The sequence below is a fragment of the Lygodium microphyllum genome, chromosome 4 (genome assembly GCF_053477565.2).
Source record: "Lygodium microphyllum isolate KBCC chromosome 4, Lygodium_microphyllum_v1.1.10, whole genome shotgun sequence".
Lineage (NCBI taxonomy): Eukaryota > Viridiplantae > Streptophyta > Polypodiopsida > Schizaeales > Lygodiaceae > Lygodium > Lygodium microphyllum.
This window is the reverse complement of record NC_141138.1, coordinates 107980973-108053061: the sequence shown is the minus strand read 5'-3', so window position 1 is coordinate 108053061 and position 72089 is coordinate 107980973.

Here is a 72089-nt window from a genome sequence, read left to right as displayed (position 1 = left end):
GAGTTAAAAAACCAAAGACTATTCAAATATATTTTGAGATTACAACTTCTTTCATGAACATGACATATATGCACAAATCTTGACATCTGGTAGCTCACATGACTTATTTTTATGTCAGTTAGCAACTTCATTTTTTGGCTAGCTTGTGTCTTTATATTACCACTCATTCACTTACTACACTAAATTCTTGAATCTCTTGAGCTTCCATTTCTTGATGACATGCACTATATAAGCATAATGTAGTTATATGTATAGGGCACCTATGCATAAAATACATAGTTTGTGCAAACTATACATTTTCGAAATAATAAATTGTTGTGCACTTCCTACTTGTTTAAAATGACTAAAATGCCAACACAAATACATGTATTTTATTTTCATCAATAATGAAGTCATTCCACATAGAACCATTAAACTCTTTTGGAAGTAAAATTTAACAAGCATGTTAGCATAATGTGAACAACACATTTACTTCTCAAGTTTACAAATAGGTTTGTAAAATGCTTACCTTGCAAATCAACCTAACATGTAGGTTGATATAAACAACCTTGGAATTTTTGATATATGCTTGCTATCCAATTGATGGCCTACATATTTTTGTGTGGTAGTCCTCCTTGGTGCTTAGGCACCCATTCAAAATTGGGTTCATTGGCTTTGAATACACTCTCTGTGGTTTGCTGGCGCTGAGGCTTGATGGGTTGTGACAAGTCACGACCTCCCTCCTTAGGCTTCGTCATAGGTTCATCATCTATCAGTGGCTTCATGGGCTCTAATGGAGCTACACTGCCATGGCTGAAAGCTGTCACTATGCATACATTGCCGATGGCAAGGTGAATGCATTTGTGACTCGTAATCAACATTGCAATGTGCCTACTTCTTAAATGTGCATCCTATCATTGATTCCTTTACTAGCAATCTTCGTGTTTGGTAACACATAAGAGACCATGAGTATGCTCTTATACTTGATAGAGATTGCAACTTTGCACTTTCCCAACACACACACACACACACACACACACACACACACACACACACACACACACACACACACACACACACACACACACACACACACACACACACACAAATCTTGTGATGTCTTTATGATTAACACACTAATATATTACTAGGCTATCCCTAGGCTAAATATGCTTATAGACTGATACCTACTTGACACCCTTATACACTCACTCACTTTTTGACCTAAGACTTTCAATTCTTGCATATATACACTTGCACTTAGGCACCCTACTACTAATGCACATAGATACACAATATGAAACTAGGAAGAGACCTTATTTTTAGAGAGTTTGATTAATATTAACATGTCACATTGGCATAGGTATATAAGGTATTGAGACTTGTAATTTTGCACCATTCATTAATATACAATTACCGTCTCTTCATCTTTCCTTCTCTCACTTGTTATGGCTTCTCTCACCTCTTTCCTATCTTTCTAGTATTTCTCTCTCCTTGTCAATATTCTCTCTCTCTCTTTTGTACTCTTCTCTCTGATCTCTAACCTCCTTCATTACAAGTGGTATTAGAGCTTATGCTCTTGGTCCAATTGATTTTCCTATTTTCCCTTTCCTTTTCTCCTATTTTCATCTCAAAAAATCCAACACAATAGGTACGAGGACACATGGTAGGTACTTGTAGGTTGTCTACATAAAGTAGAGGCTAATCTTGAAGCTTTAACAAGAATGATGGAGGAATTTAACCAAACCATGGCCAAAATAGCAAGTCATAATGAAGTTACAAGCCATTTTGAAGGTAACATGGTGAAATGAGGGATAACTGGTCTTCATTGAAGCTTAAACCATGGTTACTTTTTGAGAAAGAGCTTCTTCTTCTTCATTTATGACATCTCCATGGAACCTTCAACACCTATCATTGCCATTCTACTCCATGAATCTCACTTCCCTTCAAGGATCGATTGCATAGAGAACTTATCATAATCCAAGAGCTATATGTGGCATACCGGTTTAATGGTGAATGGAGTTTGTTAAGGAGAAGAACTCAGCAAACTTACTGTAGTTTGTGTTCATTGGAATAGCTCTAAGGTATGCATGACTTGTTGATGATCTTTGGAAGGGAGCCCCTACACCATTTCTTGAAGCTCTAGTCTTCATTTGTGCCATCATATATCAATGGAAGCCCTTCCACACACAAGAATTCTACTCTCTTGAAACCCTAATATTGTAGGTTATGGATAGCCATAAAAACTTGGTCAAAATTTCTCATATTTAAGGGGCTTTTGCCTATCTTTAACCTTTAAAATATTTGCAAGATTTGAAGCATAGTAGCATTCTTGGAGTCTATCAAGCTTTGATGGGAGAACAACTTCTTGATTCTTCAATAAGCATGGAATTCTTCAAATTTGAAGCAAAAAAGAGAGTTGAAGAGACTTAATTCAAGAGATTTCAAGTGATCTTGCTTCCTCATTATTGACATTTGAGCATTATGACACCATAGGAGCATTTTGCGGAGCTATGGAGTGCAATCTGGAAACATGACTTTGGGGCTTTTGTTCATAATGGAGAAGAAATGTTCACCTATTGATTGTGAGAGGGGTATGAGAGGCATGCATTGAAGTGTTTACATCATGGCCTATTCAGAGGTATTTTCTTAGTTCTTAGTCTCTCTGTAAAAGTCTATTGCTGTGCTTCAATCCAATTATTGGAGAGACCCAAGAATTAGGCCTTCTTGCAAATTTGAATCTACGATCTTGCTTGAATACTCATTCCTTTCAAATCAATAAGCTTTTTAGTGGGTGTTTGTTTTGATTGATAAAAATTCTTAATCCATTGTAAAGGGTAAGTGGTAGCAATGAGTCACTGCCTACCTATGATAAATCCCTCTTCCCAACTCCAATTTTTTTACAAGCTCCATTGCATCTCATGAAAACTGAAAGCCAAGATTCAAGTTCATTCATATCATACTGATTGGCTAGCATAGAGTGCCACTACCATATTCCAATTCCCACAAGGAAAAAGTGGATACCAAGTGAAATGTAAGATAAAAGAGATGTGACCCCCTTTTATCTAGGATCTTGGGTGCATAACCCGGCTTGAGGTGAAAAATTGTACACCCCTCAAGTCTCAGAGCCCATGTAGGTGCATGTCCTACTATTTTATCCCTCACACAAGTACATCATTATAGATAATAGAAGATGGTGCCATAATTGAAGATCCAATATTATTTCTAGCCCCTACAATGGTTTACATGTCACCGCTCAATCCATTACAGTTGAAACAAGTGGAAATAGGGCTTACAGTGAGACAAACATGATATTTTTAGGACCCAATATAGGTGTTGCAGATCATTTGATGCTTCCCATAGGTCATTCACAAGAGCTTCAACTTCAACCCAAGGGAAATTTGGGATTTCAAACAATTTTACATTTTGGAAATATAAAAGAGGAATTTCATTTCAGTGTCGTATAGTATCATCTCAACTCAAAAATATGGCTAATATTGAGTTTACAGGTCTTTCATAGGGTCATTAAGATAGGAATAGGACCTATACAGTTTTTGTCGAACAACTTTGCCCAATTACAATCTTTTTTGTCCTAAACCATTTATCAATTGGAGCTCTTTAGCAAAAGTTATATTAGATTTAGTGATAGTAGATATTGCAAGGCTACACTACCACGACACGACATAAAGGCAAAAACAAGGCTATGGAGGAGCATACCATACCAATTAGAGATTCCCTATTGGAAAATGACAAAGATCTTTGGAGGATGCTTAAGTATATGGAGAACTTAGTCAATTGAATGCCACTTTCTGTGAGCATGTGACTTGATATTCTTCCAGACATAAGCAATTACTAGATGCCATGAACTAGACTTGATTTTCCATTGATAGACTTGTTGATCAGTATGAGAAATGGATGTAATTCCAAGCTAGGGAAAGGAAAATTCAACTAAAAGAAAGGGAACTTCAAATGAAGGAGAAAGAAAAGGAAAAATTGCAATAAGATCAACTTGAAAGAGTACATTGAAAGACTACCATTCTAATCTATAAATGTCAATTTGTAGGGTATTCTTGGTAAATTAGGGATTCCTCCTTCCACTTTTGAGAAACTTCTCATAAGAATGATGACCCTATTGGCAACATTGGTGGAGTGAATCTTCTTCCTCCAAGACCACCCATTCATACACAATGACCTCAGCCTTCCTTATGTTAGAAATTATTCCATCAACAATGGTTTTATGTGGAATCAAAATGATCCATCCATAATGGGCAGCTTATGTATAATTAACAAGAACTTAGGGATAAGATAGTGCTACTCAAATACAATGGCCAATCTTCTTCTCCATCCGAACTTGAAGAGTGGGTAACCAAATTGGAATCTTACTTTGACATCATCTCAAGGATGGATGACCAAAAGATTCAAATTTCCATTTTGAACTTAGAAGGCTTTACACATACATGGTGACACTATATGGAGAAGGAAAATAAGCTTGTGGACACTTGGAAAGAGTTCAAGGCACTCTTGGCACAAGTTTTGGTCTCCTCCATTGAAAAGGAAAGGCTTTCTTGAAGGTGGTATAGCTTAGAGCAACGAGGACTCACTGTAGAAGAATATATAAATTAGTTTGTTAACCTTACTATGTACATGGAAAGCATTTTTGACAATGCTAAACTACATAAGTATATGTATGGGTTAGATCCTAATTTGTTCATTGATGTTATGGCCCAATATCCAACCACGTTGTTGAAAGCTATTGAGTTAGCTAAAAGATACTTAAGAAAGTATTGGAAAGAGCCATAATTTTAGATGTCTTATGGATAACAAAGGACCGCTGTAAGGCAAGGCCAACTTGGAAGAAATTATGGTGTAGTTAGTCCTTCTAATAGTAGCCTTAGAGTGCCTATCTACTCATCGTTTAATGCATAAAGTTGTTAAGGAAATTTCAGGCTAGCAAATAGTCCTAGAGTGGACAATGAGCAACTTGAGAATAGGCCCAAAAATTTTATAGCTCAAGGAGCACAAAAAGTCATTCCCATAGACCTCTTTAAAGAGCACAAGGAAAAATGATTATGCTTTAATTACATGAGAGAAATATTAAGCTGACTATGCTTCAAAATGAAAACTCAAGAATTCAAAGGCCAAGAATTAGGATATGATTGTTCTTGAGGATGACGAAGAAGAAATTAAGGAGTCCACTATTGTTACACATGCTAAAAATAAAGACTCTGAAGAAGATTTTGAACAAGAATAGTTTTATGATCCTCTTGATGGTTTTCCATTTGGCCTTGGGTGATGGGCATATCTCTTTTGATCATCTAAGAAGTAGTGGGACACCTGCTGTTGCTACCACTACCCTTTGTTTTATCCCCATGGGTGCTTGGACATGTTCAAGGAGCCCCAATCCACTTTGTATGAGGAGTATCATTCATGAAAATATGTTTTTATCTTGATAGACAGTAATACACACAACTTTGTGAATAAGTAGTTGTTGCTAGATTACATTGTCTTTCCACAGTTTTATAATAGCCCATAAAGGATCACATAGCAAACTGCAAAGAGGAAATTAGCACCCAGCTGTCTCCACAAGTTCACTTATAGTTGACTGAAAACTATGAGACAAGTGAACTTGATTATCTTAGAAATGGGCCCCATAAATGTAGTACTTGGGTGTGATTAGCTGATGACTTTGGGTAGGATTACTATGTATTTTCATAGTTATATATGGAGTTCACCATTGATAAGTAGCCTATCTATCTATAGGGAATTCATAGTAAGTTTGATTCTTAGCTTATCAGAGAATAGCTCAAGAAGGAGTACAAAAAGTGGTCTTAGATCTTTGTATTACACATGAATAAAGAGGTAGCAGATCAATCCAAGGAATCAATTGATAATTTAGCATTGAAAGCTCTACTTGAGGAGTATATGAATTTGTTTCATGTGCTTACAACACTATCTCCCAAGAGAGTAGTTGATCACTCTATTGAACTAGAGCTTCACTCCAAGCCAATCAATAGGCCACCCTACAAATTATCTAAACTAAGCAAAAGGAAGTGGCCAAGCAAATCAAGGAGCTTTTAAATATGCATTTCATTGAGCCTAGCTCTTCACTATATGCTTCATCGGTCTTGTTAGTAAAGAAGAAGGATAGATATTTCAGAATGCGTACAGATAACAAAGATCTAAATAAAATCACACTGAAGAACATGTACCCTATCCCCAAAGTGGATAATTTGCTAGATGAGCTTAGGGGGCTACTCTCTTTACAAAGATTGACTTGAGGCCAGGTTATTACCAGATTTGTATGCGAGAGTGCGATGAGGTCAAAACACCCTTTAGGATAGATCATGGGCTATACCATTCCTTGGTAATGCCATTGGGCTAACCAATGCCCTAGCCACATTCTAGAGTTTGATGAATAAAATATTGTAGCCTTTCCTCTTCAAATTTTTTCTAATGTTCTTTGATGACATACTCATTTATAGCAAGACATTTGAGAGCCATCTTTCACATATGAGAAATATATTTGATGCGTTAAGACACCATAGAATCTTTGCTAAGGAGACAAAGTGCTCTTTTATGTAGATGTGGAGGTGGATTACTTAGGCTACATTTTCAATGAGAAATGTATTCAAGTTGACCCTAAGAAGGTGCAATGTTTTAGAGATTAGCCAGTAGTTGCAAACACTACCTCTCCTAGCAGATTTCTTGGTCTATCATCATTGTATCAAAGGTTCATAAAGCATTATGTGACTGCAGCTCCTTTGACTAACAAATTGAAGAACAAATATTTCTTTTGGGATACTATTACAGACAAAAAATTGAATTAGTCAAAGGAACTCCTCATTTCTATTCTTGTCTTAGTATGCCCAAACTTTGCTTAAGGAGTTTACTATATAGTGTGAGTGATGTTAGTGGCAGAGATATAGGTGCTATATTGTTACAAGAGCATGGTGTCATTGCCTTTGAGAGTCACAAGTTTACAAATAAAGAGATGGTTATGAATGTGTATGACCAAGAGATGTTGGATATACTCCATGCAATCAGGAATTGGCACCACTACTTGTATGGCAATTGTTTTAGGGTCAAGAGTGATCATAGGGTCAAGTAGAACTTTCTTACTTAGTCCAATCTCACTTCTAAGCAACATAGGTAGGTGGATACACTACAAAATTATCATTTTGATATCTCTCATGCATGGGGCAAGGATAACATAGTGGCTGATTCACTTCCTAGGATATGGGCATGTAAAGTTTTAACCATGATTGAGCTTCATAGTCTTGGTTGAAGAGCTACAAGAAGCTTATCTTTTGGATAAAGAGCTTAACCATATATTTCAAAAATTATATTAAGGATTAATAGAGTAAAACTTAGATTTTCAGCTTCAAAATGGCCTCATTTGGTTTAATGGCAAGATCTTTATTCCCTCTTTTTTTCAATTCAAGTTGAAAATAATAGAGGAGAGGCATTCCTTTCCCACAACTAAACACTTAGGTGTATTCAAGACCTCTAAGAGTTTTCATTGGAAGGGATTATGGAAGGATGCAAAAGATAATGTTGTGTAGTGCATTCCATGCTAACAAAATAAAGACATTACTCATAAGCCAGGTGGTTTGTTGCAAACATTGCCCATTTCTGAAGGAAAGTGGATGCATACAATCATGAATTTTATTATTGGATTGCCTACAACTAAAAATGGATGGGATAGTATCTATGTGATGGTGGATAGAGTCATGAAGGTAGCCCATTTTATTCTCACAAAGACACAATTTACTGTGTCACATCATGTGGCTAGTCAGTTCATTGAGTACATTTTTAAGTTACATGGATTATTGTAGGTGATTGTGTATGACAGGGACTCTAATTAAGTTCATGAGCAACTTCTAGTAGGTGGTATTCAACTCCATGGGTACTAAATTGGCTCCCTTGATAGTCTATCATCTGCAAACTAATGGCCAGATAGAAAGGGTCAATAAGTGGCTAGAGACATAGCTTTGTATGGCTATAAAGGGCTTATAACAATTCTATCCATGCAAGTATTGGAGTTTCTTTCTTTGAAGCCTTGTATGGCTATAAACTACCCCTACTTGTAGTTCTTTTTAGTGACAAGATAACTCCTCATGGGAAAGAGGAGTTAGAGAGCACACAAACCCTTCTTCAGCAGTGAAAAGTAAATCTTAGGAAATTCCAAGAACTAATGAAGGCATATACTAATGAGAAGATGTATATTTTGGAGTTCCAAGAAGGAGAGTTGGTTTTGCTGAAAATACCCAAGTCTCACTACTCTACTTTAAAAGATGGTTCTAGCAATAAGCTTGCTCACAAGTTTTATGGGCTATACAAGATTCTAAAGTGGATAAGACCTATCATATAGGTTGGAACTTCCCTCTTCTACTAAGATTCAAGATGTGTTTCATGTTAGTCAACTCAAACCATTTTATGGCACTTAGGTTGATACAATGGAAGAGCTGCCTCTCATTAATAAAGAAGGCCTCATACAATATACACTTTAGGAGATCATAGGACAACGTAAGAAGAAGCTTTTCTCTAGGTCCATCACTGATTATTTGATTAAGTGGAGAGGATTACACTTGAAGAATCTTATTAGAGGCATGAATCTATCCTAGATGAGTTTTCTTATCTTTTGGATGCTTTAGTTGGCTGAAGCATAGTTCTAGTTGGGCTAGATGTATTGTAGACAGGACCTACACAATAGTCTATTTTAGAATATATATTATTCTATCTTATTTTTAGCAAGTGCCACTTACATAGAGCCAAAGTAATCTTTGAGAGCTTCATACTAATGTGTGGCATCCCTTGTTTAGACTACTCTTGGAAGACTTATGGTAGTTTTTATCCAACAGGGTCTGTTATTATAGGAAGCTGCCTACTGATTGTAGTGACTTTTTCTTGAAGATTTATTGACTCAAATTCTTTCTTGAAGACATTCCAATATGGTATATTGTAGATTATTCTATTTATGTCTTCATCTTAGCCAAAAACTTCATTTTTCTCATCCATTTCCTATGATTTGTATGAGTGTAAAATAGAGTAGCACTATGTTACATCCTTATTCTTTGCCATTGTAATAACTTCCAATTTTGTTTTTGTGGGCAAAAACCTCAAGGTAGGGATGGAATGTAAGAAACTGGGAAGAGACATTATTTTAGAGAGATTGATTAGTAATACCATGTCACATTGGCATAGGTATATAAGGAGTTGAGACTTGTAATTTTGCACCATTCAATAATATACAATTACAATCTCTTTGTCTTCCCTTATTCTCTCAGCTTTCATGGCTTCTCTCACCTCTTTCTTGTCTTTCTAGTATTTCTCTCTCCTCATCATTATTTCTCTTTCTTCTGCACTCTTCTCTCTCATCCTAACCTCCTTCATTACACGCACACACACATTCCTAAACTTCTTCATCAATTGATTATATCTTTCTAAACACTCTACCCTCCTCATATGTACATACACTTACTCTTTTTGTATATTCTTACATACTAACTTTTGGCTTGACCTATTTCACACACACACACACACACACACACACACACACACACACACACACACACACACACACACACACACACACACACACACACACACACACACACACACACACACACACACACACACACACACACACACACACACACACACACACACACACACACACACACACACACACACACACACACACACACACACACACACACACACACAATTAGAATACTTTGTTCTAATTCTATACTTATTGACACATGTCACAATATTTTTGGCTTGGGATATATAGATCTCATAAAGTATTTTGACTTATACATATGAATTGGAGACAAGGACAACAATGATAGTAGGATGCAAACTAGTGATATAGGATTGACTTGGGTTACTTAGGCCTAATGTGGTTTGTATTCTTCATAAACAAAATTTAATGGGAAATTATCTACTACACACAAATAAGCACACACATCTATAGGTTTCTTGACTATACACGACTCTTTGGTTGTGCACACTCACGTGCGTACACATATGGGCACGCATGCATGCACACACCATTTGAGTTTGAACTTTTTATATTGGCACATATGCTAAATCACACATGGATTGGAAGAAATCGATCCCCAAGTTAACAGAAATATTAAACAAAGGTGTAGAAAACTTACCACTAAGTATACACCTCTATCTTCCTCATCTAATGTGCCTTTGATTCCATACCCTTAGAGACATGTATAGTTGCACATATAGTTACAAGAATTTTCATAAAAGCAACTACCTTTGATTATCTTGTAAGGGCCATTATTGGATGCTTCTACATGGAATTCTCCTACCTCAATGGCTTATATTGAGTTTTCATGAAAAGGCATGGACCTCTTTTAGATGTTAATTAGTAGATGCTTAAGTAGGTAGGTAAGTGATTTGAAAGCCTTGCTATACTTTCCTTTTACTATTTTGAATAGATAACATAGGGGGATAAATCATCTAGAGACCCTCAAGCCTAAAATGTAGTTGTAATAATTCTTGTTGATGCATTGATCCCGATGAGTAAATTTTCATTTTAGAGCCATGAGCATTGGAATCTTGTACTTACCATGAAAATATAGAGCTAGTAAAAGAAATGCTCTCCCCTTTGTCTCTTGATTTCTTTCTCTTTCTCTTTCTCTATTGATGAAGTTGTCCATAGCTGTTGGTGAATCAAGCTCACCCCAAAAATTTGGATTATAGCTTGCCTAATAATGAGTGTTTTGATGTCATAGATACCATTTTTTGAAAAGTAGGTGCTTGATCTCATCCATTGATATGATGAGTCTGATATGAAAAATTTCCTTCATAGGCTCCTGCAACAATGGATGATCTCATATAAGCTTTGATAACTCACCTATTGAGTCTTAGAATATATATCCCTTTGATTTCTTATTACCAAGTTCAAAGACGTATTACTTGATGAGCATAGGCTAGTGTTTAACTGTCGATTGAAGTATATGATGCTGCGACATCAACCACAATACCTACAGACAATAAGATAAGTTGGTAGATGTACAAGCATGAGATGCACCTTAATAAGCATGCATATTTGAGATAATGTTGACCCCTATTTTCTAGTTTAGTTTATTGCATGTGTATTCAATGGGTTAAATTGCTAACACCAACTAGATGTAATGATGAGTTTGATGTAACTTCATGTTTTTTTTTTGAGAGAAGCTGTAAATATTATATTAAGATAAAAAAGTGGATTACATCTGAACATCTATCCAAAAAGAGGCTTTGAGATGAAGTAGCCAAAGGAAGATCAGAGTTTCTAGGTTACTAAGGGGGACAAGATATGCAATATAATGAGTAGGGGTGTCAGCTTTAAGGGCAAAGACCCACTCCATGGCATCGATTACGAGGCTATTGTGTATAAACATAGAGGCATGATTATACTAGTAGGAAGCATAGTGGGGATGTATGTTTAGCAGTGTGATGCAACATCCCTAATGACGTTGAGGCCAAACTCAAGGTCCATGTCCAGGGAGAGAGTAGCTAGGCAGACTTTGAGTTGGGAGGAACAAGCTTTGTGATGATCCTTCTTCTTCTTGATAGTAGCATGTCTGCCAACTTGCAACTTTAACCCTTTTTTAGCAAAAGCTATTTGCCATCAAAAACCATATTTTAGTGCTGAAATAGAGGACATAAATTTCCCTTTACATGTAGCATCATTCCTTTGCAACCAAATAGTCTAGACTCGCAAAGAGGCTCTAATGAGGTTCAAATCTCAATGGGAAGCCCATTAGCCTCCCCAAGTAGCATTTCTTTCCTAGTGAGTTCTATAGGGTGAAAGGGTTTGATGATCACCTATAAGAATTTGAGAATCTCCCAATTAAACATGCACTGCATAAACAGATGGGTTAGCATCTCAAGTTTACACCTACATCTTGCACATTTACCCTCTCCAAGGTTATGTTTGGCTACTCCTTCCATGTCAATACTCTTTTATGGAGTATGAGCCATAGGAGAGTTGACTTCTTAGTAGGAATATTGGGAGACCAGCTGGGAGTTTTCTTTTCCCTATGTTCCACAGGATGGATTTGGTTGAAAATTGCCTCCAGATTTGAATTGACCTAGCATGGCTAGGGTTCCAAATTGATCCATCGAGAGAGTACTCCTATGCCTTCTCTCTTGAGCTTGAATTTCTTTTTGATTAATTCTAGGTCTTCCCATTGTCCATTATCATAATCCCATATATCTTCCCATAATTGGATAGCTTTCTTGTACATCCTCCATCCCTTGTCATGGTAGTCTGTAGGTGTTAGCCTATAGTGGAGGTTAAACTAGATGGAGTCAAAAGCGGCTCAAGTGAGAGTTTGTTTGGGGTAGTACTGAGTCTAGTCATATTTTTGTTCCTTAGTCAGGCTAACCAAATGCTCTTAACTAAAGGGGAGACTTTGCACAAAGTAATTGGGACTTGGGAAAAGACTACCGTGACTACAAAGAGTTGTTTTCATCAAGGGGAAATCATGTAAGGCAAACTGATGTACATTCTTGCACAACAATATTGCCTAGACTTCCTAGCATGGTCAATGTTGTGAATGGTCCATTTGGATACTAGTTTGCTAGCCACTTTTTCTGAATTGGGAAGCCCTAATACCCTTTATCCTTAGGAAGGATACAAGTGCTCCAAGCGACCTTGGGAAATTTATGGCTATTCTCATTAAAGCCCCATAGGAAATCCCTACCCTTTATCCTTAGGAAGGATACAAGTGCTCCAAGCTACCTTGGGAATTTTATGGCTATTCTCATTAAATCCCCATAGGAAATCCCTACAAATTATTTCTAGCTCCTTGAGAGGTGTGATAGGTCATCTCCTATAGGAAACAAAGTATGTCATAGAGGAAATTAAGATGTGTTTTAGGACAACCACTCGGCCTACAAGATTGCCCTGAAATCCCTTCCAGAAGTCCAAGTTTTTCCTAAGGTGTGCCATTACCCATTAAGAGACCATAAAGCCCATGGGAATCCCCAATAGTTGGAATATTTTCCTGTCTCGAATAATTGAGCATCCTTTATGGATAAGTCAGTCAGGTGGAGGGGTAATGGTGGAGTTTCATTTTGGTAGGAATAACTAAGAACCATGAGGCTAAGAAAAACTCCTAAATGCACTTCTAAAAGGAAGAAAGTAAAGTATTCTCATTGTGGATTGTGCCATTAGTGCCATCTACAAAGAGATTTAGTATCATTTGTTTATTAGAGGTGGGTAATTTGATGCCTTTTATACTTCTAGCCTCTATCTCTACTTGAACTAGCCAACCCAAGGCACTACAACTATATCAAAGAGGAGTGGAGACAATGAGAGACTTGTCTAATGGATTTTCTAAGAGGGAAATCAGAGATAAGGTGACCATTTACTAAGAATCATGTTGAGGCATTACCAAACAAAATCATTACAAATTTTATAATTTTTCTTCCAAATCCCATATCATGGAAATCCCATTCGAGCCTATCATAGGCTTTGTGAAAGTCAATTTTGAAGAATATAAATGTCCTGTTTGGTAGACTGAGCATGTTCAAGCCCTTCCCATAATCCAATAATGGCATCTAAAATAAATCATCCTTTGATAAACCCTTTTTGTTCTTGTCTAATCCATTTGTCTAGGTGTCCATTGATTCCTTGTGCTAGTGCTTTGAAAAAAATATTGTAGGTAGATGTAAGATAGGTGATAGGTCACCAATTAGCCAATTGGGATTTATAATCCCTTTTGCGAATGCGTTTAATGGCTCTTGCATTAAGGCAATGAGGAAGAATCCCAAATGATAGAAATTTCTGCTAGGCTGCTAGGAGTGGGTGAATTAAGAACTCTTTGAGCTCTTGTAAAAATTCATTGGGGAGACCATCCAAACTCGAGGACTTCCCCTTTTTGAACTCATTGATAGTGTCCTCAAGCTCATATAGAGTCAGGTTCTAATCAAAGAGGGAAACTATTTCCTTAGGGATAACTCTCAATCTGCATCTAGCAAATTTGGCTCTAGCATTGGTTTTAATGTTGTAATAGAAGTCATAAACAATCACTAGATTCTAATCCTAGTCTTTTACCAGGTTACCATTGGAATCAGTCAAGAGGGGCATGAATTATCTCTCCTTCTTTTTCTTTAGGAGTCCAAACATCTCTTTAGTGGGTTTGTCAGTCTTTCCTACCCACCATGACTAGGTGAATAGTAGGAGTTGTTCAACTTCTAGCTCTTCTCCTTGTTTAAGTTCTAGTTTTAGTTTAAGAAGATCATCTTGAGCCTCAAGATACCCTTACTTTAGCCTATCTTCTAAGATGTTGCATTGAACATACTTTTAGGCCCTTAGCTCTTTTCTATGAGTGGTAACACTCTTTTTAATGTTTCTAAGAAGGTCTTAAGTGTCTTTAATGGCTCTCTACTAGGCCCTGTAGGAGACATGTATGAGAAGGCCCAACCTCATATGTTATGAATGCTATCTTTCATGACCCTAAGTTTGAATAATTTGGGATCGGCATGGAACCAAATTGACCTAACAATATTTCTATTATTGGAAAGGGTTAATTGAATGGGGAAGTGGTCTAACAATGCAAGATCTCTAAACCCTTTAGTGTTTGAACTAATGAAAGTGGATAAAAGACTTGTAGAGACATGCTCTATCCAATCTTGCTTTCCTGAGGGCAAAGCCATTTTGTTTCTTGGACCATGTAAATACCCCCTCATTATTAGCTTCCAATAAGCTATGTTCCAAGTTTAATTAATACCAAGAGTTTTTTTCTCTACCTGTAAAATTACCCACCCTTTTTTTGTTGGAAATAAACTTAGATATTTTCTTCCATGTTAAAATCTCTAACTAGAATAATAGAGCACTCAAACACTTTGAAAGATGCCTAGATGTTAGGTTTATTAATTGTAGAATACTAAGTATATATAGAAATCACAAAAAAAAATTTTGTGGCCTTGAAAATAACACCTATTGATAGATTCTAAGGGTCTATACAAACCTATTTTACCATCTTATAATGGTACTTAGCAACCTTGATTACTAAACACTGATGTCCTTTATGTGATTAGTAAAATGTGAATCATAATCAATGGAAATACTATTACTGTTCTTAATAAGGGTGTGACCAACATATTTAATTTCCTACAAACAAAGACAATTAGGTGACAAAGCATTTTGGTTAAGCCAGCTTTCTATAACTAATGCTTGTACTAGGTTCGAGAGACACTTGGTGTTGTAAGAAATGATTCTTAGGTTGTTCATAATCATTATTTCCTTTTGTTGATTTTACCTTTAGGACCATTTACTTTGGCTTGTGAAGAGGGGGAGTCAACCCCTACTTTTGAATATCTATGTTTAACTGCAAGGTTAAGGTCTCCTAGAATAGGAGATTTGCCTTTGTTAGGAAGTTGAGGAGGAAGTGTTTCTTCCTATGCTTGTGTCATGATTGCTTCTTTGGGGATGTAATTCAGTCACAGTCATTACATTCTCTCAATGAGCAATAACTAAAATTCTTCACAAATTGAGAACTCTAGAAATTTGTCCTCGTCATTTGAGGAGACATCTATTGGATTTTTAGGGTCAAAGGGAGCATCAATAGGAGTTTATTGTTCTCTTTGTCCTTAAGATCCTATTGTGAAATGAAGTTTCCAAGATTGGCTACATTAGAAAGAAGACATGATAATTTACTAATTTTGGGGCATGTAGGCTTGGGATTTTTGGCCTTACAATTTCCTACCATTTGGAATCCATCTCTTGGGGTTTTAGGAGCTATTTTTTTGGCAGGTTTGGTGGTTTCAACTCCGGACAATCTTTTATTAAGTGTCCCTCTTTATGGTACTTCTTAAAACATAAGTTTAGGAGGTTTTTATAAACCACTAGTTGGTCCATAACATGCTCTCCTAAATGGTTAGTAAATAATGAAGGTGTTTGTGAGTTCTTCAACTAGATTTGCTTCTACCAATACCTGTGGGTGCCATCTAGGGTTAACTGTATTTATAGGTCTCTACCCTAAGATGTGACCTATTGGGGTAGCAATTTGTCTAAGGCACGTGTGTAACCACATGGGCATGTTTGGGAGTTCTACCTAAATGGGAATCTTAGTGGATTTGGGACCAAGTGGGCTAAAGGTCAAGGTCCATTTGAAATGTATGAGTAGGAAATTCTGTACCATCCATTGCCCCTAACTTAGTGGATTTGGGACCAGGTGGGCTAAAGGTCAGGGTCCATTTGAAAAGTATGAGTGGGGAATTCCGTACCATCAATTGCCCCTAACTTAGGACCTTGAGAGCCAGGGACTCAGACTTAAACAAAAGATAAAGTAATTGTTGGGCTGACATTAAGTTGATAGGACCCCCCCCCCCCCCCCCCCCTTCCCCTTTCCCCCTTTTCACAACTGGTTCCATCTTGATTAGCAAGTGTTCCTTTTGGGGAGGAAGAGCCTTTCTTGCACTCTATCAATGAACAATCGGTTCTTTTGTATAGCTAGGAGGATATGTTCTTGAATGTGCCCTCCTATGTAGGTTATACTTCCATTTCCTTAAGCCATGTTGATGCACAAGTGTGGATAAGCCACTTGAGGAAGGTTGCTTCCACCCGCTTCAAGTGCACCTCCATTGTTTGCAATGTTCCAAAGTATTTTTGATTGGATATTTTGATAGAGAGGATTTGAGAAAATCACAGAATAGTCTCCATTGTTACGATTAATATGAGAAGGAGACAAAGAACCACAACTAACAATCATTGGGGAAGGAGAATGATCCAAAGGAGAGAGGTGTACCTACATGTTGGAGTTTGGGTGCATGCTTGTGTGGAGGTGATGTGTGTTGTTGTTTTTGTAGGGAAAGTACATTGGTAGAGGGTGTCATGTGTGTTTGAGGCATATCTAGAGAGGAGATGTGTTGATCACCTTCTTGCATGATTGACACATGGCAGCATAACTTGGATCTGTCAAGGGGAATGCTCCATTGCAAAGTTCCATTCCATGTAATAGTTCTGTTCATAGTCACGTCTAGAATTTTTTTCTCTTCAAAACCCGATGTAATTTCATGTTGATGAAGATGAGTAAAAAAACTTGTTAATGTGTTTTAAGTAGTGCCTTTTAATGCACATAATATAGGAATGCACAGTATCTCTATAGGAGAGTTTACTTTATAAAATGCATTGGAATAGGAGAGTTTACTTTATAAAATGCATTGGATTATTTTCCTTGATTCTTATCAATGATTTGGCCCAGTATATATATATGATGATTATACCTTTACAATCTTGATGATCTATCAATGGTATGGACTATCATCATATGTAGAGCATCTTCATTAATTTGCATTGTCACAATAAACTTTGATGGGATATGGGTATTTATGATAATCCATGTAGTGTAAGACTCTTTTTCATAGTATTTAGATGAGATATTGTTCTTTTGACAAAAAATGTTAGCAATGTCTAGTCCTAATAATTTTAGTTCTACAAATAAACAAGTGGAGGCTACACCTTAAGATTTCTATCCTAAGGGGTAGTTTGTGGGCTTAAGATGCTGGCATCACACATGTAATGTCTCATGGCATTTGCACATCATTTTCCTTGGTATCTAAGGGGAGGCTTCACCTTAAGATTTCTATCCCAAGGGGTAGTTTGTGGGCTTAAGATGTTGGCATCACACATGCAATGTCTCATGGCATGTGCACATCATTTGCCTTGGTACCTAACTCTAGTTTGGAACTTGTTGCTCCAATATATGGTCGGTCTTTAGGTGTTCTTCATGTAATTAGAAGATAGAAGCATGCACTTTAGTTTTCATGTAAACTTTAGTAGAAGAAATATTATGATTTCTATATTCTTTAGCATAGATAAGTAGACCCATGAAAAATTTCAAAGTATGGTTGCACATGGGATAGCTCATAATCTCAACCATGAAATTGTAGGAAACTACTCGTAGGATGACCTTGAATTACCTTAAGAAAGATTTTAGGTGATGCTTTTGACACATGCACATATCCATGGACTTAAAAAATAGCATTGTTTCCCCTTATAGGCTTTGAAAGTAAAACTTAGCTAGATAACTAAGGCTTAGGTTCTTTGGTATCTATTGAAAAAGAAATTTGTCTAAGTGAATCTATAGGTAGCATTTCCATTTATTTCTACTTTGGTAATGGTTCAAGCATCTAGGATAATAATATTTTGTCAAGTAATAAGTAAAAGTCTCTACGAATATATTTAGGCTCGTTCCAAAGGATATTAATTTGCAAAATTTTTACCCATGCTCTTTGCATCTTACAATATTCCAATTTGGCAAGATAGCATGCTTTGCTTATACTAATGCCATCAGTAATTAGAACGGTTCCTTTAAAGATTGCCATGGCACTTTGAATTGTTAAGCTTTAACTCAATCAATTTTTATTGTGACATGAGAAAAAGAGTGTCATCACTTGTTGTTAGTAATTAAAGTGGCATAAAAATGGAGGTCTAGAAGGATATATTTGACTTGGATAAGTATAGAAGTTGTTTAGGAATCCTAAGCATATGAGGTGTATTCAAGAGCATCAATATCTATTTAAGTTAACCTTGCTAGGTTATTACAACTCACATAAACTCTAATTTTGATGAATTTTTTGTATTGGCATGCCTTCCCTTGGCACATTTGATAAACTTTATATAGTTTGGATAATAGTTTTTGAATCCTCCATTAGATCTAAATTACCTAATTTCCTGTTATAAAGTATTTATGCTTTCTATTGAATAAGAATTGGAATGTCTTTACCATAGTCCTTACATCTAGATATGAGCTATAATTCTTACCCTTTCAACTTTAGATGATACTTACATGGTGGTAACTTACGACTAATCCCTTATGGTTTAATGTTGAATGATGTGCCTTCAATCATCAAAACAATTTCATAAGATATGATTACAATATTGGGCAAGTTACTTCTTTTTAGTGTCTTTGTAAAGTGTGATTGATATGACAATCGAGTCCCACGATGACACCTACAATACACATTAGATGGTAAAGTTCTTACCTTCATCTTTTGTATGGATGTAGCTAACAAATGGAGCCTTTACCCACTCAAGCCTAGAAGGACTACTGCTAGGGACTTCTTTTTGACAAAATCCACTTTGTTTTCCTCACCTTATTGTAGTTTTCAAGGAAAATTGGATCTACTTACATGCTCAAATGTATTTCTTTTATTTTACAAATATCCCAAAATCAATGTACATTTGTATTTTAAATTTTTTAAAAGGTAAATTCTTTGTGGTAGCTGACATGATGAAAATGCACAAATCATGACATGTGATGGCTTATATGGCCTATTTTTATGTAAGTTAGCAACTTCATTTTTTGACTAACTTATGCCTTGCTATAACATTCATTCTCTGAAGACTTGACCTTTTTGAAGCTCTTGAGCTTCCATTTCTTGGTGACATGCACTATATGAGCATAGCATATCTACATGGATAGGGCACCTATGCATTAAATACACAATTTGTTCAAATTACATCTTTTTTGAAATGATAGACTATTGTGCTCTTTTCCAACTTGTTTAAAATGACTAAAATGGCAACACAAATACATGCATTTTATTTTCATCAATTCAATGAAATCATTCCACATAGAACCATTAAAATATTTTGTAAATCATTTTTAATAGGCACATTAGCATAATATAAACAACACATTTGCCGGTCAAGTTTGCAAATCGGTTTATAAAATGCTTATGCTATAGATCAACCTAACATGTAGGTCAATATAAATGACCTTGGGATTTTGGATACATACTTGCTACCAATTGATGGCCTTTTCTAGCTATTTGGTGAATGAGAGATAGTAAAATGATCAATTTGGTGCACGCATGAATGTGCATGCATGCACATGCACACACGCGTGCACACACACACACACACACACACACACACACACACACACACAGAGATAGAGAGAGAGAGAGAGAGAGAGAGAGAGAGAGAGAGAGAGAGAGAGAGAGAGAGAGAGAGAGAGAGAGAGAGAGAGAGAGAGAGAGAGAGAGAGAGAGAGAGAGAGAGAGAGAGAGAGAGAGAGAGAGAGAGAGAGAGAGAGAGAGAGAGAGAGAGAGAGAGAGAGAGAGAGAGAGTCTCATTTTCACTTAGGAAATTCTATTCCAAACAACTACTAGAGGTATAGGACATGGGTTGTGATTAGGAGGAGGACATCTATAGTTGGAATATTCCATATCTAAAGGTTTTCACAAGATATTGGGACAAATATGGTGGAAAAATGCCATTTTAGTAGGTTGTCACTTAGTTTTAGGCATTTTTAATAGTCATTTTGGAGTTTGGAGCCTTATTAGAGTTAAGGAAAACTTAAGGCAAGGTTGCTTTTGAAGGCAGACCTTTACTTACCTCTTTCCAAGCTTTCTTTCAATCTTCCATGCTAGAACTATGCATGTAACTTCATTTTCCTTCAAAATCCTTCTCTTCTTGGAGAAATGCTTGTGTAAAGCAAATTTTGACATCATACACAAGAAATGGGTCACCATTTTGGCAAGTTTTAGGCCACATGAGTAGCTTGTAAGATATGGAAACTTGCACTAACTTGGTAGCCTCCCTCATCACAAAATCACTATGCTTTATGCCTTACTTTGCTTCTTATACTTGAAGACAACCAAGAGCAACAAGTAGTATACCTATATGCTTGGTTTTGAAGGAGCATCAAGAAGCAACCAAATAATGTCAAGCCATGATTTTAGCAATCAAGCTCCTTGATGTTGTCCTATAGCTTCCCCTAAGTGCTTAACTGCAACTAAGGGTTATACTTCAACAAGATCAAGGCTTATTTCCTCTATTGCAAGTTCTTTCCTCTCTCCAAAATCTTGAAGAGCTAATAGGAGATTGAAATGAGGACTTGTATGTAGTAAGGTTCATTAGATTTGACGTTCAAGATTGCTTACTCTCCAAAGAAATAGCTCCTACATGCATCTATCATGCCAATGTATTGCACAAAAGCTTTCAATTGGCCATCTATTGTTATGATAGATAAAGCATTCCCATGGTCCAACTACAAATATTGAGCATTGTCCTAGCTTGAGCTTGATGAAGATGAAGGCATCCCATTCTTGAATCTTCCTCTTGGATGCAAAATAATTTGGCAATTACTCCATATAAGAATAAATATCTTAGCACATAACTAGATTGCAATCAACAAAGTATTTAGTATGTAAGGGAAATTGAAAAAACGTTTTCTTCATTTGTCAGTTGCATTCTCAATACCTTGCTAAACTGGTGATCGCTAATTCCCATCACTACTTAAACTAAAACGATTATTATTTAGTCACTATGACATTGGAGTATAGTGATTATGTTGTGTAGAAGATAGATGGCTTCCTTTTTTTTTTGATTAGCAACACCAAGGTCCTTCTTAAGAATCATGACAACCTTCACTCACAATGCCCCACTTTGATCAAATCTTTTACAAGATGATCATAAGGACTAGGTTTGGTTACTATTGGGCATAGCCATCCTATTTCTTAAGGTAGTGAGTGTCAAGATTGTGGGAGAGAAGGAAGGAGTCTCACTTGTAGCTTTCTTGCTTGCACAATGGGGGAATACACACAAAGGTGGAGGCTGAAAAAACAGTTTTCCTCTTCTTAGTTGTGGAAGCCAAAAGAACTCTCGTACAAAGAAATAGAAGAACCCTATATATGGGTCTCAAACCAAACTCAACTAACTAAGGTGGCATACTAACTGAGCCACGAACTAGAGTAGATAAGGATAGCTGTCATCTAGCTATTATTCATGAGCGGTGTACCAACCGCATCTACATCTGACAAGTCGGTGACATAAATACACAACGGTCACCCTGGCGTATCACGAGTGGAGCTCGATATCTCAACACTCCCCCTCGAGCTCAATCCCAATTCCTGCACACCAAGCAGGTCTCTGAACTTGCGCAGCTTCTCTGCGCCCAATGCCTTCGTGAATATGTCAGCTACCTGATCCTCTGTGCTGACATAAACTAGATCAATAAGACCTAGTAAGACCCTCTCCCGCACATAGTGAGAATGCACCTCAATGTGCTTTGTTCTAGCATGATAGACTGGGTTATTTGCCAAGTGTATACTACTCATGTTGTGACAATAAATGACAACTGGCCCATCTGTAGGCTGATGCATATCATAACTTAGCTTATGCAACCAAGCTACCTCACATGCAGCCATTGCTGCACCCCTGTACTCGGCCTCTGTGCTCGACAAGACAACTGTAGGCTGTTTCTTGCTGCTCCAAGTGACTGCAGCACTCCCAAAAGAGAACACATATCCACTGGTAGATCTTCTATCAGAAATACTACCAGCCCAATCAGCATCAGTGTATCCATGTAGCTGTATCTGAACCCCAGTCTCATAAAATAGTCCATACTGCAATGTGGACTTCACATACCTGAGTATGTGTCTAGCCGCATCCAAATGCGGTTTCCTTCGAGCCTGCATAAACTGACTTACCAATCCAACAGCATAGCTCAAATCTGGCCTGGTAATAGTCATATAAATCAAACTTCCTACTATGCGTCTGTACATAGTAGGGTCTTGTAGAAGCTTACCTGCATATGTGCTCAGCTTCACATTCTGCTCCAAAGGAACTGAAATAGGCTTATAGCCTGTCATCCCATATTTGGACAGCATGTCCAATCCATACTGCCTCTGCAAGAGCTGTATCCCACTTGGTGATCTAATCACCTCAATGCCCAAGAAATAATGCAGCTCTCCCAAATCCTTCATCTCAAACTTCTGCTTCAATAGCATTTTCACATGAAGGATATCTCCATCACTGTCACCTGTCATAATCAAATCATCAACATAAATGATAAGTAGCATAATACCTTTCTCTATTTTTCTCACATAAAGTGAGAAATCTGCCTTGGAAATCTGAAAGCCAATAGTGACAAGATACTGTCCTATCTTGTCAAACCATGCTCTAGGTGCTTGCTTCAAGCCATACAAGGCTTTCTTCAACCTGCAAACAAACTCAGGATAAATAGCATGCACATAACCTGGTGGCTACTCCATATAGACCTCTTCTTGCAAATCACCATGCAAGAAGGCATTCTTTACATCCATCTGATGTAAAGACCATCCCTTTGATGCAGCCATAGCAAAGACTACTCTTACGGTTGCCATCCTTGCAACCGGACTGAATGTTTCTTCATAGTCAATGCCATATGTTTGTGCATACCCCTTGACTACTAATCTTGCCTTGTATCTGTTCACAGAACCATCTGCATTGTGCTTCACCTTATAAACCCACTTACAGCCAATTGCATTTTTACCTTTAGGCAAAGGTACCAATTCCCATGTAGCATTTGCTTCCAAGGCATCCATTTCTTCATCCATGGCTTTCTCCCATTTTTCTTTTCCCATGGCTTGCTCAAAAGAAGTGGGTTCTGGTTCCTATATCACTTTGACCATATATGCATAGTGAATGGCTGTAAATCCATCATATTTCAGCCTATCCACTAGATACCTAGCTCTCGTAGACCTGCACAAAGTAGGTTCACTCCTAGGTGCTCTCAAAACATCCCTTGTCTTCCTTACTCCAGGTGTAACAATAGAAGGAATACCCAACTCATCATCAATGCTCTGTTCTGAGCCACTGGATTCACCATCCACATAAGAGTGACCTGCATTCACATCAAACATGGGCTGATCAACCTTCTCTTTTCCTTTTCATGATACCTGCATACCACTATCTGCATTACTTTGAGAAGATTCTCCTGATCTCAATCTGCCTGTCCATGGCGAAGAATGTGAACCACTGCTAGAGGACGCTCCAGGTCCACTAATATTTTGTGACTGCTGCTGTGAATTCTGTGCAGCATTACCATTTTGTGCATCTACATCATCAATCACATTTACTGGTTTATACTAGCTACTCATCTCATCAAAAACATCTCTGCTCACTGTAAACTTACGAGTAGAAGGGTTATAGCATCTATACCCTTTTTGCTGCAGAGAGTAACCAATAAAGATGCGCTTCTCAGCTTTTGGATCCAACTTGGATCTCAACTCATCTAGCACATGTACATAGGCAATGCAACAAAAAATTTTCAAATGAGAAATATCTGGTTTCCTACCAGTATACCTCTCCTCTGGAGTCATTCCATGTATTGCTGCAGTGGGAGTCCTGTTCATTATGTAGACTGCTGTAGCAACTGCTTCAGCCCAATAAAAATCTGGCAAGTCTTTTTCATTGAGCATGGCACGAGATACCTCCCCAATATGCCTGCTTTTTCTTTCTGCAATTCCATTTTGTTGTGGGGTATGACTGCATGAATATTGCTGCTTTATGCCATGCTCCTACAGAAACCTTGCAAACTCATTTGAGAGGTACTCTCCCCCTTCATCTGACCTTAGGCATTTTATTTGCAGACCTGTTTCTTTTTCAGCCATAGCTTTAAGAGTTTTGAAATGCCCAAAAACTTCACTTTTCTTTTTCATAAAATACACCCAAACTTTTCTGCTATAGTCATCAATAAAAGTGACAAAATAATGACAGCCTCCAAGAGATGCAGCTTTAGTAGTCCACACATCAGAGTGGATTAATTCCAATGGCTTCTCACTCTCTTGAACATGTCTAGGAAATGGTTTCCTTGCCTGTTTTCCAAACTGACAGGCTTCACATACCTTATGCATTTCTGCAACCTTGAATTTAGGCAATCCTGCAACAATATTTTGGGCTTGCATTGATTTAAGTCGCTGTACATTAACATGACCAATGTGTTTATGCCAGATATCAATATCTGCAACTACAGCGGTCCCATGTGCAAACATTGCTGCACTCAATTCAGACATGTCTGCATCCAACGTAAACATTCTGCCCTTCTTTTTTCCTTTTGCTATCAAGCGACCTTTATTTTTCATATCCTCAATAAAGCATCCATGAGGATTAAATCTGACCTGCAAGCCCTGCTCAACCATTTGACCAACAGAAACCAGATTCTTGGTGATATTCGGGACATGAAATACATCGGACAGGTATTTCTTTTTCCCATCCTGCATAGACAAAGGAATTTTTCCAATCTGCACAATAGGATGTGCAGTATCATCACCAGTCTCCACAAATCCCGGTTTTTCCATTTTCCTTGCATCCTCCATCCATTCTGCATGACCTGTCATGTGGTTTGATGCACCTGAGTCAACATACCATACATCATTGCTTTCTTCTGCACTTGTCACAGAATTGTTCATATGCTGCACCATAAACAAGTGCTCATTTCTGTCATCACCCTGTCTACTAGAAGATGCATAATTCCCTTGTTGCAATTTTCCATTCATGATGTCATTTTGCTTTTTATAGCAGTCTTTAGCCATATGACCCATTTTACCACAGTAGTAGCATTCAACATTGCTGTTTGCATTTTGGCCTCTTTGCCATCCACCACGACCTCTTTGGCTCCCCCTGCCTCTAGAGTTACCACGTCCTTCTCCATAGGACTGGTTTTCTTGAGTTTGCTGCATATTCTGATTTCTACCACGGCCTCCAAATCGGCCTCCTCTACCTCTGCCTCTACCTCTTCCAGCATTTGAGTAGAAGACAGCTTCTTTTGAAGTTCCTCCTGAAGAAGATGCACCACCATTTCTTTGCTCCTCAGAAATTAGAAGAGCAATCAACTCCTTAAAATCAGGAAATCTTTCACGAACTGAAATGGATGTCCGAAACTGTGCATAATCCTTTCCTAGACCATTCAAGGTCACAAAAACTAAATCATCATCTTCCACTGGCGACCCAATGGAAGCAAGTGCATCTGCAATCTTCTTCACCTTCATGTGGTAGTCATTGATGCTCATATTTTCTCTTTGCACATTATGCAACTCTTGCTTGAGCTGCATTTTCCTGGCTTGCATATTTGTGCTATACATTTTTGACAAAGTATCCCATGCCTCCTTTGGCGTACTTGCATCTTGAATATGCACAATCATAGAGTCTGAAATGCTGATAGACAGCCAATACATAACTTTCCTGGCTCTCTCATGCCATGCTTTAAATGCCTGCATTTGCTGTTGATTGGGAACATCAGGAAGAACTGGTTCTTCTTCATTTCCTGCAACAAATTCCCAATATCCTTTTCCCATAAGGAAATTCGTCATTCTAAACTTCCATGCTTGGAAGTTGTTCTTGTCAAGCTTTTCAGTGACAATCTGTGAAAGAGAATCAGACGCCATTACAGAACACTGCAAAAAATTCTGTCACTGCAAAAAAACACAGCTTCACCCTCACAAGGGCAAATCTGCAAAACTGGCGAAAGTGGTATTTGACCACACAGTCACTTCCTAGTGACGACTTTGCATAAACAGGAACCAAAGATGATTCTGTAACTCCCAATGTCTCTGCACATAAGCATACGATGCAATTTCTGTGGTAACTTTTCACCGACCTGTAGAACAATGGTCGCATAGCATAAAACTGGGCCTTTTTCTGACCACAAACAAGGCTCTGATACCATGTCAAGATTGTGGGAGAGAAGGAAGGAATCTCACTTGTAGCTTTCTTGCTTGCACAATGGGGGAATACACACAAAGGTGGAGGCTGAAAAAACAGTTTTCCTCTTCTTAGTTGTAGAAGCCAAAAGAACTCTCGTACAAAGAAATAGAAGAACCCTATATATGGGTCTCAAACCCTCAACTAACTAAGGTGGCATACTAACTGAGCCACGAACTAGAGTAGATAAGGATAGCTGTCATCTAGCTATTATTCATGAGCGGTGTACCAACCGCATCTACAACTGACAAGTCGGTGACATAAATACACAACGGTCACCCTGGCGTATCACGAGTGGAGCTCAATATCTCAACAGTGAGGACTAGAAACTTGGCATGTTCAAGACCTAGAGAATAAAACACATTCATCCATTAGAGGTGAAGGCTATTCTTAGCTTCCCAAATCTTTGTTTCATTCAACATGTCAAACTCTAGGTGAAGCAATTGTATGCTTTGTGAGAGTGAAGCAATTGGATGCTCTATGAGAATTTTTGTGAAGATTTTTAAGATTTCATCTGAATATGGCCAAACATTGGCTAACCAAAAAGAAAAGTTATGTGAAGTAGACAACTCTTTTTAGGAAAAATGACTTCAAATTTATCATTACTTTCAATAAGTTGACAAGTCTTCAAGTTGATGATGTATATCAAGGGCCACAATATTTACTTTTGCACAAACAAATGCAATTTCTCTATCCATTTCTTTAACTCTCTCTTCAACTACACTTTCAACAGAAGGATTGTCCTTCCAATGGTAGGATGTTTTGTGAGAAACATCTAGCTATTTATTGTGTACCTCTCCAAGTGACTCATCTTGACTATGATTCAGTGAAGATGCTCTGAGAAATCTCAATAGTATCTTGATGATTAGTGAGGTAGCTCTAGGAAATTTTAGTTGTATCTTGAGCAACAATTCATTAGTATGAGTGGTTTACTTCTTGACTAGATTTGGATAAGTTTACCCTCAATAAATTGTTGTGGTTCTTCCCAATTCCAACTATGGTATTGTCACTCCTAGACATATAAAATATGATATGTACCCCTGTCCTAGCAGCTAACACCATTTCTTTGAGTTTCTTTAGTGTTGCTAACACTACGAATGTAGAAGATCCAAGATCATTGATGCACATAGATTGAGAAGGATCACACTATTTTGCACCATTTGGGAGTTTCTTTGTCACTTGCAAGTAGTAGTCCAATTTTATTGCAACCATCCTACAATCATAGAGGAGGCATATACATGTTTTAGTAGGTTGGTTTTGGAGATCCTTCTTGATTGAAGGTTCAAGGCATCATATGGCACATTCTCATTTACATCATCAAGCAAAGCTTGAAATCCAAAATGTGGTAGTGCATCACAAGAGCCTCTTCTTATGATGTAAAGAAAAAACAAAAGGGGCGTGCTTCAGTTATGTGGCAGTCATGACATATCAAGTTGAGGAACCCAAGATTGTGCAATGAGGGTTTGCCTCCTAAGGTTCAAGATGAGATGTGTGTACACCAATGGGATATTTACTCATTGATCTTCTTTAAAAATCACACTTTGTGTGCCAATGCCCTTCTTGATAGAACATCAACACAATCTAATCACTTAGAGCTCAACCATTCCAAACTTGAGAAGGAATTTTGCAAAATACAGAGAGCTTCATGTTTTCTAAAGTTGAGAGGGACTTCTCTTAGAAGGGATATCAATACATCTTGTGTATCTAGTCTAGAGTTCTCTACAAGAGTTTTTTTTGGAATAATAAAAAGGACATCTACAAATGTCTCAATAACAACTTATGCATGCCATGAGATAGACTTCTTGATATCATTTATGAGATATGTCTTGCAGCAACTTCAAAGGCACTTGCCCCCCAAGATGACAATCTCATCTTTATCTTCAATTGTGTTATTTATTGCCAATTTGGGAAGTAGAATTTATTTTAGAGTGTAGACTTCAATGATTACAAGTGTTTGGATGCACTAGAATGAGGCAATTTAATTAAAATAGAGCTAAGGCTAGTGACATCACTTTTTGAATATATATTTTGGAATAGAAAGTAGCATGACAATAGACGTGATAGTATGGATAAGGATCATTGGATTAGGTTAACTGTGACAGTGTGGCTAATGGATGATACTTGGTCTAGGATTGCATGGGAATAGATGCATGCAACTCCTCAAGTGAGCAAACCAATTGAGATATTGAGTGATGAAGAGCTTTGTGTATTAGTTCAGAGTGGAAGTGACCACTTAGAAGAAATTCTGAGCTCTATGTGTTATAAAAGTGTTGACAAATAGTTTTTTTCTAGTTCCATTTCATCAAATCTGGAGAGAAGTGAATTTGATTTGGGTTATGATTCAAGCATGGGATACCAACAAACACCAGATTTCTACACAACTGATTCTCAAAGTGTTAACCTTGTTGTAGAAAGCACTGTAAAAGATGATGAATATGAAAAGTGTACTACAAAAACCCCATGCCAGGAACATGTGATGTATGGGGGATACAATCGATTTGCTACAAATCTAGTTGGGAGTCTTATAGTCAGTTGACATACCCCAAACATGAACAAGAGGTCTAGCAATAAAACTAATAATATACTACTTGAGAAGGACTAATTGGTTACCATTGTGGGTTTGAAATTTGATTGTAGAATACATCTTGAAATTTATAAAAACTTTTACTTATGCACTTTGCACTCTCCCAAGGGAAATTGTTGGGGCTCAGGGTTTGTTCCATCTACGAGTGTCTCACTAGCATCTAGGTAGGAAAGTCCCAGCAAGTGGAAGGTTCCCTCTTGTGGCAACACAAAACTAGGGGGGACTTTGGTCAGTCATTGTGTAGTTGGTCCTACAATGGAGAATAAATTCATATGAGTACCATGTGGTTAGCATTGGGAGCCTCGAAATCATGGGCTAGCTATCCCTCTAAAGAAAATAGTAAATTTTTCTACCTAGCTCTATGAGCAAAAATATAATGTAACTTATTGTAAATATTAATACAAATGTTTTTAAAGGGTTGTCTTTGTTGTTTTCATGTTGTGATTTAAGAATATGTTAAATGAACCCATTGATAAGGATAATTAAGGAAGCTGGTTTTGAATGTCAAATAGTCTACTAGCATGCTATGTTTAGAAACTACGCAAAATCACATTGAATGGATCATCTTTTCCTAATGGAAAATGATCAATGGTTGGGTGGACTCAATAAGTTGAGTGTTTTCCTAGTCGTTGACTTTTCCTAGGATTTGATCTTAGAACATGATCACGTATCATTTTAGGGAAATGGAGGTGAGATTTTTCCTTATGAGTAGAGCGGTAGAGTTTAACTTTCCCTTGTCTCTCACTCACTATGAACCATGTGTGGGAATTTCCCCACACTTAGTCTTGATGGATTATAAAGTGATCGTCCTCCTAACTAAGCATTAGAATGCTATTAGAGATTGTTAGGCCTTTGGGGAACCCTCAAGTTGATTAACATGGGTTGAGGCCAAGCATTTCATTATGAGGTCAGGTCCAGTTAGACCAATGTCCAATTATTCCTATGGGGAGTGTGGATAGTGGTAGTTGGGATAGACCTTAGATGACTACTAAGTGTTACCTTTCACAATAAGTAGCAGGAATATTACATGTGGTATCAGAACATAATCAAACAATTTTATGATAAAGTGTTTGATAGTGGTATAGAAAAAGTTTTGACAAAAGAAACCAAGTAATTGGTAACACTGAAAGTCTATGACTAAGACCAAATTTGATTGCCAATAGATTTGTGTCCTTGGAATTGATCCTAGAAGGAATACAGAATGTGAACTATTGCAAGAGTGATTCTTTATGCATGAATAGGATCAATGAAAGAATTGAGATAGTAATAACTAAGCTTTAACCAATCATCAATTAATAAATTAGTTATCAACCTTGTATTAGGGATCTCAAAAGGATTTTATTTCTTAATATGGAAAGTATGAAAGTGGAAATGTAGTGATTTTGAGAGCTATTTCCTATAGTCTAATGTGTAGGAAATCGGTGCAATAATTTCTTGATGGAAGAAATTTTCTATACTATGGAATAGATTTTTATCCCTCGAGGTTATTGGTTCAAACTTGAATGTTGCACCTTATACCAAGACTAGGGATGGCCTCTAACTTATTTTTCCATTTGTGCCGACCATGTAAGTGGCCTAGAATACAACTCATGGAGGTTACGCTAGGTTAAAAGGCTTTAGTTAGACTTTACATGTTTCATAGAAGCAATCAAAATCCTTTAGTACATATCAAAGGAGAAATGATGACCCTAAACCAATGGGCTTATCATTGTATCACCAAGGTCATCCAACCAAATCGTATCATTGTGGTTCATTGATCTTGTATAAATGATTACAAGATTGAGAAACTACCCATACTTTTTGACAACTATTTAGCCCTAGACACATACAAAAAACCTCCTACTTACAGTACCCAAACATAATCTCAAATCCATGACTAATGATATATAATTATCCAAGAGAATTCCCTTGTAGAAATTGTTAAAATCTTGTATAATTGCTTTTTCCCCTTGTATGAGATGCCTTTTATAAAAATCTATATATCTTATGGTGCAAGAATAATGTGAACATACAACTCTCTTTTTGGAAAAAATTCTACTACACTGGTAGTATGATTTTATGCATAATAAAATAAAATAGTTGATACGTATAATGAAGTTTGGCATAAAAGTGAACACCTTCAATTATGAATCTCTTTTCTAATGTTATAGTCTCGTTATTAACTAAGTTATTTTCAAATGTGTTGTTAATGATGAATGGAATTGTGGATGGTACAAAGATAATTTAATCAAAATACCCTTAGCAGTTGCTCTAGTTGTTACTAGCTTGACAGATGAGAAAGAGAGAAAGTTCCTACTCAAATAGGTCAAGCCGCTTCAGTTTAATAGTGAAGGAATGAAGGTTGGATAAGTACCGAAACTTGGATTGAGAAAATTGAAGATTATTTCTTTTCTATTGGAACTAGTCTAGTGAACCAAGCAATGATCACACATTTGAGGCTTACAAGAGAAGGATAGATTTGGTGGAAACAATGGTGTCGTGACAAGGCTATTCCTAAGTCTATTGCAACATAGAGCCAAATTAAGATGATAGTCCATAGTCAATACTTGTCTTCAATCTATCAAACTCTGAAAATGAACAAGTTCTTTAGTCTCAAGCGGCAAGGGATGACTCTAGAAGGATATTGTTTCTGCTTTGTTACATTCCAAAAGTATACGACCCACATGTCCATTAATCAGCAGCAAGTTGTGCATTTCTTTCAAGGATTGAAACCACCTCTCAATAGTCAATTGGAGACCATGAGACTCATTAACCTAGAAGATGCCTTGATGAGAGCATAACCACTAAAGCCACTCTTCCCATGCAATACAATAGGTTTACTATATTTCCTTCTACCAAAGAGCTTGAGTGAATTACTAGCAAGGAAACTATAATCAGGGTTGTGCTAATCTTGTCAATACTTCCCAACATTGTAGTAATAATAACAATAGGATTTGAAATAATGAACCATGTTGCTTCAAGTACAACTAACTAGGACACTTTGACACCCAATATTCCAATATGGGAACGAATACCAATGCTAATGCTCCTCATAATCTTCAAAGAGAACTTTAATAATCAAGGACATATACGTAGGGCAAGACGTGGAGTAAGCCAAGAACTCGACAAGGAGTAGGGCCTAGACAAGATGTTGAGTTGGAGCCCAGGTTTATGCTTTTGCAACCAATTAATTAGATCTATCTCTTGAAGAGAAAGTTGAAAGGATTGGCACCCACCCTAGAGTGTCGGAGAAATTTAAGTATTTCTAGGTCTCATAGGATGTTACAAGATTTTTATCAAAGATTAATCCTTGATAGCAACACTCCTAATTGAATTGATCAAAAAGCAAGAAAAAATCACATGGATGTGTTCTTATCATGGTACTGACTTCTTATCAAGAAGGGCATCCATTGGTATATTCTTCTTACAAGATTAAACCCTATGAGAGGAATTATGCTACACATGACCTTGACCTTTTAGTAGTCATTCATGCCTTGAAATTATGGTGTCACTACTTGATCAAAAGAAGAGTCATCCTTGTGATACATCACAAAAGTCTCAAGTGGATTTTCATCCAATCTAATTTCAACATGAGACTGGATTGAAGTCCTCCATGAATTTGACTTTGAAATAAAGTTTCATGCTGGAAAGGACAATGTGGTAGCTAAAGCTCTACGTAGAAAGTCTTTCCTAAAGTTTATACTTTTAGGGGATCCAACTAATAGAGGATTTCTTATGAGTCTGATTTCCATATCTATCAATCCTATTTTTGTGGTAAGAGAGGGGGAAATAAAATAATAGGGATAAAATGGCAACTACACTGGCTAGTACAAAAGATGTAAGGGACTTGATTTTTTTCATCATCATTATCATAATACAAGTCTCCTTTATCTTCTCTCTCTCTCTTAGCTTTCATGGCTGCCTTCTCTCTCTTTTTGTCTTTCTCTTTCCTTTTCTAGTCTTTCTCTCTTCTCACATCACTCTCTTTCTCTCTCTTTTGTATCTCTTCTCTCTCTCTCTCTCTCTCTCTCTCTCTCTCTCTCTCTCTCTCTCTCTCTCTCTCTCTCTCAATCTTCTCTATGGGAGCTTCCGCTCGACTGCCAAGACCCACAAACCGCTTATTGTTTCAAACGTTTCAAGCCAAGTGCAATGGATACCTCTCACATAGCCATGTGCACTCTCATACCTACAAGTGTAGTAAGCTTACGTCCATGCTTGATTGAGTTGCCTCCTCCCTCAAGTACTCCAGTAGCTCTAGGATCCAAGGTGCAAGCTTGGTCCAAGATCCAAGCTCCATTGGCCGTGCGCAAGAGAAGAAGAAGAAGAAGAAGAATAATAATAATAAGAGAGGAGAAGTTGGAGAGCTTCTCCGCCATGGTCCCTCACCCTCACACACTGTCTCACACATAAGCATAAGAAGAAGAAGAAGAAGAAGAAGAAGAAGAAGAAGAAGAGAGCTAGTTTTGGCCACACACAAGAATGAGCTTCTTCATTCACTTTTTACCTTTAATACAAGCCCTAATCCCCTTTAGACACCTATCCCTTTTTTACATGACCGACCATTTTAGTCTAGGTCCTCTTTTCCTATTCCCTTCTTTCTATTTGCATTGTGCTTTCACCCAAGCTCGTCTACATTTACAAATTGCATAGGAGGGAGTCTAGCGCTCTCTTAAAAAAATTTAGGGTGGTGTGCCTTTGCATTTAAAAATGTGCCTTTCCTCTTTTGCAATTACCCTAAACTTTTAAGGTTGTCCTTACATTTTTAATCTTTTTTAATCTTTTTTTCCTCCGATTTCTTCAGTCAGGGCCACCTTTTTTTCCTTTTCTCTACATCTTTTTAATTTTCTTTTTGCTTTCTTTGCACTCAGGTTAACATTACTTCCCTCCTAATCAAGTGCCAGTCCCATGGCACTTGCTGGCACTTATTGTTGAGGGCTCAGGTGGTTGAAGGGTTGCCATGTGGGTCAATGATGGGGCTATATTGTGGAGATTGGATGTGGAGAAGAAGCATCACAAATGGAATGTGAAGTTGTGGAGGCTGAGAGTAGATTGAGTGGGTGAGGGGGGCCTTCGGAGTTGGTGGTCGGTCTCACGGATTGTTGAATGTGTTTGAAAAGGAAAAGGAAGTGTACAGTGTGCCTACCTCACCATGGAGTGCAGGGTGTCCATGCTGCCAGTGAATTTGGGAGTTGGGTCAAGGAAGCCTATGGTGTTGTCCCACACTTGAGGACCCAATTTGTGTATAAGGGAAGGTGCTATGGGTGTGACTTAGTAGGGAGACATGTCTAACTGTAGGCATGAGTGCAAACTCCCTAAGTGTGCATGCCCTTGATTTTCCCTAAGTGTGAAGTGGGAGGATAGGAAGGGCTAGGGGGTTAGGCATGGAGCTGATCGACTGAGGCCATCAGATGCACCTAACTTGAGAACCCCTAGGTGCAATGTTTGTGGCACTCTGATGCTACATGAGAAAGATCTTTGTTTCTTTTCTTTTGCTTTGTGTGGGTCTTTTCTTTATTTTCTTTTTCTTTTTCCCTTTTGATTTTTGAGATATGTTGGGAGGGAGCATGATAGACATCATCCTAATGCTCTTCAGTAGTAGCTACATTTCAAGGGGGCCTAAGAGATTTGCTAAGGAATGCATGGCTTTACATGTAGCCCTTTTGGTTAATTCCTACATTGAGAGGGGTAGTAGAGAGGAAATGATGATTTATACTTTGAGAACCTGTTGTCACTCATATCTTCCAAAAGACTCATGCAAAAAGTTGACAACTTCTTAGGCTACATGTTTTTGTTTTAGTAGGATGCATAAGAGGCTAAGGTAATAACAAAAGGAAAGGAAAGCGAGGTCGAGACATGCCATGAACTCATCCAAGAAGTGAGTGATGGAGGGTTAGAGATCTTAGGCCCCAAAGATGAGGCATTCTTCAAGGTTGGCGGTAGTGACATTGTAGATCAAAGGGAGGTCATACCTACCATGATTTTCCTAATCAAAATCCACATGATGGTGCCTCGGGTAAGCCATGTAGGTGGGGTCATCTCTTACGTATGGTAGCACGTTACAAAAAGCCATCCATACCTAGGTTGGGATTCATAGCCTTTTTCTTGGCTCTTCCATGACCTCATCCTCCCAGCATTTTGCAAGCTCTCTTCTCCATAATGTGGGATTTTAAACCCTCTTGTCTAGCCACCACTTACTTAGCCTCTTTGAGAGTTGGATGGCTCCTTCAACCACTTGTGGAGGCAGCACTCGATTCAGGGCAAAAGGGTAGAAGAATTCAAAATCAAATGGCCTACACTCAATCTCCCATTACTCCCAATGGTTCAATTATTGTGCCCAATTAATAGGTAGTTGTCCTCAACTTGCAACATCTAGACATCAGGCACTTCTTGTGGTCTAGCATTAAAATTTCTCCTTGTGAGTTGAGTCAACTCCCTGCATTTCCTTTTGGCCTTGTTCATTCTTTCTACGATGGTAGGATCATCTTCTTCTTGCTTTTTTTTTTTGTTGATGGAGGTGGAGCGGGGCTCTGTTTTTAGGTTTGTCCCTCAGTGTCATCAAGTTGCTCAAAATCGGTTCCTTTTTCCATTGGTGGTTCTGCTTGGGCCGTTGTGGTTGGTTGCTCTCGGTGCTCTTGCTCTCGAATTCCAAGCTACTCTAACTCTTCCCTTGCATCATAAGTTGTCTTTACTGCATCAAGCTTGGGCTACTGCTGGTTCAAGGGGTGTGCTCTTGGAGCTTATACCTTGTGGCTCTCCTTGAGATCTCTAGCTTCCTCTTTAGCCCTTCCATGGAGTCCTCATCTCTAGCCTAAGTTACATGAAGCATTGTGTTTAGGAAGGCATCTTGCTAAACTTTTAGCCATGCCTCCATTTCTTTGGCCCTTTCTTCCACTATGATTCTCTTACTCTTTGCTAAGATAAGGCATTTAGTGAGGTATATGACCCTTCCAAGATTCCTTCCTTCCCAGGCATTGACCTTCTCCTCCATCTTTCCTTGACTCTGGATTAGCTCTTGTGATAACATTGTCACTACTTCTTGTTCTCTTCAAGTTGCCAACATCTTCTTCTTGTCTTGCTTATGGTGGTTCAACTCATCTTTTAGTCATTCTTGCTCTTGGAGGGTCCCAAGAAGTTAGTTTTCCACCTCTAATAGCCTTTTAGTTGACATCTCATCATTTTGTGCCCTAGTCTCTTGCAGTTCCTTCTTCAACAGCTGTTCCTTTTGCCATCTCTCCTTATGGAACTTTGCATGGGCTTGTGTCTTTGCCCTTTTTAGCTCCTTGGTGAGCTCATCCCCGAGGTTCTTTAGTTGTTCAATGTGCTCTTCCATGTCCTTTTGCCCCTATATGAGGCTTGAAAAGTCCATTTCTAGCCCCATTTCGCTCTTTACCTTCTCCACTTGGAGTTCCTTTGCACTCCCTTCTTTCTTCTCCACCTCCACTTCCTTGCTAGCTTCTAGTTTCTTTTTTAGATCATTCACCTACCTCTGATAGATGGTTACTTGCTTCGTCTTCTCTAGTTGATAGGTAGTGAATGCATCCTTCTTAATCTCTAACTTTGCCATAACAACCTTCCTATATTCCTTCATCTTTTCGAGTTAGCCTAGGATTTCTTGCACGTATTTGTCGTAGTTGGTTTTGTTGTTGTATGGCTAAAAGCATGGATGTTGTCGATTGTTTGACATTGGACTCTTTGGGTTTGTTCTAGATTCTACGTACATAGCAATAGGTCTCTTTGTCCCTATCACTGGGGCTCTGCCACTTGCTTGGCATTGGGCCAAGATGATTCACTGAGTTTAGTAGGTACTGCACCCATGCCACCACATTGCTTTGGTCCACTCCTGCTTCTAAGGTCTTCGAGATGGTGGCAAGCATCGCAATCAGGGTTGGTGGTGGGCGGCACATGAGGGCCTTTTCTTTACCTAGCACAATAGGACCTTGAGCTCTTTCCTCCACTGTAGCGATGGAGCCTAGTTCATCACCTAGGGTTTTCCTTATCAACTCTTTGGGCGAGAGGCTTGCTCTATTGATAACCTCAAGTCTAGGGCCATTCGCTCATCATCTTTTCTTTTTTTAGCCTTTCCTCATCCTCTATTTACTTCCTTTTTTGTTCCTCTTTCACCCTTTCGGTGGATTCCTCTTCCGCCTTTCTTAATCACTTCTCTTCTTCCTCCTTTTTCCCTTCATCTTATAACTCTTTTGACTCCTTCTATGCGGCTTCTAATTCTTTGTCTCCTTCTGCTGTGGTTTTCTTCTTCTTCCCTAGTATGTTCAACTTGATTTTTCATTTTTCTCCTTGGCTTGATGGGAATGATCCCTTCTTCCCTTCCCCACTAGTAGTTCTCTCACTCGAAGCCTCTTGTTGCTACTACTAGACTTGGAGTAGAGCTTCCTTCTATTTTGTAGCTTGCTTTGCTTCTTCCTTCTGCACTCTCGTGGCCTCTTCACACCCAAGTTTCCTGTGGAGAAAGAGACAGGGGTGCTCATCTTTATGGGTGATTGCACATGCGATTTGTGGGCGGGTGAATGCTAGGGGTTTTTCCCACCACTTCTTGTCTTTCTAAGTCTCCAATGGCCTCTTGGATGATGGCAACACACCTCTAGACCCTATTTTGGAGTCCTTGGCTATTGGCTTCTTCCTTGCCATCTTTGCTATGGAAGCGAAAGTACAAGGAGCATACATTTACTTTTGCCTACTGACGACTCACCCAGGAGGCCTAATCCAACCGTTCATAGCTCCTAGCTAGCATGGTGAATGTGGCATCCAATTTTCTAATTCAAGTGACTAAGTCATCTCCTATATTTATGGCTAGGTCTAAGGACAATATAAGGATATATCTATGCTCATAGGAGGGTCTGAGGCCTGCAGGGGAGGTTGGGTTTTGACTATGGACTGGATAACTTAGGAACTAATTTCTGCTCATGGATTGGTTAGTAGGATGTTTAGTGACCACTTGTGTGATGGGTTGGTCTTGGGGCTGACGTGATATGCTACTTTCTACTTGTGGAGCAGTTAGGACACTGGGAGTGTCAAGTTGGGTTAGTCTAGGGGTAGCTAGTTGTGGTTTTGGTCCAAATACTCGTGGAGGTTCTATGGGTTTGATGCTTTTTGAGTCAATTGATTTCACATTCTTGGTTGGCTTACCATTTTGTGGAGATGGACTAGAGGGCTTGGATTGAGGGGCACACATTCCACTTGTAGTCTTGAGCAACCAAATCTAGTTATTGCCTTTATAGTAGCCTTGATCGTGCAATAGGCCTTTGGGAACCCATCACGACTTGACCATTTGTCAACTTCTGTGTAGAGCCAGCTTTGTCTCCTAGGCCTAGGGCATGAGGTTCTATGGTTACAAGTTTGTGCCATTTGGCTTTTGAGCGGCTGGGGTTGTCATTTGGGCACCCATTTGAGCTACTAGTTAGTGGTATTGGGTGTGTCTCCCTTGGGTTGCGGCCGGTTTGTCTTGGCAGGGTGGGATAAGTCATGAACCCCCTCCTTAGACCTTGCACTCGGTTCCTCTTCTGGTGTCACTGCAGGCTGCTTTGATGGAGCCACAGTGCCCTTGCTAAAAATCGTCACTATTGGAACATTGCCAATGGCGGGGTGAATGCACTAGGAGTCATAGTTGACATTGCAATGTGTTTGTTTCTTGAATGCGCGTCTTAGCATCGATTCCTTATTGATGGCCTTTGTGTTAGGCAACACATAGAAGATCATAGGGAGACTTTTAGTCTCGATATAGATTGCTGTTTTGCACTTTCCTAGTAGTGAGTAGGATTGTCCCCCAAATGGGTTGAGTTTAGCATTAGTAGGCTGCAATTGGGGCTAACCAATGAGGGTTTAATGATTGTGTGAAGGATATTAAAGTCAGCTCCCTCATTAATAAGTGCGTCAAAGATGTCTGTCTTTTGGGTAGTCACTGATATGCATAGGTAGGCCAGTGCTACTGCTTCCTCATCCTCATCCTCTATCTTGGTGATGGTGGCTACTCTTATGCTCACATGTGTGGTTTTAGCATTGAAGTCTCATGCAATGGATGTGTTAGAGGGTAGTACTTCTTGAGGCGACTACCATTGAAGGAGCCTACGCCCTCTCCCTTGAGAGCCCCTAGCTCTACATTGCTAGTTTGACTAATGTTATGGACTTTGAAAGGCCCCAATCCTCTAAACTTCATCTTTTGCTTATGGCCCTTAACAAAGTATAGTAGCACTAGGTTTCCTTGCTCAAAGTCACATTTTTTGACATGTTTGTCAAACCAGCTCTTGCATCTTGCCTTTTTGCAAATTAATGCATGGGTAGCTAAGAGTTAGGTTAGAAAGGCCTTGTAGCTCTACTAGGCACTCTATCCATGCCTCCTTTCCATCCCATCTCTCTCGCACTACCACTCTCAAGCTCAAAATAAAGAAGTCCAATGGCAGGATTGCTTTAGTCCCATAGGTCAGCTTGAATGGTGTTTGCCGCCCTGCAGCTGTCTTGTAGCTATCCTGTAGGCCCAAAGCGTTGCCATGAGTTTATTGTCATAGTCACTACACGAGGCAAAGACTACCTTAGTCACGACATTCACTAGGATCTTATTCGTGGATTCCACTTGACCATTATCTTGAGGGTAGTATGGTGATGATTTTATATGGATGATCAAGAATGTGGATAGTAAATGGGCAATCACTTCATTAATGAAGTGCATCTCTTGATCACTAACTAGCTCGATGGGGTAGTTGAATCACGAGATCACTTGCTTCCAAAGGAACTTAGTCGTGGCCCTAGCATCATTCTTTCTTGTGGCCCGAGCTTTGGCCCATCTTTCATGAGATAATCTATCGCTACAATAATGTACTTCACTTGTGAGTACTGCATTGTGGGGCTGATTGGGTCAATAGAGTCGATCCTCCACTTTTCAAAGGGCTGTCATGCTATTATCGAGGCCAACTCCATCTTGTCCTTATAGATGGATACTTTGGTCCTTTGACATTTGTTGCAATGCTTCACGAACTATGCAGCATCGTGGAATAGGGTGGGCCACCACAACTGAGATTGCAATACCTTGGGTATTGTAGTGTCTCTATTGAAGTGTCCTCTAGCAACTCCAACAATTTCACCATGTGCTTCAGCAAGCACATCATGGATTTCATGCTCACACATGCATCTTTGGCAATAACCCATCTTGTCCTAGTCTATAGAGTTTGCCAAAAATTAACTAATAGGGTGATATCTTAAGGATGAGGTGCTTTAGCCTTTGAGGAAATGGTCACTTTGGCTAGTAAACTTGGTACTAGTGAAGGTCAGTTGCAGCACTCTCAGGCAACTGTAGAGTCCCAACAGAAAGTTATTGAAGAACTTAACCAAAAAGTGGCTGTTCTTTCTATTCCTCCTCCAACTCCTATTGTCTCTTCAGTCATATCTTCCAAAGGAGAGCTTGATCAGTTGCACCATAAAGCTAAATTATGTGATGGGTTCTCCGCTAAAGTGGAACGCCTTCAGCAGAGGATGAACTGTGTGTAGGAAGATTTTACCCGCTATACTGAATTGGTGTCACCTCCTCCATCCTTTTGGATCAAATATAATCAACAGAGGTTTGCCCTGTACATCTCTTTAAGCAATGTGGATTTGGAACCTCCAGAGGATGGGTGGTCAAATCTTTGGTCTGTGGGTCTCTTGAGAGCAGTTTTGGATAGATTTGTGGATGAGTTGGTTTCCCATGAGGTTCAGTTATTATCTTTCATGTATCTTGTTAGACATCTGCAAATTCCTGATGAAGAGGACTTGAATGTTTATGTGGGGGATGTGATCTTACAGGCAGTCATGTATGTGCACTCAATTAAGCTCCTGCTAGCATATAGTTTGAAGTATTATCATGAGCAGACGTCTTGGTGTAAGGGACATGCTTAGCATCCACCTTTGGAGGCTGATGCTTTGGAACCTCGTCGTCTTCGGAGTGTTTTCCATAAATCTGATATCCAGGCATTACAATCTCAGTTGTTGAGCTTTATTACTGATCATCCGTTATTTACTGATTCGTTTTTCCATGACCTTAATTTTCGTTGTTCTATCTATCCTTTGGATTCTCTTATGGCATATCTTTTTCCTTTTTATATTTCCCTTCTTTCCTCAAGTCATGATACCATTCCGCTTTTATCTTTTACTCCTTCTGGATTTTCTCATATCCTTGTTTTTACTACATGTCCTTTTATTGCTGATCCTACATCATCACCTACCCCTTCTGACCCTCCACCTTCTGTTCCTCCTATTCCTTCTGTTTTCTCAGTGGATTCCCTTGGTACTTTTTTGTTGAATTCTCCATCTTTGCCATCTTCCTTATCCTTTCATTTGCCTTCCTTTTATGATTTATCTTATCCTCCTTTACAATGTTCTCCCCTAACCTTCTCTATAGGTCTCTTAGGCAGTCCATGCTCTAGGACTTGGACTATGTCATCCGCCCAATATGGCATTTGATCAGCCTTGAATAGGTCTCTCTCACTGAACATGCTAAACAAGTGCACATCAAGCAAGTTGTCTACGATGCCCTGTCCAATTGCTTCTTTTGTGGGTATGTAGGACATATGATCTGCCATTTAATGCTAGTTACCCTTGCATACAACCACAGAGAAGTCAAATTCTAGAAGCAGAAGTAACCATCTAGCTATGTGTCCTTCTGTAGCATAGTGTTTATTTACTAGATAAAGCAAAGCTTGATGGTCAATGAAGAAGATAAAGGGTGTAGCCAAAAGATAATGACAAAACTTCTTTACAATGAATACCATGTCTAGGCCTTCCCTCTCCATTGTGGAGTAATTCATCTCCATATTTGTGAGTTGTCTACTAGCAAAGCTCACATGATAATCAATATTATATTCACTAGGTTGACACAAAATAGCTCCCACGGTGAACTTTGAGGCATGGGTGTTTTGTTCCAATCTGGGGCTCATAGGATCGGTACAGTCGTGGGAGCCTTTTTTAGTTCCTTGTAGGTGCATTGGTATTCCTTGATCCACTCAAATATGATTAGCAATTTGTAAAGGGATCTAGCGATCAATGCATAGTTCAAAACAAATCACCAATAGTACCCTGTGTGTCCCATGAAGCATTGAACTCCCTTATAGTTCGTGGGTGGTGGTAAATCGACAATGACTCTGACTTTGGAGAAGTTGGTGGCAATGCCATTCTTAGACATCATGTGCCCCAGGATACATCTCTCTCTTTCTTGCTCTTGCTCTCCTGCCATAGCTCTCGCGTGCAAGCTTTGATCCTTCTCACCTTTCAACTAGTATCAAAGCTCGGCTTCCTAACTCTTGAGCTTGGCTCATGGCATTCTCAGCTTCCCATCGACTCCCCACTTGCATTGGGTCTCCTTCCCGGCAGCCATAGCTCATTCTCTTGAGCTCCCGTCACTCCCCAGCTTTCCGAGCTTCTTTCTGGCCTATTGAAGCATCATCAAGGCATTGACATTGAGGTACTGCTTCATTATTTCAAAGATTTATTTCAGTCCACAGGTCTAGGTAAACAGGGCAGCCACCATTGAAGCTTCCAATCTTCATATCTCTTTGCCACTGGTTGTGGCCTGCTAGAGGCTTGTTCCAAGGCCTCTTTGGCTCATGTTTGAGCCCTCCAATCTCTCCAGACCTGCCACGTGGACCAATAGGAGTAGCAGCATCATCATGCAAATCTGCGCCTGATTTTGGACAGATCTCATTCAGCCACTTCAGCTCCAGCTCTAGCTTGGCATTAAGCACTTGTTTGGGCTCCATTTCAGGCTTTTTGCACATGTATTGGTACTTGGCATTGATCCTTTGAGATTAGGCATTGGTTGGTGGCTGAAAACAATGTTTCAGGACTGTTATAAATAGTCTACATACATTTTATGCTAGTGCTACATTCACAGTTTATGCCTATGCTTGTTTGGGCATGACTACATCACCGGTTTGATGCCTATTGCATCCCGATTGATTGGGGGATTGAAGCTACATGTCATGCTATGATTTTGGCTTGATTGTGGGGTTGGAAATACATAGTTTATAACAATAAATGCATGTTGAATACTCTTGGGCTGAAGCTATATTTCATGCTTTAACATATGCCTATTGGTTCCGGGTGTATGTCTTGGGTTATGCTATGATGTATTGATCATCGAGGGATGACTTCGAGCTTGTCATTGGATCCGGATGCTTTTGGAAGCTTGATCTTATTTCAGCCCACACTTATTGACATCGGTCTATGCTGACAGTGGTCAGTGCTTTGACAGTTATATGCTCTTTGGGTACATGCTTACCCGATGCCTAAGGCTTGATGCATTTGTCTTGGCACAGTGTGCCATGTATTTGTTGAGATTTAATGCTCTCTGAAGACTTGGCCTGGATTCCATCTACTATTTCAAAATTTTGTATTGGATATCATTTTGGTTGTCAGAGATCTTTATTGGGATGTATGTCTTGCTCATGGATGCTACCTACAGATGCTTTGTAGCCGTCATGCTCTTGGGATGCTATTGAGGCATTGTATTGGTTACCTGTCTTTGGTACTTTGACTTGGTTTGATTGAGTTGTTGAGCTTGTTTATCCGCCTTTTGTGCCAATGGGAGCATCTTGTATGCTTGACTGACATTAAGCAGGAGGTTTATGCTATTTGAGTATTTTGTAGATACTTGAGACTTTGGGATCTCTTACATTTAAATGTTGCATGGTTCATGCACTGATATCTTGGAGTTGCTTTTGACCTGAGCTTGGGCTTTGCACTCTTGTGAGAATACACCTACTGGTGTCAGGTCTTGCCAATATTATGTATACTTTGCCCTATTGTCCAGGGGGTATGCCTACTCACTTACGGATGCTTTGGTGACATGTTTGGGTATTTGCTCAGGGTCTTGATGACTGTTTGGTATTGATTTATGCCTATTTATGGCTGGTCATGTCTTGGCTGTCATTTATTGACTTGGTGCAGTGATTTGGTCAGCAATTGACTCTCACAGTACCCTGGTGTAATTTATTACAGTAAGCATATAACTCCGGACTGACATGGATTTTTCATGCTGAAATATTCTAAAATGATATACTTTCGCTAGTACTTGGTGGGTAGCAGCTTTGGTTACACTTTTCTCGCCATTTTCTCTCGATTTTGGTGATTTTTTGGTCATTCTGTGTAGTAAACAGTAAGTAATTTTTGAACTATCTGCAGTCTTCTAGCCTGCATTATGGCGAGTTCGTCCACTGATCATGCTATTTTCAACATCACTAAGGTTGATGGTATGAATTAATCTTAATGGAAGAGCTAGATTTGGCAAGTATTGGTGCAGAAATCGCAGATCAAACCATTGAGATTGAACGGGCATCCGCCTCCAACTATGCCAGATGAGGAATTGATCTTGATGAGTTATGCAAGTCCACTATTGTATTATCTCTCACAGAACAGGTTCATTACAATGTATTTGAGGAAGAACAGAGTGCATGGCAATTGTGGGATAAAATCAGGAATCTCTATGACAAGAAAAGTCCAGCGAGTCAGATGTATTGGCTGAAGCAGCTTATGGATCTGCACATGAAGGAGAATGTGACTATGTCTGCTCACTTGAACGAGTTCCATGCTATATTCAAGGACTTGACTTCGCAAGACATCACTTTTGCAGAGGATGTCACTCCTCTTTTCTTGCTTGGTACTCTTAATGAGTCATGGGATGTATTCCGCATTGCATTATGTGCCTCTATTGCTACCTTGAATTTATTTGATGTTGAGAGTGCTCTTCTGTAGGAAGAGGTTAATCGTAAGAATTTGGATGCTTCTCTGTGTTGCATGCTATGACAATTAGAGGCAGGAATGATGGATATGGAAAGCATGGCAGTGGCAGTGGTAGCTATGGATGGGATTCTCAGAAATCTCGGTCCAAGTCTCGTGGGAAGTCACGTAGCAAATCCCGTGGCAGGAATGCAGATGTTACTTGTCACCATTGTGGGAAAAAGGGCCATATTAGGCCACAATGCCATGAATTGCACAATGAAAGGTGCAAAGATAAGGGGAAAGACAAAGTGCAGGATGAGTCTTCTGATTGCAGCATAGTGCCTGCAAAGTCCAGTGTTAAAATTGAAGAGATCAATGTTATGCAGCCTGAGGATGTTGATGATGATTATATCCTTGCAGCTTCTTCTAGTGCTTCACAGATGACATATATATACTCTATGTATGCACAGTGTTGGCTCTTGGACTCAGGTGCATTCTTTCATGTGACACCTTGACGAGAGTGGTTTCATTCATACCGTACTGTTTCGGGTTCTGTGCACTTGGGTGATGACAGCTCTCTTGATATATGTGGGCATTGGTGATGTCAGGTTGCAATTTCCTTCTGGCAGTGGTTTTGTTATGCAAGATGTACGTCATGTACCTGCTTTGATACGCAGTCTCATATCAGTTGGACAGCTTGATGATGCAAGTTATCATATATCTTTTGGAGACTCTGCTTGAAAGATCACTCGTGGCAGACTTGTGATTGCGAGAGGTGCCAAGGCTGGCAACCTCTATCCCTCGATTGTATCCGCTTCTTCCCTTGATCATGTTTTGTCTGTGGGTTCTATCCCACATGTATCTCTTTGGCATGCCCGTTTGGGCCATCTGTCTTTGAAGGGAATGAAAATACTTTCTGGTTTGTAGTACTTATCAACCCTTGATTATGCATGTTTTGATTCATGTGAGCATTTTCTTTATGGCAGGCAGACTAGGTCTACGCATAAGAAGTCTGGTAGGCCACGCGTGAGTGAGTCCTTAGTATTGGTACATTCAGATGTCTGTGGGCCCATGCCTTGTCAGTCTATGGGTGGTGCAAAGTATTTTGTTACTTTCATAGATGATTTTTCACGAAAATTTTGGGCTTATCCCATTAAGCTGAAATCCAATGTCTTGGATGTGTTTCAGAGATGGCTTGCATTGGTTGAGAACCAATCTGGGTATAGGCTAAAATGCCTAAGGACAGATAATGAAGGTGAGTATATCTCACGTGCTTTTGAGCAGTTATGTGACGAGAGGGGTATTAAGCGTCAGTTGACCGCCCCCTACACCCCCCCAAAGTGGTTTGGCTAAGTGAATGAATAGAACCATCCATGAGCGTGTACCCAGTATGCTTAGCCATGCAGGCCTACCATAGAGCTTTTGGGCTGAGGCAATTAGTACAGCTGTGCATGTCATAAACAGATCGCCTTCTAGTGGTTTGGATTTTCAGGTTGTAGAGGAGGTATGGACTGGAAAACCTCCCTCTTATGCGCATCTCAGTGTCTTTGGATGTGAGGCATTTTGCCATGTGCCCAAGGATAAGAGAAGTAAGTTGGATCCTAAGAGTGTCAAATGCATTTTCCTTGGTTATGGGGATGCAAGCGAGATGGGTTACCATCTCTGGGATCCGCAGGCGCGGAAAGTCATCCGCAGTCATGATGTAGTCTTTCATGAAGACAAGATGCATAGGCAACCTGAGAGAGTTGTTGAGATCTTTAGGGTCATATTTTAGGAGGAGACGAGAGCTCCCGCACAGCCAGTTGGACAGCCTACAGCTGCAACATATGCTCATGGTCAGGGTGTTGGACAGGCAGTTGGGCAGGGAGCAGAGCCTGCCGTGAGACAGTCTGCTAGAGACAGACGTCCACCTGATAGATTGTAGCCCTTGATGCATTATGTCTTGGTTACAGATGCAGGAGAGCCTTTCACTTATGATGAGGCTATACTCAGAGGTGACAGTCACTCCTAGGAGAGGGCTATGTAGTTTGAGATAGACTCCTTGCATAAGAATGAGACTTGGGATTTGGTTTCCTTGCCTAAGGGCAAGAAGACTTTGCCATGCAAGTGGGTGTACAAGCTGAAAAGTACCCCTGGATACCCCAAGCCGGCATACAAGGCTAGATTGGTAGTAAAGGGTTTTAAGCAGGAGCATAGTGTGGACTTTGATGAGGTCTTTACTCCTGTGGTAAGGATGACCATCCTACGCTTAGTCTTGGCTTTGATTGCTCAGCTTGACTTGGATTTATACAAGATGGATGTCAAGACGGATTTCTTGCATGGGGACTTGCATGATGAGATTTATATGGAGCAGCCTAAGGGCTTTGCAGAACCTGGCAGGGAGCACCTAGTGTGCAAATTGAAGAAAAGTCTTTATGGCTTGAAGCAGGCACCTAGGGAGTGGTATCATAAGTTTGATGCCTTTTTGCAGTCACAAGGCTACACCAGGAGTGCTATGGATCCATGTCTTTACATGAAGAAAGCCCGTGATGGTTCTTTATTGATTTTGGTATTCTATGTGGATGATATGCTGATAGCAGGGAAAGCTCATGATGAGCTAGATGCTCTTAAGGCTCAGCTCAAGAAGAGCTTTGAGATGAAAGATCTGGGATAGGCCTCTCATATGGTATGCGCATTAGACGCGACAGGCATTAGTGAATCCTCTACTTGTCATAGAGGGAGTACATTCATAAAGTCCTTGAGCGCTTCCACATGCAGGACGTAAAGCCTATTGGCTGTCCATTGCCTTCTTATGTGAAGGTATCATAGGTTGATTGTCGGCAGACAGATGAGTAGAGGGTCAAGATGGCCAAGATTCCCTATGCATCCGCAGTGGATAGTCTTGTGTATTGCATGATAGCCACTCGTCCAGATATTGCCTTTGCAGTTGGTGTTGTGGCACACTATATGGCTACACCTGGCAAGAAGCATTGGGATGCTGTGAAGGGTATCATGAGGTACCTAAAGGGCACTGCAGATATATGCATATGCTATGGCAGCCGGGATACAGGAGTCGTGGGGTACACTAACTCTGATTATGCAGGACATGCAGATAATAGGAAGTCCACTTCTGGCTATGTATTCACCTATGCTGGAGGTGTTGTTTCTTGGATGTCCAGGGTGTAGAAATGCACAGCCCTTTCTACTACAGAGGCCAAGTATGTTGCATCCACTGAGGCTTGCAAGAAGGCCATTTGGTTGGGTTGTTTGGTTGCTGACCTTGGTATTGATGCTATCCCTACACTGCATTCGGATTCTATGAGTGTTATTTAGTTAGCCAAGAATCTGGTCTTCCATGCGAAGACGAAACACATTGAGGTGAGGCATCACTTCATATGTGGGATCGTTGAGGACAAGTCTGTTGACCTTGTCAAGATCTTGACTAACCAGAATCTTGCAGATCTACTCACAAAAAGCCTCTCTATAGAGCGCTTTGCCTTCCTTAGGAGGTTGATGGGCGTGGGATGAGATGACGTCTTTTCTCATCCTGTTGTACTGTCTTTTTTTCTTTTTTTCTTTTCACTCCTCACTAGGGCAGATTCGCCTTTAAGTGGGAGGTTGTTGGGGGTAAAGGCACCTCCGCCTAGCCACCCGTGTATTACTACACTGACAATCACCACCACTGCACACTACAGGTGGCGTGCGCCCATGATCGTTACTTTATTCTTTATTCTTTTAGTGATAGTTTGAATAAAGGAAGGCCCGATCACACATTGTGACTGTTGGAGTTCCCATTTCTTGTCTCTCTCTTTCTTGCTCTTGCTCTCCCACCATAGCTCTCGCATGCAAGCTTCGATCCTTCTCACCTTTCATGCATTGCATCATGGCCAAACTAAGAGCGGAATTTTGGTACCGAGAAGTGCTTAAAAATAGCTAAAAATTATGAATATCAAGGAAAAAATATTCAACGTTAAAGGCGGCGGCTCGATCTAGGACGATCTTAAGCGCCAAAGTGCTTTAAAGGCGCCCGAGCGACACTTGTTGATTTTTCATAATTTTTCAGACTATCATGCGGGTTGATAAGAGTTACTAGCCTATGCAGGATGCCAAGCCGGACGCCCAAGATTTTTCAGAGCTCAATTCGGAGTCCGGACGGGGAAATGGCCAAGAAATCGTCAAGATTTGAAAGGGTGGCCACAACATGGTCCAAAGGGGGGTGCCCTTTGGGGAAATTTTAACCCCCCAACCAAAAGGCATGCAAGAAATCGTGAGGAGTGAGGAGAAGAGGGCGCCAACAACAGGCACCGAAAATCACGCCATGGATGATGGAGAGGCAATTTCCAGGCTGCAAACAACCTATGCAAATGATCATTGGCCTTGTCTACCTTCTCCCTGCTGATCATATCGCCGCCTCTCGCCTGAGAAATGGTGATCTCTCTGAAGAATTCTAATTTCAGTCTTTCTCTCTCCTCCCTCTCTCTCTTCTAAGGGCAGATTCATGTGGTGAAGAAGAAGAAGAATGGATGATGGATGCTTGTTCAATGAGGACCGGATTGCTCCGTGGTGTAAGAGGAATGAAGATTGCTGATTGTGGACTATCATGAGCATTAATGGTGGCTGGAAATCAGTCCCGAGATATGACAAAAAAAAACCCGCAACCCGCAAAGAACGGTAGTCTCATTTTTACAAAGGAAATTGATGTTTTATGCAAGTTGCTTCATGAATATTTGTTCCCATGGGATGATTATGCATTATAATGTTGTTTGCAATGTCTTCCAACTATTTGAAATCAGAAAATCAGAAAATCATAAGTGTTGTGGATGGAATTAATAGTGTAAAATCCATAAAATATGAAAAATATGGAAAAATTGGGTGTTTTTGATATATAAATGAAAAATATAATAAGACACACCAACTAAATTTGTGTTTTTTCTGCAAATGAACCTAAGGGCCACAACCCACAATTCATTTTGTATTTTCAATCATTTAATATTGCAAAAAATACAAGAAAAATGGAAAAAAATGGAAAAAATAGGGGAAAAATGGATTTGAGTGTCGAAAATTAAGGAAAAATAAGATTTATGTTTGTGGATGTATGGGGGGTCTGAAGTATGAGGTTTAGCCTCAGTTCAGTCCTACCTTTATGTTTTAGTGAGTTTTTATTGCTTTTCATACAATAAAAACATGGAAAATATTACCCTAAACCGATCAATAATGCACAACCTAAACGGGTGTGGGGGTAGAGTGTATGAAAAGTGTTTAAATGCTGAATGAAGTGATGAAAAGCTTGCTGGTTTTTTATGCATACCATTTAGGTTGGTCGATAATTAAAGATTAAGGACCTAGTAGCACGAGGGTTTCTCAGTGCTAGGTTTATGCAACGCTGCATACGAGCAATAGTCAAAATCATTGAAAGAAATGTTTTCCACATGTGCACCAATGTTGATTGCCTTAATTGTTTGAGCATATGGACATTCACAATCTGCATGAAGCATGAAATTTAAAGGGTATCAGACAATACCTCCTGGATGCATGGCAATTGCTTTCTAGAGGAACATGACCAACGTTGAGTGAGTAAGGTTGTCCAAGCTGTAGGCTAGGCGTTGGGTCTAGGGGAAAGAAAGTGAGGAAAATGGTACATTCCCGGATACGATCAATTGGTACCTTGAGTGGAAATGTGTGCGATAATGTGTTATATATGTTTAGCAACGCATCGAGGGGCCAATCCCCAAGGTGTAGGAGAGTCGCAGTGAGGTAGCGGCAGTCAGCCACCGTGGGAGGACCTCCTATGTTTGTACTTCGTGCTATTTGGGAAAGTGTTGGGACTCCCTCTGAGGAGTGTTAATTGGGTTAGAGTTGGACTATGAGACGTGATACAAACGCAAGATGTTTAGGAAGATGATGTATGTGTCATCCACACTCCTGGCCGCGAGGCCGTGGGGTTGTTGAGCGCATGATAGAGGTCCGGCTAGTGCATGAGCCAGTGCCGGGCCGTTTTAGGTCCCATCACAAACCTATTGCAATTGGCACAGGGGGTCTGGATCTAGGATCCATGCACTTGGCTAAAAGGTGGTTTCCTTCTCATCATCCCTTGAAGCCTAGCTTTACGCCTGCCAATTCCTAGCTCGACAATCTTTCCCATGTCTTGGGTGCTCTGGCTAGATCTTTCACTAACGGTCATAGCTCTTTCTGAGGTTCTAGAGGCAATGCTAACTTGGTTTGTGGGTCTTGAGATTCTCTCCTTGATTAGGTCATCCACTCATATGGATTCTTCAAAGACCTTAGCTAGCACATCCCTTTGTAGGTTTGAGTTGCTCACCAAGGCCTTGTAAAACTCTTTGCTTCGGATTTCACTTATGCACATAGTGGAGACCGCTTATTCGCTCATTGGTTGGGATTCTCTTAAAGCACTTATGTTATCTAACACAATCAGGTTTTCCTCTGATCAAATCCAAGTTTCTTTTATGCTAATCCAACATCAAATCAAGGAGGGGAAGAATCAGACTTGCAAGACCTTGAAGATATCAGTTCAAAGGGCATACTAGCCATCCTAATCACCTAGTATCTCTTGATACTAATCACCTAGTGTTTTTTGGCACTTGTGCTCAACTCTTCTGCTGCTAAAATCTAAAATTTTTGGAGTTGATTTGTTGCTGATCTTGCAACCTCAACATGGTCAAGGACTCAGCAACATCCCGATTCAATGGTGTCGGATTCCATACATAGCAAACTAGGATCAAATTGATCCTAATGAAGAAAGACTTGTGGTTAATCACAAGTGGTCAAGAGAAGAAACCAAGGGAAGCTGTACTTTCAGCCATATGGGATAAAAATGATGATAAGGCTCAAGCTGTTATGAAGCTCAAACTTGATGATAGCTACATGCATCATGTTGAGGATTGTGAAACCTCTCATGCAACATGGGATCGATTAGAAAACCTGTTTGGAGCTCATTAAAAATCCTCCAAATATGGCTTACTGATTGAATTTTTTAGGCTTGACATGCAAAGTAGTACCTCACTTGCAACTCATTTAAATTATATAGAAAGCTTGTTAACACAACTTGCAAGAATCAACTTGAAGATGGATGAAAACATTTACATTGGAGTGCTTCTCAAGAGTCTTCCACCTGAGTTTGATAATGTGTCTACCACATTAATCAACATGCCAAAGCCGAAGCTTGTGGACATCAAAGCCTCTCTCCTAGAAGAGGAAAAGAAGATCAAGAACAAGGGAAAAACAAGCATCCCAAGAGGAGACCAACAACTCCTCTGTGAAAGGGAAGAAGAGCATAGACTGTGACTTTTTAAAGAAAATTGGGCATATTGAGAAATTTTGCAATGTTAAGAAAAGGACTCAAAGAGCATATCTTGCTATAGCCAAAGAAGATGAAGACAACAATGAAGAAGAAGAAGAAGAACCCCAAGAACAAAAGGATAGGACTCACCAGTCCCTCTTTTGTAGCTCATTTTTTGATAGACCTTTTTAAGTTTAAAAATGTGGACTTGCCTAATGTTCCCACCATAAGTGCCTCTACTCCTCATGTAACCTTTGCACACTACAGCCTCTACACACTTAGTGAGGCCTTGTAACAGCCTCTAGATTTGTATGGTTGGTTCTTTCCATGTCTACACTTAGCAAGGTTCTACTCATGATAGCCTCTGTATACTCAATGTCTTTCTTGGTTGTGATTGAGGAGGGGTGTTGAGAAATGTGCAATCACATGCACCATAGCCTCTTTGCAAGGAACATGCACCATAGCCTCTTTGCAAGGAACAAAAAAGGCAAAGAAACACATTACAAATAAAGCCTTAGACTAGGTCATGTATGCATGGTTTATTAAAACCACAGCTGATGAATACCATGGTCACTTTCCACCTTTCTCCACCTACCAATACCACCTACTGTAAGCCTATAAATGCACTCATCCCCACACTCATTCTATCAATTATTTTCTCACCAGTTGTACTTGCATTATGCTTGGATAATATCAATTGTTCTTCTTTGTCAATGCTTATGCCTCATTATGATTATCTATTTGCTCATCAGTGATCCTCCTTAGCATGCATCCTCAATATTTTAACAAGAGAGAGAGACTTTTGTGTGAGATAGAGAATTTAGATATAAACACATGCACAATTGATCCATTTCAAATAACAAACAAAACAAAGTAAACATGCAACCATAGAAACGATTATCAGCACATTTTGTCAAAGGCAGGGTTTGATTTCAAAATTAAATGTACTGCATACATTCGAATATCAAATGTAAATATACTAACCATCACTGTATTATCAAACCTGCTCCATATAAACCTCGAGAAAGAGACATCACGTTATATACACTCAATACATTTTACTCAAATATGCTTTGTTATATCAAAAGTGTTGCACATCTTACTGCATTCCACGTAGGCTTTACAAAAAAGAAGCATATATTATCACAAAAAGTGCTAGGACAAGCACTTTAAAATATGCAAGACAATCCAAACCTATAAGTTCCACGTTAAGCAATTCTTTATCCTCAAATGTGACCGTTCATCTAACGAATCAATTGTTATAGCAAGGCATTAAACCTATTAACATTCATTTGATACTGCAAGAATGGCAACCAACAACCCCTCTGGCAAATCATAGGCTCGTGGTCACCTCCAAGCCCCTAGAACGAAGCCCACATATCGTTCACTAGTAGATTTATTAATCTACTTGTCTCAGAAATAACTACTAAAAGTGCCCTTACTTCACCATCCAGATCAATCTTGACACTTGCTGGAGAACACTCTGCCCGTGCTTTGTCTCACACACAACACCATATAGACCTTTCACCTGTTCATGTAACTCCATTGAGTACATGGCAAGTGCACGATCAACACTCGCACATAAACCTATCTACATTTCCATCAACTCATTCATCTTGACCTCAAGATTTTTAAAGTCCGAAGCACTTGAAGTAGCCCTCGCGTTTCTCCAAATCTTTGTAGCTCTTGTACATTTAACAACATGCATTCCTTGTCCCCTTGCCACTTCTTTCATTTTTTGCACATTCATTCTATCAGAGCGCATATGTTGGCTGCAATGAAATATATAAACGATCATTTTCAAAAATATACATAGCACTTTGATGCAAGCACAATTAAAGCGACTATCTTTCATACCCATGTGAATGGCTCCAAGCTGGCAAGCATAAAAGAGATGATGTTTTTGCCGTTTTGTTTAATTCAACTGAATCCACTACATTCAATGGAGTCGAAAACACTATGTCGAGAATATCTCCCATGGCTTCGCTTTGTTCCATGGCTACACCAAACTTTAAAGAGAACATAAGAGTCACACAATAAATAAATCTCAAAGCTATTCAAGACATAAGCTATAGACACATTTGCAACCACAAACCCTAAATGCATGAAAGAATGTATGTATGGCTATGCATGAGTGCCATCATGCATAGATGGCACTCACCAAGCGCCGACCAAGCATTGCCTAAAGGCCCTACCAATGGATGTTCATTCATGTACATTTGTACATTATTGAGAGAGAAGAACATGTCCTACACAGGAAGTTGTCCCAAGTCTCGAAATACTTATTGGTGCCAATCCCATAGGACTATATTTTGAGATGACTTACAATAACTTACCAACTCACAATAACAAAGATAGAACCTACCAGCCTAACTACCCAATTAACCAACCCACTAAGAGAGAGAGAGAGAGAGAGAGAGAGAGAGAGAGAGAGAGAGAGAGGCATATGTACCCTGATTGCAAAACCAAACTATACAAAGTATTCGAACATGACAAAAAATAGGAGGAAGAAAAACATGAAGAAGAATGAGAGGAGAGAGTGTGTCTATATGCGTGTGAGAGAAGAATGAGAGAGTGAGTGAGACATAGCGAGGGAGCAACACATAAGCCACCCAAATGTGTCATACATACATACATACATACATACATACATACATACATACATACATACATACATACATACATACATACATATATATATATATATATATATATATATATATATATATATATATATATATATATATATATATATATATATATGTGTGTGTGTGTGTGTGTGTGTGTGTGTGTGTGTGTGTGTGTGTGTACCTTGATTGCAAAATCAAACTATACAGCACGTCCCAACATGTCAAAGCTTCAATCATTCTATGTATCTAATCTAATCTAAGTTACAAATGCACATGAGCAAAATTGTATAATAATTGAGAGAGAGACAGAGAGAAAGAGGGACTATTAAAATGGTTTAAAAGTAATTTTATAATTTTCAAGAGAAAGACAAAGTGTTTCAAAATGGAGATTTTCATCAAACAACTCATTTAAGAAGTCTTCTAGGGATTACATATACCAAGCAAACCATGGCAAAGAAGCATTGGTTAACTTGCCAAAAGCCTATTGTGATAAACTTTCAAAGAGCCAATGTTCTCTAGTGCATATCAAGGGAAATGTTCTCCAGTGTCAGAAGATGAGCTTGCACGGTGATTCATCTACATTAACATTGTTGAAGATCTATTAAGATAAACTTTCAAAGAAGTAAGTTGCATATCAAGAGCAATATTCTCTAGTGCAACAAAGCTCTCATTCCTGTGACCAATTAACTCACATACTCCATCCTCTATATGACCTGCACTATTAAGAAGGTCTTTCAACTTCTCTTCTCTCGATTGTCCGAAGATACATCACACGGCCACCAATTTTTCTGGATATGTTCATAAATGTCACCTATATAACCCCTAATCTCTTCTAACTAGCCATGTATCGTTACTCCATCAGCAAGGTGCCCTTCATATTTCTCTTCCAACATTCTCTCAATCCTTTGTAGACGGTCACTAATGTTCTCACAAACAGAAATCAAAGATTTTTGATGTCAAAACAATGTCTTCACTTGCTTTTCAATCCCATCCAAGCAACAAATAAACCTCAAGAAACCAACGGAACTATCATGCTCTCCAACATGCTTAAGTGCATGAAGAACTTCCTTCTTCCTTGTGACCTCCTTTATTTTGCGTACATTCATTTGCATGTTAGGAGTGCATTGTATAATATCTTCTACAAACATATTCTTGTTTGTTGCAGAAGCCTCCATACTGGGCAAAAAACACACGTTAGCCTTGAGGGATATATAAAATTTTGTCAAAATTTTGAAACATAAAAAACTCCCATATCTAATACCGTGAAAGTTCAACTAAGCCTCTCTCTTTGCTTCTTCCTCTTCCTCTCTCTACACCTAACCAACCAACGAATGCACTAACTAACCAACGTAACCAATACAACCAACCTACTCTCTCTGTAATACTTTCACGCAATTAAAAATCAGTTGGTTAGTTTGAAATTTAGTTAGTCAATTAATATGTTAGTAAGGTTACTAACTAAAGACTAATTAAAGTAAAAACTAACTAACATTAATAACTAACAATTTTTATTTAATTAAAAATATAAAAAATTAAGAGTCATAATTTGACATTTTTCTTGGATTGACAAGGACTGTAGCCACCCTTCATTGAAGTTACAACGTGAACAAGAGTTATGAGCCATATTAATCACTATATTAATGTGTATAGTATAGATGGTCCAAACATATTAGATTTTTGGGCAAAACTAACATATTTTAGATATTACTTATTGTAAATATCCTAAAAAGCTATGGATATTTCTAGAATAGGATATCATGTAAAAAAATCAAGTGGTTTTTTCAACTTGTTTTGGAGATTTAATATAAAAAAAGAAGGATTGGCAAAATCGCACACGTCGCGATCACAATTTATAGGCAATAAACATCACTTCAAAAAAGGAGAAGAAGGAGTGATCTGGAAGATTCTAACCAAATGTCAAGTGTCTTGGGGTTTTACCCCCCTTTTGGAGCCAAGGAAACTATAAGAATTGTGATTTGAGAATTAGATTCCTGATTTTTCCAAGATCCCCTCCATAAAGAGCTGTTCTTCTCAGCCACAACCCTTTTTCTTTTGTTTAGCTATAAATATGAGGCATGGGGAGTAGTTAGGGAAGCACAAGGAGACCCCAAGAGGCTGCTAGAGAGAGGTAGAGAGAGGGAGGTAGAAGGATACCCCTCCAAGTTATTGAGAGAGAGAGAGAGAGAGAGAGAGAGAGAGAGAGAGAGAGAGAGAGAGAGAGAGAGAGAGAGAGAGAGAGAGACAGAGAGAGAGAGAGTTTACCCCGAGAGGCTACGAGGGAGAGAGTTAGCTCAATTCCCCCTATCTTGGTCTTCGACTAAGCCATATTCTCTTATGCTCTCCCATCTCAAATTCATTTATCCTTCTTTATCTCTCAAATCCACTTGTGGACGATGGCCCCCAAGCGAAAGATCTCTCCAAACACTCAAACTCCCAGCACAACTAACAGGACCACGAACCAAGGGACCATAACTACAGAAAATGCATCTCTTATGAATCAGGTGCACCCCGTTGTATTAGGGAAAATAAATTGGGAGAATTTTTTTTTACATTAATTATCGCAACTTAATTAAGCATGTTTCGAGATAATGAGTGTACTAGGAAATTTTTGTTCATTGCATTCATATTAGGTAATAAATTAAAATTGCACTTAGAAGTCGTTAAATTGCACATAAATTGTATGGAAATTTCATGCATATATATATATATATATATATATATATATATATATATATATATATATATATATATGAAAATTTTCAAGAATACACATTAAACTGCAACTAAGCTAGATAGATTTTATGCATCCACGTCCATTTTCTTGGTTCAGATAATAGGAAATCCTATTACATCTTAGAAAACATAGATTGAACTTGTGATAGAATACATAGGCTTCCTAGGAAGTTGAAAGAATTTCAAACCCTAAAGTGTTAGAAGTTGAAGGATTCTTCTCAAGGCCCATCTTGCTTGTAGTTGAAAGGAATTCAAAGTCCTTAAGTAAATTTATGAATTATGTGACAAACCCTAGTCCAAATGAATACGTAGGGTTTCGTTGTAGGGAAGCCAATGTCCCAATTTGCAATCAACTTTTCAAGGATACTCCATTCAAAGGAGTGAGAAAATTAAATGAGGTTGTCTCTGGAAATCTCGGATGATAACGGGGATAAATCCAAGATTAGATGCTATTGTGTCAAATCGGAATTTGCTTCAGCAGAGAGAACAACTAATTGTCTACTACATATTGTACAGTTCTGCTTGTGTTTGTATATAAGAACACCTGTTTGGAAAAGGAGTCATCCAATAAAGGAATCGATAAGAAGAAAATATTTCAAATTGGATTTAGGTTGAAACTTCTAGAAAAGGCATGTTGAGCATCCCTAGCTAGCCGCCAACCCTATCCAAGGGGTTTTTTTTGATAACCACGTCAGAAATGTGGAACGAACCCATCGTGAGAGCTCTCTCCATAGAAACTTTTGTTTATAGGAGGATGCTCGGATGCCAGGGGGGACTCTGGCGGTAAATCCCCTACCTCCAGGTCCTACTCAAATGGTCTATATGACTCAGGAAGGAATCTCGAGGCCCCGTTTCTAGTGTAAGGGCGGAAACTTGGAGGAAAATAAGATTCATCCTTACGGATTGTGGAAATCGTCCCATGGACAGGATTTGTATCTCAGTTGAAATTTTAATACAAAGTTTACTTTCAAGGAATTTGTCTGATCTGTTTTCGTGTCAGTGCATAAAAGTATGTAAAGGAACATGTGACTAATGGATTAATTAAGGAAAGTGCTTATATGTGTTACCACTAATGTGCCCTTAGGTAAGTAGGAAACTAAAGCTATCAAGGGAAATGGGTGGGTGGAACACCCAATGGATTCATCCTATGGTAGGGTGGTCCCAGAGAACTGGAAGGCTTCTCAACATTCAAATCATGATGACGTATTGATCTTAGATAATGTAGGGTAGAACCCTGGCTCATATCATTTTAGGGGACAGGAATGGGACTTTACCCTATGGATAGAGAGGTTGAGCGATGCATCCCTCTCGTTTTCCATTCTCTTTGAACCAAGTGAAATATGAGTCTACCTTGGTTTAGATGCTCTACACAAAGTAGATCATCTAAAGACCACTAGAAGGCCATAGAATGAGTTGACCATAGAAACCCAAGAAGATTCAGGTTGATCCTAACAAGGTTGGCTAATACGTTTCATTACGGAGTAGACTCGTGACCAACAAACCTTGTGACATTCCGTGGGATGCTAGGCAACATCTTTTAGATTAGACTCCTGATGGACTACTAAAATGTGTTGTGACCTAGGCATATTACAGTTGGTATTAGAGCAAACCAACAAACAACATAAGAAAGATAAGAGTAAATTAGGTAGAGTGAAGTAAATGAAGAGGAAGAACCAACTATGGAAGTAGAGATTGAAAAGGCGACAACCCATGCTGCTGTCCATAAAAAGGGACCAAATCACCAATTCTCGGTGATCCAAACCCCTTCACACTACCAAGGTAAGAATTTCAAAAACCTTGATTGACTGTGGAAGTATGCATTCTTTTATTTCTCCTCCTTGTGCAAGAAAGCTAGGAATAATCAAAATAGTTGCACCCACTTTACTTGTGGAATTAGCAAATGGACATGAAATCACTTGTACTAGACAAATTGCCAAAGTGAGATTCCTACTCGGTGGAAAGACAAGAATTGTAAAATTTAGAGTAATGAACTTAGGGGCTCATGAATGCTTACTTGGCATGGATTGGTTAATATCCAACAATGCCCACATTTACTGTGGAAGGGGCTAAATTTCCTTCCAAAGTTCTAAAGGGAAACTAGTCACAACTCAAGGGGAGACTGGTAAACCCAAAATCCAATTAGCAAAGGCATCACAGATAGTCAAGGGAATGCAGAAGGGTTTATCCATCTACTTGATCAAGCTGAAAAAGCTAGAGAAAAGCAAGGAAATTGAAGAAGAACCTTCATGGCTGAAGAAGTATGCAAATGTGTTTCCCAAAGACTTGACAGAGCTACCATCCCCAAGGGAGATTGATCATGAGATCAAACTCATACCAGTCGCCGCTCCAATTGCAAAAAGACCTTACAAAATGTGTATTTCTAAAGCTATCAAATTAAAGGAGCAGCTCAAACAACTTTTAGATCAGGGATTCATTTGGCCTATTAGTTTGCCATGGGGAGCTCCTGTGTTGTTTCAGAAGAAGAAGGATGGAACGCTCAGGCTATGCATCGACTGCAGAGGGCTGAATCAAGTAACCATCAAGAATAAATATCCTATCCCAAGGATAGATGAGTTACTCGATCACCTACAAGGGGGCAAAAATCTTCTAAAAATTTGACTTAAAGTCAGGGTATTACCAAATCCGCATCAAGGATGAGGATATTCCAAAGACAACTTTCAACACCAGATATGGTCATTATGTCTTCACAGCAATGGCCTTTGGATTAACCAATGCTCCTACTACATTTAATAGGCTAATGCAAAATATCTTTAGACCATACCTTAATGAGTTTGTACTTGTTTTCTTTGATGACACCCTGGTCTACTCCAAGGAAGAAGAAGACCATAAACCTCAACTTTGTGTTGTCCTTGAAATCATGAGGATGCACAAGCTTTATGCCAAAAGGAGGAAGTGTGCCTTCCTTAAATGATAGATTGAGTATCTAGGCTTCATTGTATTTGAAGAGGGAATCTCTGTGGATCCTGCAAGGTTAAAGATGTACAAGAATGGCCCCCACCAACCACTATTAAGGAAGTGCATAAATTTCTTGGTCTAACACGATGATACAGAATCTTCATTAAAGATTAGCCATAGTTGCGGCACCCCTCATAGATCTACTAAAGATGCATGTTGCCATAGTGTGGACAACCACTCAACAAGCAAGCTTTGACCTACTCAAATATAGCTTAGTGATAGCACCAATTTTGAAGCTCACCCCTCATAGATCTACTAAAGATGCATGTTGCCATAGTGTGGATAGCCACTCAACAAGCAAGCTTTGACCAACTCAAACATAGCTCAGTGATAGCACCAATTCTGAAGCTCCCAAACATGACCAAGGAGTTTGAAGTTGTTACAGATGCCAGCTCACTCGCACTAGGCTGTGTACTAATGCAAGAAGGTCATCCCATGGCATATTCCTCAAGGAAGTTAAAAACCCATGATAAAAATTATGCTACCCATGACTTGGAACTATTGGCTATCATTCATGCCCTCAAACTTTGGAGGCACTACTTGCTCAGCAACAAATTCTTATTGGTCACGGGTCACCAGAACCTCAAATGGATCTTCACCCAGGCTGACCTCAACACGAGGCAACATTGCTAGATCGAGGTGCTACAAGAGTATAACTTTGAGATTGGATATAGATGTGGCAAGGGAAATGTGGTTGCTGATACCTTAAGTCGTAAAGCATTCCTCAACTCTCTCATTATGGAGGAACCTTTGACAGCCGCGTCACTAGCCACCATGGTGTTAATGCCAAGCAACACTATCCTTGAATTGGCTAGGGAGGACTCTAAAAATGACCCACAATATTATAAAATTTATAAAGGAGATCCTAGAAAAGGACCAAAGTCCCAAACTCAAAGTTAAATACCAAGAGTACTTTGTCTATGAAGGCTTAGTCTACTTCAGGACAAGACTATGTATTCCTTCGAGCCAAAGACTTAAACAACAGATAATTTTATTATTTTTGGAAAAAAAAGATTTGTCTTGAATATAAATTTTTTAAGAGTTTATGTATAATGCATTCAAAATAAGATGTTTGTGATTGTAAACTAGGTACTGATCTTTCCTAAAATCATCAAACTAAAAGATGGATGACTGAGTATAGATCACCAATTGATGTAGTATTCTGGTAAACACATAGCACCGTGGTTGAGGCAATGTTCTTTATGGCGCTAGACCTCCCCAAGGCTAGTGTGAATAAAACCTACTCCAAGGGGTTTTTCTTTTTTTGTTTCGCATTAGTGACTTTAGACCAATCATGACATGAAAGGTCTTGTCGTAGGGAACTCTAGTTGGCAGGAGGAGGTGAGGATACTAGGGGGCTCTAGTCATAAACTCCTTAGGCTCTTACAACCTGCCAACTACCCTTCGATTTTCTGACTGTGTTCTAGAAGTTCCAATACTAGTTGGGGAATAGAACTTGGAGAGAATAATACTTCACACAGAAGATATTGTAAAAGTCATTTTTTTGAAAGGAACTATTAAAGAAAGAATTGCTTTACTATGTTTTTGTGTCGTAAATTAAAATCATGTAATGAATTTTGTATCAAGAGATAATTCAAGGAAGCTGATTTTATATGTTGAACCTAAAGTGGTAGGTAATTAAATAACTAAAACTACTCTCTCTCGGGAAGCGAGAGGATAGACATGATCCAGACCTTTGGTTGGGTAGTCTCGATAAGTTGAGAGCTTTCTTAAGAAGGAATAAAAATCGCACTTGATGGATCATTAGAAACTAGAAAGACTGACCCACATCACTTTAGAATCTGCTAATATTTGGATTCTTGGCACTCCAGCCTCACCTTGAGTTGTGACTAATTTCCTTTCAGAGTTTCGAAAGGAAACTTGACCCTTTCCACAGTGAATGTGGGCGTCATTAGGCTTAAGCCAATCCATTCCGAGTAGACACTCGTGGATAACTAAATTCATGACTTTGAATTTGACCGAAGTCTTCTTTCCTCCCATAAAGAATTCCACCTTAGCAGTTTGCCTGGTACAAGTAACCTCACGACCATTTGGCAATTCCAAAAGCAAGGTAGGTGCTTCTACTGTGGCTATTTCTTAGGACAACTCTTGATGGGCTACTAAGAACGTACCACCGAGGAATAGTTGGGGTGGCATGTTATATATATATATATATATATATATATATATAGAGAGAGAGAGAGAGAGAGAGAGATGATTTGTCAGTCCATCAACCATGGATCTTAGCGGGATAAATAGGGCAACCATTCTTGGTAGAGGAACCACCTTTGCCTTTTGTATTGGTGGAGAATGCAACATCTTCACTATTGGTACCTTCTTGAGCTTTAAGCCTCAACTCCTTCTCCATTAGCAGTGCACAAAATTCCTCAAAACATTCTTTGCTTGGGAGCCATCGTCTGCAAGTAGACTCAAGAGATTAAGAAGGCGGAATAGATTCGAGATGGGAGAGTGTAGGAGAAGATGGCTAAGTTGAGGATTGAGATAGAGGGAATTGTGCAGCCTCTCGGGGTAACTCTTCTCTCTCTCTCTCTCTCTCTCTCTCTCTCTCTCTCTCTCTCTCTCTCTCAAGCTCTCTCTCACAATCTCTTGGAGGGGTTATCCATCTCTCTACCTCTCTCTTACAGCCTCTCAGGGTATCCTTATGCTTCTTTGTGCCTCCCCATGCCTCATATTTATAGTGAATTAGAGGAGAGGGCTTGTGGCTGAGAAGTGGAGCTCTTTATGGAGAGGGATCTTGGAAAGATCAGTGATCTGATGGTCAGATCATAAATCTGATGGTTCCATTGGCTCCAAAAGAGGGATAAAACTCCAAGACACTTGCTTAGAAAACTCTTAGTCCACTCCTTCTTCTTTTCTTTGTTCGAAGTACTGTCTATTGCCTATAGACTGCGATCGCGGCACCGCGATTTTGCTAGTTACTCTTCTTTATTTTTCTTTTTATAAAATCTCCAAAACTAACTAAAACATCACTTTTCTTTTCTTTTAAATGGCATCTAGTTCTAGAAATCTCCATATCTTTTTAGGATAATATCTAAAATATACTAGTTTTTGTCCAAAATCTAATATTTTTGGGCCATCCAAACTATACACATTAATACTAGTGATTAATATAGCTCATAAGTTTCATTCATGTTGTAACTTCCGTGAAGGGTGGCTACGGTCCTTGTCAATCTAAGAAAATTATCAGATTTACGACTCTCAAAATTTTTACACATATTTTTAATTAAATAAAAATCCTTAATTATTAACATTAGTTAGTTTTTTTACTTTAGTTAGTCTTTAGTTAGTAATCTTATTAACTTATTAATTTACTTACTAACCTTCAAACTAACCAACTAACTTTTATTGTGTGGAAATATTACAATATGCTAGCACTACTACTTGATGCAACAGATGGCATTTCTCCTCTTCATTGTTGAAGCCCTTGCCTCTCACGTATTCTTCACTCCTCAAATCCCCCTGGGCTCTAATATCATGTAGAAATTAATAACACAATGGATAAGGAGTAGAGAACACACATCAAATATGAGAAAAATAGAGACTATTTTATATTGAAATGAACTAATATAAAGATGGCTTTATCCACCCATACACTTCTACTATGAATCTTAGATGGCAACCCAGACAACAGATAATAGGCAAAGACCTTAGGGTCATTGGAAGAACTCTGACTGGGTGAAAGATATATTGATGATGGCCTCAAAGGGGTCTTCCTTTTATAGCCCGAGAAGATAGCCTAGTCAGCATGTTCGACCATATTATGAATCTTCCCTAGTCGATCTCAAAGAGGTCTTCCTTTTATAGCCTGAGAAGGTAGTCTAGTCAGCATGTTCAACTATATTATGAATCTTCCCTAATCGGCTAGGAAATATTACCTTTTACTATTGGGCCAGAAGCGTTGCCTCTAGACCCTTGTTAGGGAGGGCCACTCACCCCCTTGAGACTCCCTAATCAAGGGCAGCTTTTGTAGCACTAGACCCTAAAATAAGGGTCCTTGATAACTCTTATACCCCACAACTCGATGCACCCAAAGGCTAAATCCACAAAGGTCACCTTTTTGCCATCCGATCACATAGACATCATCAACATACAAGTTAGGACCCACCCAATGTCTGTGCTCACACATGACTTCTCATCATAATGGGGGCCTTACTACTAGAGCACCATGGATCATTGGTGGCACCTTACAAGGGCGGGGTATTGAGCATATGTAATATCACATATATAGTAATGACTATAATACCTGCATCACTCTCATATACATAGAGCGAGTAATTAGACTCTGTGTGAAATCCAATGTTAACAAGGTATCCTGCAATCTTGTCATGACATGCCCTAGGTGCTTGTTTTAGCCCATATAAGGCCTTACAAAGTCTGCATACATCATTTGGATGATTCTCATTAACATAACCATGTGGTTTCTCCACATAAATTTCCTCTTATAATTCCCCTTATAAGAAAGCATTCTTTACGCCCATTTGATACATGATCCCCAACCTTTTGATGTAGTCACTACTATGATAGCCCTTATAGTGGTCATGTTAGCCACTAAAGCAAAGGTATCCTCATAATCAAAACTATGATTTTGCGCTTACCCTTTGGCATCCAATCGTGTCTTGTGGCACTCAATAGATCCATATGGACCCTGTAAACCCATTTGCAGCTAATAACTTTCTTGCCTTTAGGTAAGGATACTAACTCCCATGTGTCATTATCCATAAGTGTAGCCATTTCTTCATCCATAACATGATCTCAATATTCATTATGCATTGTATTCTCAAAACAATTGGGTTCCACATCCTACATAACCTTCCATGTATGCATAATGATGATCTACATAGCTATCATATGTCAATCATTGCATTGTCTTTCTCACTCTACTTGACCTACGTGGACTTGAATCACTACTAGGTGCTTTAGCATCCTCTTGTGCCTTCTGTACACTAGGTGTTTTAGTAGAAAAAATTCCAAACTCCTCATCCAAGCTTTGCTCAAATCCATCTTAATCAGCATCAACATGAGAGAATCTTGATGATACATATGTCACAATAGCTGAGTCCCCAGCTTTCTATTTACATTTTCTTGATATTTGTTACTCCAAGGTCTACCAATAGAACCATGACTAGGAGACTCTTGTGGTTCACTCAATGTCTATGAGTACTGACCTATTTTTTGCATAGCCACACTATCATCAACCCCAAATATATTCTGCACATTACTATGCTAGCTACTTCTTTCATCAAAGATAACATTCTTGCTAAATCTCAACTCATGTGTAATAGGATTATAATACCTATATCCCTTCTTCTCAAGAGAATATCCAACAAATATACATTTTTTTACTTTGGGATCCAAGTTACTAGACAACTCATCAGGAATATGCAAATAAGCAATACATCCAAATACTTTTAAATGGGATAGATTTGGCTTTCTACCCATAAAATTCTCTTTGGGTGTCATACCATATATAATAGCAGTGGTGGGTGTCATGTTCATAATGTATATAGTAATAGAAACTACTTCAATCCAATTGTAATGAGGCAAGTTTCTTTTCGATATTAGTGTATAAGAAACCTCTACAATATGTCTATTTTTTCGCTTAGCAAATCCATTTTGTTGTTGAGTATATCTACATATATACTACCTCTTACCATTTTTCTATAAACAATCAAAAATCTCATTGGAAATATATTCTTCCCCTCCATGTGACCTTAGGCATTTAATATGCAATCTTGTCTCCTTCTCAACCAAGGCATTAAACCTTTTAAAGTGAGTGAACACCTCACTTCTCATGCATAAAGTAAACCCATACATTGCGAGTATGATCATCACAATGAAGGAAACATACTACCTACAACCACTCAAAGTTGTAGTCTTTTTGTAGGACTCGACACATCAGAATGTATCGATTCAAATGGGTTTTTGCATACATGATTTTCATGTGGAAATGCATGCCTTGCTTGCTCCTAGAATCTGACGAGCCCCTTAGTGACCCATGATGGGATCTTGGAATCCTAATACTAGTTACAAGGGAGGAATCTTGGTGGGCAGAATACCCTCGTGGAATTTTGTATATCTTTTGCATGAGAAAAAAGATGGAATTTGTAATAAGCTTCCAATATAATGAAGGAGTTTGTTTCTATTCAAGGGTTATTTGAATTGTATGCATGTCCGTGAGATAAATTACGTAAACAAACCTGTGATTTAATGGTCTAATTAAGGAAGCTGGTTATATATGTTTCAATAAATGTGCTGTAGATAATTAAAAAAATAAAGATGATACCATCTCATCAAAGGAAAGTGGGTGGGCGTAACCCCCGACGGGTAGGGTGGCCCACGGTTAGCTGGGAGCTTTTCTCAATCGATGATAGGATTATGAAGACAACCAAATAGTTGCTAGGTAGAACCGACTTGCATTATTTTAGGGGGATGGAATGGGATTTTGCCTTATCGGAAGGAGGGTTGACGCACCGCACTCCCCTTTGTCTCCCATTCTCTTTGAACCAAGTGCAATGGCAAGTCTGCTTCAATTCGAGTAATCTTGTAGGAAGTGGGTACTCAAAATTACTGACACTAGCTGGCCATTAAGAGACCCATCTGATTTTAGGAACTCAAAAATTCAGGTCGATCCTAGTGGGTTCGACCGGAACTCTTTCATTGCAATGTAGACTCAGTAGGGCCTAAGTGACAAACCCCAAGGGAGCGTCGAGTGGCATCATTTGGAAAACCTACTAAAGATGGACTACTAAAAGGTACGCCTTGGAGTGAGCCTCATGAACACCTCACATATTTGCACATGAGATGAAGCTAGACCAAGACTCCCAAAAAGCAATCTGACTACAAAGCAAGTGAGAGCTCATAGGAAATGGTCAAAAAGAGCTAGCAAAGTTTTGCATTGGTTCTCATTATGCATCTCAGATACAATGGCTATGCATATTACTAATTGTCAAACTCTAAAGAATGCTTGGAAAGTTCTCATGAAGAATTATGGCAATATTACTAATGCACATAATATTTTGTTGAAATGGCAGTTCAATAATATGACAAGGAATGGCAAGGAGCGTTCAAGTTTATATGACATATATTAAAACCATTGTAGATCAGCTTGCTACTATTGGTTCCAAAGTTGATGATGATGATATGATTGCAGTCACCTTGAATGGTTTGGGAAAGGAATACAAGGCCTTTGACACGTTAATCTCTATATAAGGACAAACCCCCCTGATTGGGATGTGCTACTTGCTTTGTTGCTACATGAGAAAGTCAAGCTTGGCTTGAATACAAGTTTTAGTACTGATGGACACATAGCAAAGGACTGTCATAAAAAGCAAGCTGACATGAAAGAAAAAGGCAGATAACATGGCAACTATGCATCTTTGAGTAACACACATGACGATTAGAATGATAGGTTGCTTGCTATGCAATAGAGGTTTCTAAGAAAGGCAATGTTGATGAATGGTGGTATATAAACTCAGGTGCATCCAATCATACGACTCTGCATGGTGAATGGTTTTTTGAGATGACTATAGACTCTCATGGCCATGTATGCACTAGTGATGATATGTAGCATCACATCAAGCATTTAGGTGTTGTATCGCTAGTCATGCATGATGGGAAGAAAAGAGTTTATATGATGTGTTGCATGTTCCATCTATCACAAAAAATTTATTGTCTATTGGACAGATGGTAGAGAGTAGAATTTACAAGTCAGATTTAATAGAGATGGCTATTTTATTGAAACGTATGAAAATAACTGCAAGTTGATTTCTATAGGTAAAAGAGATGTCAAGATGTTCACTTTGGATGCATCTATTCATGAGTTAAAGACAGCCATGTTTACTCATGATAATGGAGTAGTTAAAGATGTGGAAATCTTGCATAAGTGCATCGGTCATGTAAACATACAAAGGCTAAAACCTATGCAATAGAAGTAGATTATACTTGGCTTGCCAAAGTTCAAGTATACGGATTTAGGACATGTATATTCCGCTTATCAGTTTCGAAAGCAAGCAAGGTTTTTGTTTTTCAAACATGTCAAAAACAATTCTAGACCTTTGCAGTTGGTGTATTTGGATGTATGGGGTCCAATCCAAAATGCATATTTTGGTGGTGCCAGATATTATATATCATTTATTGAGATGATTTCAATAAGTATACATGGGTATATATTTTGAAGCATAAAGATAAGGTGCTAGATGTCTTCAAGGATTTCAAAACACATATTGAAAATAAACTTGGATATTATATCTCATTCTTAAGATTTGATGGCAGTGATGAATATGTTTCTTTACATGCAGTTATACACCACAAAAGAATGATGTGGCAAAGAGAAAATATTGGGTACTTATGGAAGTGTTGAGAGTGGAAAAAGACTGAATTTTTGACTAATTTTTGTTGTTTTTGAGGTTTGAATGGTTGATTTTTGATGGATTTTGAGTGATATATGGTTGTTAATGGAAGTGTTCGAGAGTGTTTTGGATGATATTGATTATGTTTTGGAAACTCATGATGATTCTTAGTAGAAATATGAGGCTTTGTGATGTTTTGATAGGTTCTGTTGAGGTTCTGATTGGTTCTGATACCTTCTATATAGCTTCTGTTTTGTCCTAATTTTCTTCTGTATGAAGCATGGATTGATGATTGATGAAGGTTGAAATCTTTTGAAAGCTTATTGAATAGTTTTTGATAGTTTGGAATGGTTCTGGTATGATTTATGAGGATTTGTTGTTCTCTGATGACCTTCTATAGCCCTCTGCAAACCTTTTGTAGAGCCTCTGTCTTTGTTTTGTTCTGTAGATCTTCTATAAGTGTTCTGTAGAATCAATCTGTGACTTTAGAAAAGTTTCCTAACTTTTGGAAAGGATGATTCTAAGTTCAAAAGAGCTAAAACAAATGGAAGAAGCAGCTGCTGAAGACTGAAGAGAAGACTGAAGTGACTGTGGCAATAGTGAGCTATGAAGAGACACTATAGTGGCTCTAGTGCCCTTTCATACCTCCCATACCTCTTGAGAGGTGCATCCACGACATAAGAGGGATTATTAAGTGTCATTATTGAGTATTGTAGTGAGGAGATGATGTATTATTGAGAGAGAGAGAGAGAGAGAGAGAGAGAGAGAGAGAGAGAGAGAGAGAGAGAGAGAGAGAGAGAGAGAGAGAGAGAGAGAGAGAGAGAGAGAGAGAGAGAGAGAGAGAGAGAGAGAGAGAGAGAGAGAGAGAGAGAGAGAGAGAGAGAGAGCCAATTCTATCAAAACAATGTATCTGTATATGAGAGATTGAGAGAGAAAACTATGAAGACATTGAAGATGGATATTATGTAATTGATTTCCATTAAAAAATGGTGTATTCTTTTATGTTCTTTGTTCTATTGATGGATTCTGTGAAGATGTTGAAGATTATGGTTGATTCTATCAAATCCGTGGGAGATATCTACTATGATGCTGCATGAAGATTTGTTGTTTTCTTTGTTTCGGTCATCAAAAGAATGAAATAAAAGCTTGTTGATGTTACAAGATAGATTTTCTTGTAGTAGAATCCCCTTTTCCTTGTGTTCCTGGGGCTCCATGTTTTTGGTGTGCAGCGGGGAAACTTGCCATCAAGAAGCATCAAAAGAGGCTGAAAATGAAAGAAATGGCATTGCCAAGAAGAAAAGAATTCAATGGATATTTGCAAAGTTACTTCTTCCACTGAAGAGTTGGAGATTCTCATTATCAAAGCCACTTTTCACAAGAAGTTCATCCCACAATGGTGGAAACATATTACCATCATGATGTAAGCTCTATGTGGTGGACTGTTTCCTCTTCCTGTTGAAGCAGCAAAAATGTGCATATTGGTGGCAAATTGTTTGGAGAGCAAAAACAGAGAGAATGATTATCCATGAAAGATTTGGTATTCATTGAGAAGTTTCTAGACATCATCAAGTGGGAGATCGTGAAGAAGCTTCATGAGTCGTGGTCTATGGAGGTTCACAAAAACAAGAAAGAAAAGAGTTGGAATTTGTTCGTGGATGCTCAACAGCAAGATATGTGGGATGCTTGGTGCATTGACAATCTTCTTTTTATCCAATTAGCAACCCACTGGAAGTTGGTAGACAGAGTGTTTTTCACAACATACACTGTTGAAACCCTCAGAAGCTAACATTATTATAATGATAGCACAACAATGATCCTAAGAAGAATGAGTTTTGATACTTTCAGAACAGAATATCTCCCCCTCTGTAGTGGTTTGAAAGCCGAACTCAGAGATGTTGAAAAGAAGGAAGTAGAAGAGATATTGGCGAGAGAATCCCCCAGAGAGACTGAAGCCCTCTTTGATTCTATTTTGTTAAGTGTAGACCAACTGGTTAGAGCCAAGCCCCTGATGAATGATGCGGAAGGTGCAAGATTGTATGATGAAGTTGAAAGGAAGAGGAGTCTTACCTCCTCCCATGCCAGGAATGGTATACCCACCAAATGCAGACCTAGGGATAGTTCCCTACCCCTATTCCCAGATGCAAATAGTACCATAGTATACTGCACCTAATCCACTGTGGTCGCCACAGATGACAGTGCCTCAAATGATGGCTCAACCACAACAACAATGGCCTCAAACAGTTCTTCCAATGGTGGCTCAACAATAGTGGAACCCTCCCAACTGGAATCAACAATCCCAAGTCTCAATAGAAGCTCTGAATCAGAACTAGAATAGAAGACCCTCTAGATCAACCCCACCAATGTATGTAATAATTACAAAATCTTCGCAAAACCCTACTACAAGTACTTCAAGAGGTGAAAATCTGAAGAAGTACTTATCCAACTCAGTTACAAGTATCAAGAAAGAGCTTATGGATGTGATTGCAGAGCAACTATAGACATTGAAGGTGAATACCGCTAATATATCCACCCCTGCGGGAGCTGGGAGAGATGTGATGCATTCTAATACATGGTGCGGAAAGTGTCATCAAGCGAGACATTTAGCCACTGAATGTACTCGAAAACCAACCATTCCTAGAGCCTTTCGTTCGTACTGTTTGAGGAATAACCATACAGAGGATATTTGCTCTCTGAAAGAGATGCATGAAAGAAGACAGAAAGGTAAAAATGCAAGATTCAACTTACTAGAATCTAAAATGATAACGTAGGACATTGGACCAAAGCCTAGGGATTTTGGTCTAAGGAGGTTTCCCTCTCAAAGTTACAGAGGAGGACAGTCTAGCGGTGGTCAGAGATCTGAGGTCGAATGTTACAGATGTGGAGAAAATGGTCATATCTCCCTGAATTGTCCAAACCCTAGAAGATCTGTGGATTACAAGCCCTTATGCAGCCGATGCAAAGGAGAAGGCCACACTGCAAAGGACTGTCCAAGTCCAACCCCTGTCAAGGCCAATGCTACTGATAGCCAACAGAAGGTACAAGAGCTTGCCTCTAATTTGGTAGAGTTGGAAGTTGCCACTATCAGTGTGCCAAGAAGAAGGAACCGATTGTCTAGAATGAAAATAATTCCCCTTCCAAGACTGTAAAGTTCAACCTACCAGGAGAGGGATAGAGCAGTACAGGACAAAACAATGCAGTACAGAGCACTGTAGTGCCATAGAGAGTCATAGAGACAGTTTCAGAAACATGACCAGAGGTCCAAGAGATAGATGATATAGAAGCACCTCCAGAAACAAAGGAAGTGCCGATGTTGTCGCTACTAGAAGAAAAAGGAAATATGAAAATGGGTGTAGCCCCATTCCCCAGCAGGCTA